We start from the raw sequence: 60948 nt of genomic DNA on the forward strand, positions 1-60948 counted from the left end.
GTACGTACCTTCTGAGCCCTTATTTCAAACTTTTCTTCTGCTGTTCAGGAAAAATATTATTATAGTGTCTGTTGCAGACATTGTAATAATACTTTTGTTTTAACTTCCAAAGCTGCACTAGAAATCAATGATTTCTTGTGCATTGGCTGTGCATTTCAAAAACAATGTAGACAAGTTTGGTGGCCAGGTGTCACCCAATATTTATTTAACTTTGAAAAAGCAGACAACTTCATGGGTGGCCCATGAGTTTACATGTGAAATCTATTTTTAGAGTTTATGCTGTAGGCTAAATGTGTTTCATACCCAGCTCCTAAGAAAATCTCACTAAGTAGTTCCAGTGGAAGGCACATGATGCCTATACCTACTCAAATATATAGCAATAGCAATAGCACTTTGACTTACCGGTATATACCACTTTATAGTGCTTTATATCCCTCTCTAAGCCGTTTTATAGAGTCAGCATATTGCCCCCAACAATTTGGGTCCTCATTTTACCCACCTCAAAAGAATGGAAGGCTGAATCAACCTTGAGCTTGGTGTGATTTGATCTACCAAATTGCAGGCAGCTGGCTGCAGCAGAAGTAGCTTGCAGTACTGCACTCTAACTACTGTGCCATATGCCAGTTAAAGTAATAATAATTGATTGGACAGTAGCACCTGGCATTTACCAACAGCATTTTATTTTATTATGTTTGTGAGGGCCACAGTCATCTCTCTTGAGGTTTATATAATAAGAAAAGAGAAAAAAGTTTTATTAATATGTTTTAGCCAGGATAGTTTTTTTAAATATCAGATGAACAGATTTTGCATTTCAATCTACAGATTTGTTCTTGTCATGCCCCTGTCAGAATCTGATTCCGAGAGGGAGGCCAAGCAGCTGACAGGGAGTGGGAGTGTGGCTCCGTTAGCTGTGGAAGAAACTGGGGAAGGGCAAAGTCCAGCTGGGCAGAGCAGGAAAAAGGTAGAGCAAGGTAGAAGGGAATTCAGAGGAAGACTCGGGGCCATCCCCTCTTCATCCTAGGGTATGTAGGGAGGAACGGAGAAGGGAGTAACATGAATTGTCTGGCTTACGGGGGAGGAAAGGGCCCTGATTCCCTTCATTAGCTGCAGCTGGGAACACAGTGTTTAAAAAGGGAAGCTACACACAGCAAAGTTGTTGGAAGCAAATTGTGAGTTACCTGTTATTGTCGAGGCTTGTTATCTGTTATTGGCATCTTCCCAACTGTGTGTGTTTTGTTGGCTTTTCAAGTCTGCAATTCCTTATCCTGCCCTGTCAAGTTAATTGCTGCAGCGTGGTTTGTGTGGATTTTTATTTACAGTTTGTATGCACTTTGTTTTCGAACTGAATTTCCTCCACTTAAAGACTGTTCTTGGGAGAGTTTTTTCTCCAACTGAAAGTAACCTGGACATTGGGAGAAAAGTTGGAAATATTAAAGGGACTCTTCTTGCTTATTTGTGTTGCCTTTGTGCTACGCCCCAGGTCATCACAGTTCTTTTTACTCCTGTGTGCGGATAGTTTTATCTGGGTTCAGACAATTTAAATGGTAAAGCCCAAAGCCTTTTCATAATGTTATCATTTGAATGAGGGGTATATAACTAATCCAGGGGCTTTCTATAATTATTGTCTTATTCCATGATTTTAGGTTATCCTATAACAAAATATTTCTGAGCATCTTTTAGGTTAAATAGGAAGGCTTAAAACAAAATTTAGGATATATCATATTTTTTGCTCCATAAGACACACTTTTTTGTCTCCCAAAAGTTGGTGGAAATGTCTGTGTGTCTTATGGAGTAACTATTGTCTCATAGACTGGGCCGCAGTGGCAGGGGGAAGGGGTTGGTGCAGTGGCAGTGGAGACAGCTGTGGTGAATGGCCTGTCGCTGCCACCTATTGGTGGTTGGATTGGTCTCCCAGAATATCAGCTGTTCCAGTCAACAGGGATTGCCGCCACTGTTTGTGCAGCAAATGGCAGTGGCGAATGGTGGCGGTGGCAATAGGCAATGGTTGCTATAATCCCCGCTGCCTGGAACAGCTGATCCAGACAGTATTCCGAGTTTGCCACCACAGCCTACCAGCGGTTGGAATGACCTCCTGGAATATTGCCAATCAGCTGTTTCAGGTGGCGCGTATTATCACTGCCGCCATTTGCTGTGTGAATGGTGGTGGCAGTGAACGGCAGTGGTGGCAAGCAGCACCAGTAGCAGAAGAATAGACCCGGGTCCCAGGACAAAAAAAAAAAACATTGCGGGAAAGCCCCACCTACAGGAAATTTCCTCTGTAGCTTCAAGAGCTTTTGGCTGAAACGAGTGGAGGAGTGGAGTCCTGACAAGCCACGTGCTAAGGCTGGGAAGCAGAGGCAGATTTTTTGTTTTCCTCCCCAAAAGGTCGGTGAGTCTTGTGGTTCAGACCATCTTATGAAGCAAAAAATACAGGTAAATGAATATTAGTACAAGACATGCAATACCAGGTATCTCCATTATGAATTTTTTTTATTTTGTTAGACATCAGCTCCAACAAGGTGTCTGTTGGATTAAATAAATATTCTAAATTTTAAATATTCTGAGTTTTATATCATACAAACATCCTTCCTTTTCAATATTTTGTCTATTTGTCTTTCTCTCTAAAATTAATTTCCTTTTATTTTTCCAGCATGCTGTTCATAATAACTTTTGTTGAATTCAAGAAAACAAAATTATGTATACCGTATTTGCCGGCGTATAAGATGACTTTTTTGCACTGAAAAACATGCCTCCAAGTGGGGGGGTCGTCTTATACGCCGGGTCGTCTTATACGCCGGCAAATAGTAATTGGGAAGCACTGCGGCTGCCCGCGGCCGAGGCACTTTTGCGCACCGTGGAAACGAATCCCGTGAAGCCGAAAGGAGCAGCCAGCCTTCAGGCCGATGTAGGCGGGCCTCCTTCTCCCAGCTCCCAAGGAAACGAGGCGCTCAGTGGCCTCCGCTCGTACCGCCCGGGCTCTGCTCGCACCGCCCGGCCTCCGCCCGGACCGCCCGGCCTCCGCTCAGGTATCCGGCTGGTGCTGTCAGGAGTTGTTACCGCTGGCGCGGCTCCGCGTGGCTCCAGTCCCGCATTGCCTCGGGAAGGGAAAGGCAAAACCAGGAGCCGCTGCTGCCATTGCAAGCGCCGCCGCGGCTCTTCCTTTTTGCCTTTCCTTCCCGAGGCAACGCGGGACTGGAGCTGCGCGGAGCCGCGCCAGCGGTAACAACTCCTGACAGCCCCAGCCGGATACCTGAGCGGAGCCCGGGCGGTGCGAGCGGAGCCTGGGCAGTGCGAGCGGAGGCCGCTGAGCGCGTTTCCTTGGGAGCTGGGAGAAGGAGGCCCACCTACATCGGCCTGAAGGCTGGCTGCTCCTTTCGGCTTCACGGGATTCGTTTTCACGGTGCACAAAAGTGCCTCAAAAAAAAAAAGTGCAAAAGTGGAAGGTGTGCGGAAGAGGGGGTAGTCTTATACGGCGAGTATATAACAAACTCTATATTTTGAGTGGAAATGTTGGGGGGTCGTCTTATACGCCCAGTCGTCTTATACACCGGCAAATACGGTAACTTATATTTTTCAACTAACAACTGTAAATTCTCTAAGCATGCTAGTTGACATTTTTACTATTTAACAGTGACCCGGATTTTTTTTTTCATAATGAGCTCTCCTAAATCTTTATTTTCAACAAAAAAAAGGTGACATCTTATCTCAAACTGTTAGCATTTCAACCTCCAATATTGTTTCCAGCTATCATCCTTTCAAATACTGCCATTCTTATATATTTAAATTTAAAAGATAGGGGAACAATATACATCCTTGTCTCTTTTTTATTCTGAGCACTCTTTTTCTCCCTTTCAATTCTCATAGTAGTTCCTTGCCCATTATAAAGGCTCTTCAGAGGAATAATCAGGTATTGTAGCACACCCATTAACTTTAATATATTCCACATACCAACATGATTGACATATTCAAAGGCCTTGCTGTAGTTAATAACTTATTAGCCATTATCCATCTTATTTTTGCTATCAGACCATATGTTCCTCTTCTTCTTTTTCAAACTTTCCAGGCCATTTGAGATTTCTCTTTGTATTCATGGTACAATTCTTCTTTGTAAGATCTTAACATTATAATTGCAACCTTGGCTTGAGTTCTAACTCTAGGCCAAGACGTTTGGAATGTTTCTCATCCAAATACAATGGGTTTCCAGAGTAAGACAACATGGTTTCCAGAAGAATACAAGGAAGTTTGAGGACTGTGGAAGAGCCGTGTGGCCCTGTCAAAATTGCAGTCCCATAATTTTCAAGATGTAAAAGTAACATTATTTGGCACTTTGAGTACTTTCCAATCTTATTTAATTCCAAAAACAATATTAAGAAAGATAATAAGAACTGAAGGCCTGTCAGAGTTTTTGGTTGTTGTGACATGGATATCTTCTTTTGGATCCAATACAAAACATATATAGCAAAAAAAATAAAACTTCCCCAGTTAAGTTTGTCTGTTTTTTTACATTATCTTCTATACACATTTCATTTATACATTTAATTTTTTTTCTATACATAAATTACCTTGTAGTTCATGGGACATTTTGTTAATTTCTGTATTTTATTTTTAAATGTTTTTATTATTAAAGCTATTATAGTTTTGAGGGTAGCTATGATTAGTAGGATATCCATTTATTTAGTATTTAGTATTTTAAAAATGACTTTGCATAGGTAACTTTCATGTGTTTTGGAGTTCTTATAAATAAAAGATTTGTGACTACAGGTAATTATTTTTGTTTTTAACATACTTCCAGGACATGCATATTTTTGTGCATCTTGATATACATAATTTTACTAAAACGTTTAAACAAGGCTATTAAAAACTAACACAAACTAATAAAAAGTTAGGAAAAAATAAAAAAGCAAAAGGTGTAAGAAGGAAAAAATAAAGATAGAAAAGAAGGAAAAAATACAAAATACTTTTATTTAATTGATTATTTTGAGCTTGTTGATGCATGGAGATATAAAAGGAGTGATTCAAAAGAATATACCCTGTTTCTCTGAAAATATGACCTACCCTGAAATAAGCCCTAGTTATGATCCCGCCCACTCCAGAGTGCACAGGTAAAAATTAAGCTAGGGTGGGGAAAGGGGGGTGGAGCTGACCTACTACTTACCTTTGGACAGTTGTAGCCATGCCTCGCACACCCTGCCTTGCTGGCCCATTTCTTCTGCAGCCAGCAAGGCTTTCCTGAAGACCTCTGTATCTGATAACAAAGCTTTGGATCGATCCAGAGCTCTGTTATCAGCTGCTGAGGCCTTCAGAAAAGTTTTGCCAGCCGCAGAAGAAATTCCTGAAGGCCTCTGACAGTGAAAAGGAGGCCGGGGGTGATGCACGCAAGTGAGGTTAGTCACTGGATGACATCCCCCGAAAATAAGACCTGGTGCCTTTTTGGTGGCAAAAAAAATATATAAGACAGGGTCTTATTTTCGGGGAAACATGGGTACTTATTTTTCTGAAAGACAGATATTTTTCAAGAATAGACATGATTTGGGTTTCTAAGACTTTGGCCAATAATATTAATAAAGCAGAGCTATTAACAAAGACCTTTTCAGTTTTTTTATATTGATCTCCAAGCAAAATCTTTTGTCTACAAGTCAATTTTTCTATAACTCCCATCCATTTTTTTCTATTTTGACATATCAGTACTACCTTTTGTTTTATTTGGTCAATTTTTGAATAAGGTATTTGTTCATCTCACAAACAGAATTAGAACTTATATTGTCTCATAATCTATTGGTTAAAATTATAATCACATATTTGCTGTTTTCTTGAACTTATGATTTCAGACTTTTTTGCTTATCAGTTTTTGCCTTTCACCAATTCATCTCTCTCTCCCTTTCTCTCTTCCCCTCCTCCCTCTCCCTCTCTACTTCGTCTGCAAGTCAATTACAATTCAATAGTTGCTGTTAGGAATATGAATCACTTAACAGCTATTTGGGTTAGAAATATATAAACCAGGATAAACATTTTAAAACTGTATCTTTAAGAAAATGCAAAACTGTAATTAGGTGTGGTTTCTCAAACGGCCATAAGATGGAGCCAGAAACCTGGGTTGTTTAGTCTGAGTCTCAGAAGAGAGTGTGAGTGTATCTCTGTTTCCTTCTGTTGGAAAGTATTGCCGTTGCTCCATTTCTTCTAATTGACTGATATTACTGGATTTAATGTAAGTCTGATAATGAACTGGAATTTGATATTTGGATTATCCTTGGATGAAAACTGACTGATTTTACCTGTGAATGACTTTGGACTGCCTATTTTGGACTTTGCTTAACGTTTCTGGAAGTAAAAATCTACATTTACTGAACAGTGTATATGTGTGCTATATGTGTATTATTCAAACACTCCTCTCAAATATGTCTCCCTGTATGCGCTTATTCTCCTAACGGGGAATTACCTCAACAGTTGCTACAGTCAGGATAGAGCTACTTAGTTCCAGCTTTCAAACCTTTTTCTTATGTGGCTGCACATTTTTGGAACTGAAATGTAAAATATTTGCTTGAGGAAGGCTCTTCTTGATATACTTAATAATGATACGAATGTTTCACACAAGATACAAGTAGTCCAAAATAATAATTCAATCAAATATCATTAAAATCATTATACCCCATGTATTTAAATTGGTGGCAACGTTTGGAGGCGGCACCAGGGTTTTTAGGAGCAGTAGTATCCTTGGGCATCAGGTTATACATTCCTAAGGGTAAGTAATATGAGTTTTGCCTTTCCCAGCATTTCTCAAATTTTCTACAGCATCCACTAATTAATTTGTCAGAAAATGCAGGGATGCCCTAATTGACTAACCACTTCTTTCTATGCTCCTGTGTTTAAATATGTGAAAATTCATTTTTTAATAAATAAGGTGATTATAAATGTATTTATGTGTGCCTTTGCTTTGCCTTCATTTTTAAAGATCTCTTAAAATTAAAAAGTGTGTTTTAAAATTTAATCCAAATGTTTTTGTTTGCCATTTTTCTATGCATCTTTCCACCATATAATGTATGTTGTAGTCTAAAGCTTAATGCTAATATTCATGTTGATGCTTATGTTATCAGCTGTATGCTTCAATGCATTTTCAACTCTCTGATCCATTTGCACAATCCAGCAACATTAACTTCTAACTCCGGGGTTGCCAACCTTTTCAACCTCGGGGACCACCAAACTCATAATTTTAAATCCTGAGGACCACTAATACAATTTTTTTTAAAAAAGATAATATATTTAATATAAAAATATTTTTATATTAAATATAAATTTAATATTAAAAAATAATTTTATACACACACACACACACACATGCTTATTTAATTATAACAAAATCATAAATGCTTAATCATAACTGTGGGGCAGAGTGAAGGGAAAGTGTGGTAATATATTTTATTGATCATTTTATCATTTTCTGTAAGGCCTTTGTATAACTAGCAGTAAGTCTAGGGAAGATGTGGGCATTCTTGGTGGGGTAGGAGTATCTTTGCTCAGAGTGCCTCATTCTGTTTTGATTCTGCCAGTTTAGAAGGAATAGGAAAATGGGTGAAAGTTCAAGGTACAAGATACACAGTTGTGCTTTCTCATGGGACTTTCCAAACTTTCCCATGAGACTTTCCGTGGCTGCATGATCTCATCCTAGCAAGGTCTGCTCGCAACATCTGGGACTTTCAAGATTGTGTGTTCTCATGCTGGTGAAGTAATCTCCTGTTGAGGTCATTGTTTTCTGAATATGCATACTGTATATTTTGCTTGTGTTTTTCTCAATAAATACTGCTACCTGAGTTCTCTCAGGGTTGGCATTTTCTCAGAGACAGTTCCCTGTGTCTCATTTCACAGGAGTTATTACATGCGTAGCAGCTCCGGCGTGGCTCAGTCCGCATTGCCTCGGGAAGGAAAGGCAAAACCAGGAGCCGCTGCTGCTATTGCAAAGCGCCGCGCGGCTCTTCCTTTGCCTTTTTTTTTCCTTCCCGAGGCAACGCGGGACTGGAGCTGCCGGAGCGCGCCAGCGGTAACAGCTCCTGACAGCCCCAGCCGGATACCTGAGCGGAGCCGGGCGGTGCGAGCGGAGCCTGGGCAGTGCGGCGGAGGCCGCTGAGCCTGATTTCCTTGGGAGCTGGGAGAAGGAGGCCACCTACCATCGGCCTGAAGGCTGGCTGCTCTTTCTTTCGCTCACGATTCCGTTTTCCTGGTGCACAAAAGTGCCTCAAAAAAAAAAAAAAGTGCAAAAGTGGAAGGTGTGCGGAAGAGGGGGTAGTCTTATACGGCGAGTATATAACAAACTCTATATTTTGAGTGGAAATGTTGGGGGTCGTCTTATCACGCCCAGTCGTCTTATACACCGGCAAATACGGTAACTTATATTTTTCAACTAACAACTGTAAATTCTCTAAGCATGCTAGTTGACATTTTTACTATTTAACAGTGACCCGGATTTTTTTTTTTTTTTCATAATGAGCTCTCCTAAATCTTTATTTTCAACAAAAAAAAAGGTGACATCTTATCTCAAACTGTTAGCATTTCAACCTCCAATATTGTTTCCAGCTATCATCCTTTCAAATACTGCCATTCTTATATATTTAAATTTAAAAGATAGGGGAACAATATACATCCTTGTCTCTTTTTATTCTGAGCACTCTTTTTCTCCCTTTCAATTCTCATAGTAGTTCCTTGCCCATTATAAAGGCTCTTCAGAGGAATAATCAGGTATTGTAGCACACCCATTAACTTTAATATATTCCACATACCAACATGATTGACATATTCAAAGGCCTTGCTGTAGTTAATAACTTATTAGCCATTATCCATCTTATTTTTGCTATCAGACCATATGTTCCTCTTCTTCTTTTCAAACTTTCCAGGCCATTTGAGATTTCTCTTTGTATTCATGGTACAATTCTTCTTTGTAAGATCTTAACATTATAATTGCAACCTTGGCTTGAGTTCTAACTCTAGGCCAAGACGTTTGGAAATGTTTCTCATCCAAATACAATGGGTTTCCAGAGTAAGACAACATGGTTTCCAGAAGAATACAAGGAAGTTTGAGGACTGTGGAAGAGCCGTGTGGCCCTGTCAAAATTGTAGTCCCATAATTTTCAAGATGTAAAGTAACATTATTTGGCACTTTGAGTACTTTCCAATCTTATTTAATTCCAAAACAATATTAAGAAAGATAATAAGAACTGAAGGCCTGTCAGAGTTTTTGTTGTTGTGACATGGATATCTTCTTTTGGATCCAATACAAAACATATATATAGCAAAAAAATAAAACTTCCCAGTTAAGTTTGTCTGTTTTTTTACATTATCTTCTATACACATTTCATTTATACATTTAATTTTTCTATACATAAATTACCTTGTAGTTCATGGACATTTTGTTAATTTCTGTATTTTATTTTTAAATGTTTTTATTATTAAAGCTATTATAGTTTTGAGGGTAGCTATGATTAGTAGGATATCCATTTATTTAGTATTTAGTATTTTAAAAATGACTTTGCATAGGTAACTTTCATGTGTTTTGGAGTTCTTATAAATAAAAGATTTGTGACTACAGGTAATTATTTTTGTTTTTAACATACTTCCAGGACATGCATATTTTTGTGCATCTTGATATACATAATTTTACTAAAACGTTTAAACAAGGCTATTAAAAACTAACACAAACTAATAAAAAGTTAGGAAAAAATAAAAAAGCAAAAGGTGTAAGAAGGAAAAATAAAGATAGAAAAGAAGGAAAAATACAAAATACTTTTATTTAATTGATTATTTTGAGCTTGTTGATGCATGGAGATATAAAAGGAGTGATTCAAAAGAATATACCCTGTTTCTCTGAAAATATGACCTACCCTGAAATAAGCCCTAGTTATGATCCCGCCCACTCCAGAGTGCACAGGTAAAAATTAAGCTAGGGTGGGGAAAGGGGGTGGAGCTGACCTACTACTTACCTTTGGACAGTTGTAGCCATGCCTCGCACACCCTGCCTTGCTGGCCCATTTCTTCTGCAGCCAGCAAGGCTTTCCTGAAGACCTCTGTATCTGATAACAAAGCTTTGGATCGATCCAGAGCTCTGTTATCAGCTGCTGAGGCCTTCAGAAAAGTTTTGCCAGCCGCAGAAGAAATTCCTGAAGGCCTCTGACAGTGAAAAGGAGGCCGGGGTGATGCACATAAGTGAGGTTAGTCACTGGATGACATCCCCCGAAAATAAGACCTGGTGCCTTTTGGTGGCAAAAAAATATATAAGACAGGGTCTTATTTTCGGGAAACATGGGTACTTATTTTTCTGAAAGACAGATATTTTTCAAGAATAGACATGATTTGGGTTTCTAAGACTTTGGCCAATAATATTAATAAAGCAGAGCTATTAACAAAGACCTTTTCAGTTTTTTTATATTGATCTCCAAGCAAAATCTTTTGTCTACAAGTCAATTTTTCTATAACTCCCATCCATTTTTTTCTATTTTGACATATCAGTACTACCTTTTGTTTTATTTGGTCAATTTTTGAATAAGGTATTTGTTCATCTCACAAACAGAATTAGAACTTATATTGTCTCATAATCTATTGGTTAAAATTATAATCACATATTTGCTGTTTTCTTGAACTTATGATTTCAGACTTTTTGCTTATCAGTTTTTGCCTTTCACCAATTCATCTCTCTCTCCCTTTCTCTCTTCCCCTCCTCCCTCTCCCTCTCTACTTCGTCTGCAAGTCAATTACAATTCAATAGTTGCTGTTAGGAATATGAATCACTTAACAGCTATTTGGGTTAGAAATATATAAACCAGGATAAACATTTTAAAACTGTATCTTTAAGAAAATGCAAAACTGTAGATTAGGTGTGGTTTCTCAAACGGCCATAAGATGGAGCCAGAAACCTGGGTTGTTTAGTCTGAGTCTCAGAAGAGAGTGTGAGTGTATCTCTGTTTCCTTCTGTTGGAAAGTATTGCCGTTGCTCCATTTCTTCTAATTGACTGATATTACTGGATTTAATGTAAGTCTGATAATGAACTGGAATTTGATATTTGGATTATCCTTGGATGAAAACTGACTGATTTTACCTGTGAATGACTTTGGACTGCCTATTTTGGACTTTGCTTAACGTTTCTGGAAGTAAAAACCTACATTTACTGAACAGTGTATATGTGTGCTATATGTGTATTATTCAAACACTCCTCTCAAATATGTCTCCTGTATGCGCTTATTCTCCTAACGGGAATTACCTCAACAGTTGCTACAGTCAGGATAGAGCTACTTAGTTCCAGCTTTCAAACCTTTTTCTTATGTGGCTGCACATTTTGGAACTGAAATGTAAAATATTTGCTTGAGGAAGGCTCTTCTTGATATACTTAATAATGATACGAATGTTTCACACAAGATACAAGTAGTCCAAAATAATAATTCAATCAAATATCATTAAAATCATTATACCCCATGTATTTAAATTGGTGGCAACGTTTGGAGGCGGCACCAGGGTTTTAGGAGCAGTAGTATCCTTGGGCATCAGGTTATACATTCCTAAGGGTAAGTAATATGAGTTTGCCTTTCCCAGCATTTCTCAAATTTTCTACAGCATCCACTAATTAATTTGTCAGAAAATGCAGGGATGCCCTAATTGACTAATCACTTCTTTCTATGCTCCTGTGTTTAAATATGTGAAAATTCATTTTTTAATAAATAAGGTGATTATAAATGTATTTATGTGTGCCTTTCCTTTGCCTTCATTTTTAAAGATCTCGTAAAATTAAAAAGTGTGTTTTAAAATTTAATCCAAATGTTTTTGTTTGCCATTTTTCTATGCATCTTTCCACCATATAATGTATGTTGTAGTCTAAAGCTTAATGCTAATATTCATGTTGATGCTTATGTTATCAGCTGTATGCTTCAATGCATTTTCAACTCTCTGATCCATTTGCACAATCCAGCAACATTAACTTCTAACTCCGGGGTTGCCAACCTTTTCAACCTCAGGGACCACCAAACTCATAATTTTAAATCCCGAGGACCACTAATACATTTTTTTTAAAAAAGATAATATATTTAATATAAAAATTATTTTTATATTAAATATAAATTTAATATTAAAAATGTTACACACACACACACACACACACACACATACAAATGCTTATTTAATTATAACAAAATCATAAATGCTTAATCATAACTGTAGGGCAGAGTGAAGGGAAAGGAGGGGCATCTCTCATTCTTTGTGGGTGGGAAAGAGGGAGGATTTAAGAAGCCACATGGTGCCTGGAGGCTGGGAAGATCTGGACGGGGAGGAACTAGCTCCCCCTCAAATAGAAGAAAAGCAGAGCTATCTCATATCTCTCCCAAGTCAGAGGAAACCTCTCCCTTCTTTGCCAGGCGTGCCTTCCTGGAGTTGGGGGAGGGAAGGAGAGCCAGAGTGGAATCACCGACGGGCTCCTAATTACCAAGCAACACCTCCCCTTCAGCCTCCACATAAGAAGAGGACTCCCCGAGGCTAAGCTCCAGGTTTCTCCTGTCGCTTCCAAGCAGAGAAGGATCCCTCCCTGTGAAGGCTGAAGGGGTGCGTGTGTCGAGTCCAGATAAGCTGGAGCTCTCGCCTGCACAAACAGGCTGGTTATTAGGAGCCTGTCTTCCTCAGCGCTCTTTTGGTCTGGGCATTTGGTCTCCCCACCCCCACCCCATGCCAAAGGAAAGCCAGCCGGGCTTCTCCTTCCCTCCTACCCTTCCCCCCACTCAATCTCACTTTGGGACAGAGGAGAGCGCACTGGAAAGGTGTGCTGGCTTTTCCAACATGCCTTACTCCGGCGCTTGCACACAATTCTTCACATTCCTCCAGTCCTGGCTTGCTGAGGGGGAAGAGCAGCCCTGACATCTCTGCTGCCACCCCCCTCCAAGGAAAAGAAAGCAAGCAGAAACAGCTCTCACTGGGGCAAAAGAGCAGAGATCAGAAGGCACAGGCAACAGAAAGCAGCACTTTTCAAAGGCAGCAGCTTCTGTCTTCTCTTGCCTGTGCCTTCCTCGATCTCAGCTCTTTTGCCCCAGCAAGAGCTATGTTTCTGCTTGCTTTTCCTGTGCTTTCCCTGGGCAGTGATGGCCGTGGGGGATGGGCAGCAGAGCAGAGCACCAAGAGGGATGAGGAAACTGATGCTGACACCCCATTCCAGACCTCAGAACTGGATGGTGAGCGCAGACTTGCCCACTCTGCCCCCTCCCACCACCACCAGCCAGTACTTTTCTTGCCCTGGGCCGTCCCTACAGCCCATGGCCATCAAGGAAGAGCCCAGGCCAGGAAAGGCAAACTGGAAGCTGCGGGAGTGCCGCGCAAATGCAAGTAGTGCGGCGTTCCTGCACCTTCCGGCCATCTCCATTGCTGCTTCAGCCCACCTGTTGCTGCAATAGCACCATTACCTCGTCCTGCCCGGCGAGAGCTGTGCTGCTTTTTGCAGGTTTGTGCTCGGCCGAAGTGTGGGAGCCAGTGGGTGGGCGGGATTTGGGGGGTGCTTTGGGGGGGACATTTCTCTGCGGCCCACCAAAATTTTCTCATGGCCCACCAGTGGGCTGTAGCCTACCAGTTCTTGACCACTGTTCTAACTCTAGTCTGACCAATTGACTGGGATCAGAGAACTGATAGCATGAGATGTGGTGTTGCGTGTTTTTGATGCATCTAGCAGTGCTAAGAGTGGATGGGGCAGCTTTATTAGGAATGTTGGTGAGTAAAGAGGTTAAAAAAAACTACTTCCTTTTCTCCCACACCTGCCCAAAGATATATTGATCTGGGAAACACTAATCAGAAATTGAGGGGTATACACATGCCTCCAGCAGCCTTAGGAAGCCATTAAAAGTAGGGCAGGTTCTCATTCCTAATTTTACCCCCAAGGTATTACTGTACAAATTTTCCAAGTAGCTAGGTTTCTATTGGCTAAAGGCAGGAAGCATGACCTTAAGACTGGAACAGGAAAACCTGAGGTTGCCTTCATGGTGGGTTAACGAGTTAACAAGTTCATCCATTTATATCTTCCTGAAACACAAGCTGTTTCTCTCCCCAATTAGATGGTCATGTAAAAGTGTCTGAAATGGGATTAGATCAGATTAGTAGCTGAATGAACTCTTGGGAGTACCAGGATTATAAGGTTGACTGGCAAATCATTTATATCTTATTGCCAAGAAAACTCTGATTGTAAACACGAATGACCAGAAGTGAACCTGGATCAAAGAAGACTTCAATTTTATTATAAATTTGATAAATAGCATTTATCTGCAGAGAAATGGAAGTGAGATGTTTCTAACCTTCTTTTTATGCCTTCTTTTAATTCTACATACTTTATCTGAACTAAACAAAACAAAAACTATTTGCTATTCCCTTACTTATGTAGATGGTATAAAAACAAAGTAAATGTAGCAGCAGGAAAATATTACGGTATTGTTGCAATATCATCAAATGTTTTATAGGTTTATTTATAGCTTAGTTATAGAGTATAGACTAAAATTGTTTTGCATGTAGGTCTGCAGTGTAATCTTTGGATCTCTAATAAAACAAACATCAGATTGCAAGTACTAGTGTTATACAGTGTTGACCAGAGAGCTTTCTCGGTGTCTAAATAATTTGGCCTACTACAAGGCAATTTATGTATTTCCTAGTAGCATCAAGGTGATACTTGTTTTTCCATGATGTGGAGAATTGATCAGTTTTCTAATTGCCATTATTTTATACTAGAAGAAAAATGCCTTTCAACCTATGTATTTTATATTTTCAAAAAGCCACAGAGTCTATTTCAGATGTCCTAGTTACAGGCAGAAAATTATCTGTATAAAGCGATTCTTCCTGACTATGCATTCTTACTGTAAGCTAAATTAGGTGTTAAGGGAAAGAAAATTTCTTTTAAGTCTCTTCACCACTGACATGTAAAGCTGCCTGATTTTGAAATTAAGACTTATTTGATCACTGACATATTTAAAGAAAAATGACCATGCACAAGCTGAAGGAATATTCATGTGTACTGAACACTTTAAAAACTTGGATGAAATTACCTTGCTGTTAGAAAAAAAAAATCATGAGTTGTATTTTTAATTGGATGGAGGCTTGGACTTGTTTTATTTTTGCCACATTTGGGACTTAAATCGATACGACTGTTTAGGCCGATAGTTGCATAACATTGTATGTATTCCTCATTATACACCAGGATGTAGAAATTTTTATTTATTTATTTATTTATTTGATTTGTCAATCGCTTACAAGATAATAGGTATAAGTATAAACATGAGTAAGAATACAGGAAATAGGTACAAATAAATGGGGACAAAAGGACAGGGATGGCAGGCATGATTGTGCACTTATGTATGCCCCTTACAGACAGACCTCTTAGGAATGGGGTGAGGTCAATGGTGGATAGTTTGAGGTTAAAGGAGTGGGGATTAGAGGATGTATTATCAAGACATTGAACATTTGGGGCATGAGGGGTGGAGGCTGGCCAAAATATTCAAGAATAATCTACGCCTAATTTGTAGCAGTGGCTTCCGGTGATGTTATTACATTTTATATAAAGTTTTGTTTCTGCTGATTTGACACGAGGGCATCGGAAAAACTCCTGCCTGAATTCCCAGAGAATTCGCTGCTGAACAATAAAAACTTTATTGGTCAAGATGGCCTGAGGGGAAAGAAGACAGCGCTCCCCAAATAACTTAAGAAGAATCACACAGATCGAGTATATTTTCTTTATCTCCCAGAGAGCTGGACACGTAATGGTGGTTTTTTTATTATCAATATTTATAAGAAGGCGGACTCTGATTAGATACCAAGACGAACTTCCTAAGACTGAACTTGACAGTGCAGCCAGTTACTTAGGCGGCTGGGTTTTTCACTGCAGGACAGAGGGCTTTCTTTTAAGCTGTATTCCTACATTTCGCAGGGACTAGCCAAAATGGCCCCTTTCGGTCCTGCGATTCTGGCTGAGATGACAGCAAGCCGCCCATCCTCTCTAGGCGTCCCGGGGAGGGGGGGAAGGGAGGCGAGAGGAGAATTGCGCGCTCTGCGAGGCTGTGCATCGCTCCAAATAAGTGGAGTCGCGGATGCGGAAGGAAAGCGGCGAGGGCCCAAGAAAGGCGGTGGGGACAGACATCCGCAACCCTCACACCCCACACCCCCAGCCCAGCCCATAGAGAGCCGGGCTGCTCCATCCAATCTTTATCTTATGTTCTTCCTCGATTGGCCCCTGTCGGCGAGGTGAGAGCCGGGATTGGTCGGCATTGCCCAGGCCGCGGGCGGGATTGGCTCGGCTAGCTTTCAATCCCTAGACCCTCTGTGTGTATGTGTGCGTGTGTTGCGACTGCCGCTGGTGGTGCCCTCTCGGCCTTTGGCTTGGGAAGCAGGTAAGTGGCTGCGTCCAGAGTTTGGGGGCCTCCGATGGCTGGACGAGAGACGGGACGGAGATGCATTTGCCCATGTGGTGGGTGGGAAGAAGGCGGGGGCGCGGGTTGGTCCTCCGCCACCTACCTGTCTCGGCGTTGCGGCCTGTGTTGGAGGAGGGAAAGCAGGCCGCGCCTTCCAGGCCGGCTTTCTCCCTGCCTCGAGCTGCTCTTAGTCGCCGCAGCCCGAGAGAGGGTGAGCGGTTGGACTGATGCCCTGGGTTATTCTGAGGCTGATCCTCAGGATCACTTGAGCTGAGGGGAGGAAGCGGTCGGGAGGGCGCGGTGACAGGGTTGCACGACACGGCATCCTATCCTGGCAGGCAGGGGAGAAGGGGGAGGGCGGCTTGCGGAGCTGAAGAGCTGAACCCTGACCTGGCTTCTGAAAAGAGCCTTTATTCGGGTCAATGGGAAGACGGGGAGAATGCGGTGGGGTGAGGTTCACTTGACAGCTTTGCCAGGCTTGGACTCTTTCCAGGCTGCTGCTGGGTTGGGGAGATCGGAGATGTGTTCTCAATTGGTCAGTTTAGGTCAGAACCAACCGAATGGCTCTCTTCCGCATTGAAGTGTTTGCTTACTGTACACCAGAAACCAGGTAGGCAGAGGGAAATTGGTTTAAGCGGCCTGGAAGGGCATAAGTCTGTTTTTTTCTCCTTTATCCGTCTCTTTCATTATCATTAGGACAGACATGTATACAGTGTCTCTACAATTCTTTTCACATCAAAATATTTTCTCTAATTTGATACCAGATCAATCTTATCAAGAGATGGCTAAAACTTTTGGGTACATAGAAAAAAAGACTGACCCCCATCACATCAGTTTTGTGCATATTAAATCCTGCTAGTCAAACAGTTCTGAATCATCCCCCCACCCCCTTTTACATCTTGTGCCTGTATATAGGATAGATATTTCTTATCCACTTTGGCTTATATCATCTATCCATTCATAAAGCTTTATGCATTTGAGCAAAATGTACATAGATTGATTCTATTTTCCTAATCCATATTTGTTCCGTGTATATCATTTTAGCTCTTTACCAATCAAAACTAGCCATTAACTAATATTTCAAAGAATATCAGAACATTTATTCTAAGTCTTGCTAAACATTTTGTTTTCACTCTACCATCAAGCTCTGTGATCCAATATTTTGTCAGAAAAGGTTATGTTCTTTTATAAAATGATTCTATGTGATAAGCAACTGATGACTTATGTCATCCATGAATCAGAATTGAGGATATTTAAAGTTAGGCATTATCTCAGAAAAATGCGTTTAACGTTCTTTTTCCCCCCTTAGCTGAAAATAAGAAATATATGGGTAAAGGTTTGGTGTACTGGTTAAAATAAAAATGAGAAAGCTTGTTTGTATTTATACATTCATTTGATTTTGATTAATTGCATTATCTTCTAAAAATTGCACATTTTTAATAAATGGAAAGTGGGTGCTGTGCTTAATCAGGTATTGTTCTTCTTAATTTTTAAAATGTCTAAATTGAAGATGCATTTTCAAATGTTCATTTATAATGTGGCAGAGTGTATCCTGCATTTAATACACTTGGGGAGGGAGGGCTCAACGGTTACAGACACTGAGCTTGTCAGCTGGAAACCTGACAGTCCAGGTTTGAGACCTGAGCACTGCATAATGGGGTCACCCCAGCTCCAGCTCACTTAGTAGTTTGAAAGCATGCAAATGCGAATAGATAAAGAGGTACCACCACTTAGGTGGGAAGGTAACAGCATTCATTGCAACTCCACGTATAGTCATGCTGGACACATGATCACAGAAATGTCTTTGGACAATGCTGGGTCCCTCAGCTAAAAAATGGAGATGAACACGGCCCCTTATAGCAAGCACTTCCCCCCTAGAATTGGACACAACTAGATAGAGGAAACCTTTACATTTACCTTTATAGTGCACTTGCATTAAATGTTTTAGTAGTAAAAACTGCTATATGATGGTCAGTTGATATGGAGCAGGTTTTATTAAGTTCAATTAACACTCTAAGATCTATGCTTAGAGTGTTAAACCTATTCTTTTGCCACAGTTAAAATGAAGGTAAGGTTCTCCCAATTCTAATATGTTCACATGGTGGTAAAAGTACATAATGCTGTTTTGTGCTTACACAGCTTTAGTAAATAACATATCCATTTTTTCTTGGTAATTATTGGAAAGCAGTTTTTGGAGATTTAGGTATATCTGAAATACATACTGATCCAAGCCATGACTGGCTTGATATTTATAATATACAGAAAATATGCAAAAGAAATAAATAACTACATAATTGTTGTATCAGGAATAACTTCATATATTGCATGAAATCCATATTGAAACACAGATATGTAAATGATTCTGCTGAGGCTCTAAAACTGAGTGGTTAGAGAAAGAAGACCCCACAAGAAATTTTAATGTGAGAGGATGCAGGAGGCAATAGGTCTGTATTGGACCTAATAGCATATAACCTGAATCAATGAAATATTACAAAATGAATTAATGCATAATAAATAATGAAAGTATCAGGATAAGATGTTAGGCACTTATGTACCTTTTGTGGTGATTTAAACTTAACATGCATTTGTGTGTTGTGTACAATATTTTTTACAAAAATTAAAATGAAATTGCCTGGAAGGAGAGCAGTGTAATAAAAATAGTTATCTCAAAATGGCTGATGCTGGAGTTATAAGAGCATTTCACTTTTTAGCTGGCAACAGTGAAATATTATATGCTGTAATTCAGTGTAAATGTTCCAGTAATTTTAAGCTGTGTAAAATAAGATACAAGATTTTTTTATACTGATATAAGAACTGATATAAGAAAATATTATCTTAAAAGAGAGTATGAACAGATTTACAAGACATTTTCTTGTAAATGTTCTACAAGACATTTTATTAAGACATTTTCTTTAAAGAAATGTCTCAGAAGGAAAACTTACTTTCAAAGTAAAGTTCTAAAAGATTTATAGGGAAAACGTAGAAAAAAAGAGTTAGCCATTTATATGTGCTTGAAAGTATAATTTTTCAACTCTTTCAGGCTGTACAACTTGTTAATTACAGTTTTGGAATACCCAATTCAAAGGCAAACTGCTAAAGACAGGAAATTGGCTATAAAGTGAAAAATAAATGGTGGTTATAAATTTTATTTGTTTATTGAAAGGATTTATTAAAAATGTACCTTTTTAAGCAAATCCCATGCTGTCATTAAGAGAGGATGTCACAAAGTCACCGTTTGTGATTTCCTGCCAACTTCACAATTGACTTTGTAGGAAACCAGTAAAAGTCGTAGCCATGTAATTGCAGGGATGCTGCAACAGCCAGAACTTTTGAGGAGCAGACAGAGCTACCACTTATTCAATACTGTTACAGTGTCAAACAATTGCTGAACAAGTGGTCATTAAGTAAGGACTGCCTGCACTTTAAAGCAGGGTGAAAGACCACCTTTATCATAATTGGACAAAATGAATGAACCTGGTAAGATAGAGTTGAAGTCGCTTAGTTTCCATACAATGGGCGAGGAAGGATCTTCCCTCAAAAACTGCATATTCTGATCAGTGGAGATAATTCAAAATACTTTTGAGATGATATAAATATGAGAATGGGTTGATTCTAATCCATGTTGTCTATAACAGAAACTATATGTATGCCAAATCTAATCACTTGGATCAACCAGATTCACCAGATGCCTATTAATTCCCAGATGATCTATTATTTCCAGACTTTCAGTGTGATTAGGTCAGTATTTAAGATCCTGAGGATTAGAAAAGTATGTAAGTACTAAGAATTTAAGTACTGGGTATTATCCAAATAGAATATTATAAGTTAATAGTATGCTATACTATTGATCAATGTCCTATTAAGGTGAACAGTCTATGCCAGGGATATAAAACTCAAGGCCAGCCTAGAATATCAAAGGACCAGCCCACGGGCCGGATTCGACTCACAGTATCTCTGCTAGCCAAAATGGGCCGGGGGGTGCTCCATGTGGCTCGTTTTCAGCTGGCAGAGTGCTGCTAGAGGCCGGGGACATTGAAAACAGGCCTTGTGGGGCCTCCATGTGGCTCATTTTTGTCCGGGAGAGTGCTGCAGGAGACCATGGAGGCAAAAAATGAGGCACAAGTAGGCTGCCCATGCCCCCCTTCCAGTGTCCAGTTTTGGTTGGCAAAGTGCTGCAGAAGGCCGTCCAGGCTGAAAACCGGGCATGGAAGGCCACGTGGCCCCCTCCGTGCCCCATTTTGGCTGGCAGGGTGCTGTAGGAGGCATCCATCCCATTTCTCCACCTGCTCCCCCCCCCCGTCCCGTAGAGAACTACAATGCTGATCTGGCCCTCAAAGAAATAGTTTGGTACCTCTGGTCTATGCAGATACAAGATGTCTAGGATATAATAATTAGATTAAACAGTAATCTGGAAATACCCTGCAGGTATATTGTAACTCGAGTTATCAGACAGTTGATACGCTGGGAATTCTATGGTTGTATTCACAGTATATCTGTAAATCAGCAGGTTAGAAAATGCTGAATCAAAACAAAATCCTCTATTCTGATGCATTCATTGTGAGAACTACATGTAGTTTGAGAGTGAAGTTTCAAGCTTTCCCAGCTACCTTTTTAAAAATGAAAATCCAACATTTTTCAACTAATGCAAAATGCATATTTACAATTAATTTGCTTCTGCATTGTGCCCAGAGAGATCAGAGCCAGAGTATTCTCAATTTAAAAATAAATAAATATTCATCCTGTTAATCCAAAACTATACATTTCACATAATTCCAGTAAATAAAAGCATTTTGTTTTTGTTTTTGTTAAATAACTGGACATTTTTGGGTGATGGAAAACTTACCAGCTACCATTGTATCACTAGGTTATAAAAGTCACATGAAAGTGGATTGCAGAGGAAAATTAGTGTAAACTGGAATAACTTTTTCATCCTCCAGTAATGCACTAACTAATCAGCTGGGAACAAATAGAGACTGCTGACTGTTGTTCATTTACTAGAAAAAAAATTCTAAGGTGTGCTTTTAATAGCTCAAATGCTATAAACTAGTAAACCCTAGGAAAATAAACTCTAAGAAACTATGCAAAAGATCTATCATATTTTTGGCAAAAAAGAGCAATTCCTTATTTTTCAAGTATAGATCGCATCACTGAATTATAGTACTAGAATTATAGTACTATTCCTTCCCTTCCCCTAATTTTGAGTCAGCAGAAGGCTATACTGGTATGAATTTTGCTATTCTCATTCCCTACTATTCCCCGTCTCTAGCTTGCCTTTCTTGGTTCTGTTTCAATCACTGCAACTCTAAGGTGAGGAGTAACAAAACATGATAGATTTTACACATCTCGATGTCTCCGGATGTTACCAACTTAAGAGGGAAAACAAAATATATTTAGGGAAGGTTTTACCTATAAGCCTGTTTTACTCATGGACAGGAGATTAGATGAAGGCACGGATATGGGGACATACAGAAAAAGAATTCTTGCCATTTGCTTTGCAGGAGAGGGAGACCCCACAGAAAATCTGGACTTACCAGTACATTTTTCATATAGTATCTATACATTTCCTAAACCAAAGCTCTCTTTAATTATATGTGTTATGGCACCAAGATAGGCCTTTGCTTTAAAAGATATAAATGCCCTCTGTATTTATGCTGATCCAAGACACCATGTAAACTGTAGCATGTAGTTTACTGATGTATTTATTGCCCAACTGTTTTAAATAATCCTGAGCCTAATCTCCAAAACCAGCATATTTGAGTGCCTCTGTATGAAACTCCATGTCTGTGTGACTAGGAATATACGATTGTTCCACTGTATGGTCTGGAAAGGGTAGATTTCAGATATTAAATTATATAGTGTTTTGGTCATCTTACAATTCTCAGTATAAGAAGTAACAAGAAATAACAGTCAACATTTTTTGCTTGATTAAAATGTGATTAATCTTATTTTATTAATTTTAAAAATACAAATTATACTTAACATGAATAACTAGATAGTTTGAAGTAATATCTAATGGCAAATTTTATGTAATCTGAAACAGATGACTTAAGGTGTTTAATTAAAGTGTAATTAATCTTATTGTACTAATTTTAAAAATACAAATTATACTTAATATGAATACTTAGATAGCTTGAAGGTTAATATTAATAATTAATATTAATATTTAATATTCTTGTACAGTATTCATTTGATCATTTATATTGATCCATTTTATATTATTATATATACAATTATTATATATACAATTATATTGATCCATTGTATATTATTATTCCACTGTCATCACAATAAATGATTTACTATTATTTATTAAGTAATTTTATATGATTGTCCATATAAATAATATAATTCAATTTATCATTTACCTTGTCAAACAGTCTACTTTATTAAATATTCAGTTTAGAACCCAAGTCATTGCATTCTTTAGGAATGGATGTTATTAATGTATGGATAATGTCCATACATTTTTAAAACCAAACAATTGAATTTCATATGGATTATCATCATTGGAAATGTTCTGGTAAAATACTTACCATTCTGGCTCCCCATACGGTCAATATATTTAGATTTCTGTAGAAAACAGAATAATGCTTATAAAAAGCAAAGGACAATTTAATTGCAATGTACCATTTCTTTTAGGTACTTTTTTTAAATAAAAGGTACTTTTAAAATTTTTTAAAAGGTGCTAATTAAAACCATGTGATTGGCATCATACAGGTTTCATGGACAAATAAAATGATAGATCAGATGGACAAACAGATGGCAGAAAGAGAGATACTGGGAAAATATGGCTCAGACTGAAGTACTTTCTTACAGGACCCAGCTGAATTGTAGGTATTCTGAAATAATCAGACTTTGATGAAAATATACATGAACTCAGGAACAACTTTCTACATATAAAAGCCAGTTCAGATGTTGCAACGAAAGCTATTGAAAACACATCATAAGCTTATATAGATTTTCTCTTGAGAGGAATCTTTTATCTGGAGTGGTCTCTTCCTTCCTCTATTCCTTGGCTATCTTTGGTTAATGTTAAATCAAAGTTCAGAAAACCACTTTAGCTGCAGTGTATGGACAATTATTCAGAGATGAAATGGACTGGGAGTAATCATAGAACCCCAGATTTGGCATTGTGATGTGAATCAAGATGTAGAAAAGATAATGACTGCAAATTAAGTATGAGCATGAAATATGTGCCTTGATAAGCATTGGGCATTTGAACTGTTCAATTTATCTAAACCTATACAATCAGTTTATACATCATAAATTGTTAACTTATTGGACAAGTGGGATCTAGATGTTCTTACTAGTTGTCTTATAAATGCATTTTTGTTTCAGTTGTAATACCATATTCCACTACTCGAATTGTAATGTAAAGTGGGTTGTGTGGACAGAAATCAAAGCACGTTAAGTAAATGTTGGCAAGGGTTTATGTTATGTTTATGTTATGTTGGCAAGGGTTCATAGCACTTAATTTGAAATCAGTAAGATTTATTTTTGATAGAAATATATATAATGGCATTATAGATCTATGCTAAGTAAACAGACATATATACAAATTTTTATTTGATGGAATATAAATCCAATATATAATATATTGAATGAAGAAATGAAGAAGAAATCATATTACTAGCATTAACTAGTGATGCAGATTAAATATAATAGATTAAAATTGTATAATCAATATCAAAGAGAATATGCTTATTAATTTTTTTCATTAAACTAGCAAGATTATATTTAGACTTCATCTTAATATGTAGCTGGATATATTTGCTAGTTGCGTCTCTGTTATTTTCCTTTGAAATGAATGTGGTTTCAATTCCTGCAGAGAAGATTCAAATTCTCTTCAACGTCCTGCCCAAAGTGCATATCACATAATTCATTTTAAATTCAACAATAAAGGTGAAAGGATTAGAAAAATTGTGAATTATTTTTTCATTCAGATGTGATAGACCATCCAATCCAGTCCAATTTGGAGTAGGTATAACTTCACATAAATAATGTGAATTTGGAAGAATGATAATTTGCAGAAGGAACTAAATCGTGAAATAAATATATTTATTTATGTTGTTCCTCCTGTGTTTCACATATAGCTTTTTCCCCAAAATTCTTAATTTTAGAATTATTTATCTGAAGAGTTAACTTCTTCCAGTTCTGGTATCAGATAGATCAGTTAAAAGAATAGATCAATTAAGAAAGTCTGAAGCTTTATTTTGATTAAAGGCAACTAGCCTCATCCTCTGTATCTCAGAGTTTTGATGCATCTGCTAAAGACTGGAATACAGTTTTGAGTTTTAAATTATATAATGCTACTCTAATATTTTGAAGTGAAATCTACCTATAAATTTAATTTTTCAAGAAAACATACTCATATTTCATCTTTTCAACCTATTTTTTTAGTGGGCTTGATGGATTTTGTGGATGGTTTTATACATGCTATTACAAATATTTGCCATCAGAATGCCTACAGTATGCATAGTATGCATAGTTATAAAGTTTCAATGATGTCTTGAAAAACATCTCCCAACCTAACATATCTTACAAGATTATTTCTAAAAAACAGTGGAAATACTATAAAGTGGTCTATAAATTTACAAATAAAGTTCAAATATAAAGAAAGACAGTTGCTGACCTTCACAATACAAAACAGTTTCAAAGTTTATTTATTTTTTCAGGTACTTTTCCATTATTCCAAATATAGATACGGAACATTTTGAGAAATTAAGAGGTGTTTCCACCCAAAAGATAACTGAACATTTTGAGGAATATGAACAAAATATTTCATTACATATTTTGTCTAAGATTATTTGTACAATAAGATTTTATCTAATGTACAGTATGAAAATGTATAAGTCACTGTATAGTATCACAAAATGGTAAATCTTCAAAATGGGCATTACCCAAACTAATTTTTATAACAATATTGAAAATCTTCCTATGATAATGCAAACCAATTTTAAACCATTTGCTAATTGAGACAGATATAAACTACATAAATAAACTAAATTTATGCTTAGTATCTGCCTGGTATGGGTTTGTTTCCAGTTTCGCTTATATAAAATATTTCACTTATCTAGTTCCGTTTGGAACTCTTGTACAGTATATCTGCTCACTTGCTATGTCCCCAACTTTCAAGTCTCTTCATTTTATTTCCCATAGCCCCCAGATTTATAAAGAGACGCATACACATGCACATACTTTCTTTACTTCTCCATTTCTCCCTTTTCTTTTATAAAGTCTAACATGGTTAAAGCTAGAAAACATTGCAATAGCCTCTAGTAGAGTCATTCTTTCTCTAATGGAAGATTGCTTAGTACTAACATTAGAATTTGAAAGGTGATCAGTGGTTTGTTTGGCAGTTTCTATTCTGCTTTCTGGCTCCCCTAAATTAAAAAAGCATACTTTATAGTATATGTTAAAATATTAAAAATTAGAAATCCTTTATGTTGTGCCAAGAGCATTCACCAATATTACAATATACATGAATCTTATAATACTGTCCCTAGAATAATTGAAAAAATCTTGTGGTAATTGATTATTTGCTTTAATTGATACTCTTTTGTTAGGATTTATATTTATACCACAAACATGTTTAGTATTAAAACTAAAATTAAATTAATTAAAACTATGTTCCATTATATTTAGAATTATATTTTCTACCTTTCCCCTCTCCCCCTCTCTTGCAGTGATGGGTCAGGAAGCTGGAAAACCCACATGGCCAAAACCAGCAGGAGGCTATCAAACTATTACAGGGAGAAGATATGGAAGAAGACATGCCTATGTCAGTTTTAGACCATCTCTGATGAATCAAGAAAGATATTCAAACCAACACACAGAAGAATGTGAAGGATTAGAACTAGACAGTGTTGTAAAAGAAAATTTATTGTGTGTGTGTCACATAATTACAAATTACTATTATTTGATTCAGAGAAAACTCGACTTTGGGCAACCATTGCACAAAAAGCTAGGATGTTGTGAACTTAACATAATTTAGATATATTGTATTGATCTTTTTTATCTATAAATACATTTGAACCTTATTTAAATAATATGTAGTTATTATGTTGTAATCCAAGTCTGCTCCCCGGTTTGCATTATTTATTTTTAAGTCAGCCTGACATATATAAAATAGATGATAAAAGTAGGTCATCAGTGCTCATTTCTTTTGTTATACATTCAAATATCGTATCTTTGAATATCAATATTTTGGGGTATCCATTATTTTCTACCATACCTGTAATTTCTAATTCATTATTATTTTCAGGGTTGCTTTAATTGGTATATTTCATGGCAGTTTGCCTTTCAAAATTTTAACATTATATGATTGGTTCTTTCTATGTTGAATACTATCAAATCTCTGTGATTGGTTTTGCTAAATCTGCTTGCATTTTAAATATTCTAAGAGCTATTAGAAGTTTTCTTCAATCAAATTGTACAAAGTAATATCCCTCAATTGTATTACTGCAGTCATAGAAGCAATATTATGTTCAGTGCCTTTGTAGTTATTTAACGCATTTACATAATATTACTTTTACCAAAGCTGACTCACAACATATAGAATGTAAATTACAATAAAAGTATTATGTGTATTATTAGAATAGTAATCAGAAGCAAACATCAGTAACTAAATACCTCAAACTCCATCATAATGTTTTTTTCCTAAATGAGAAACATTAAAGAGGAAGTTTGATGAAGGGAAAGAGGAAGCAAATCTAGAATCAAATAAAATCTTATCAATGAAACATCTGTTCACAATGTAGTGGCACTACTTGTGCCATGTTAAATGAAATACTATATATTTGGAGTGATTCTGTTTAATATTAATGATAAAATACCCTATTTCTAATCTATAAGAAAATAATTTATTTTTACTAGTGGGCAATTGCATAAGATTTTCAGAACAAGTTTATTCTTAATGAAGATAGCAAATTAATACTATATAATGATTTTGAAGTATTATATAGCATGCTACAATTAATTATATAATTTCATTGTTTAAATACATAGTCAGCTGTAGAGACAAGTCAAAATGCTGATTTATTATGAATAGTCAAGTATGGTAGTGAACACTGTTTTATTGCTAGTAACTGCTCTTTATACCTCTTTTTGTTTTAAAAAAGAACCTTTATCCTTATTTATTGATTAGTTTGCTGCCCATCTCACCTTGAAGTGACTCTAATTAATTTTTTTAGTGCTGCATCTGATCCTTCATTATCTGTTTTACAATTCTAATATAGTTTGTTGAGCTAATTAACAAGCTGAACATTCTTGTTTTTATGTATCCCTGAACAAAATGAGAGAAGATCCCTGATTTACTTAGTAATTTTTGCTGGCAAGATGTGTCTAATTGGAACAATGGAGCTGTATCCACCAATGTGTTTGATTATTCATAACAAACTTAAAACTTTTAAAATTATTTTTCCATTGGAATCATGTCAATAAACGGTATATTAGTAACTATTGGTGTAGTATAGAAAAATGAGGTAGAATTGCAAATTGTTGTAAATATAGTTTCTTCCGAAAATGAGAAATATCTTAGTTATTGTGATACCTAGCCACTTTTCTTAATGATTTATTGTATATATTCATTATGTTCTGATGATTTATACTCGAGTCTATAGCACTTTGCTGGTTTGTTAAAAAAAAGCTGTAGATTGATACAACATCTTTAATTACTGATTTTAACGTGTCTGTTTTACTATATAATCCAATAACTGGCCTTATCCTTCCATTGTATCTTTCTTTATAATTCTGCATAAAGGTTCCAGTCCACATGTCCAAGTATGTTCTCCATTGGTAGCTACATCATTATTACCAAATGTTGGATCAGAAGAACCTGTTTGTGAAGCTGATTCTAGCCAAGCTATCAACACAGATACTTCCATGTTTCCTCCAACATGCTACAATTTGTGTGATCACCAAAATGTTGCCAACAATGAGAATTCTAATGACAATGAGGAGTCTACTTCTGAAGAGTGCAATAATCTTCATGACCAGAATGGAATTGCCTTTGTAAACATTGACTCTTATGAACCAGACAGCAGTGATGGAGAGGAAGATGGTTTCCAAAGTGCTATCGCATTAGCTAAAGAAGAAACAGAACTATTTCAAGAAAAACTGGACAATATGCTTTCCAGGTTAGAAAAAGATATGGACTCCTTCAGTGATCTGCAGTCACATCTACCTAGTTTCAGTCATAATACCATAAGTAAAAGTTTTGAAGATCTTAGATTAGTGCCTTTTAGAAGACTTTCTAGCATAGAATCAGATACTGTTTATCAAAATAAATCACTTTTGAAAATATCTAATGAAGAAACTTTAGCAAAAAGTAACCGTGTTTCTACTTGTGATTTAGAACAGAAAATCAGTAATACAGCTGAGTCTACAATTAGGACACATGTAGGAATTTGTAATGCACTGAGTACTACAAGCATGAAGATGGACCAAGAGAATTCAGCTGAATTGGTAGTAAGACCTAAAGTTAGAAAACAGAATCCTGTTAGCGAGATTGATAAAAAACAGTCTGTAGTGAATGAAGAGGAAGAAAAGAGAAGTAGTAAAATGTGGAAAGATAATGTGAATGACCAGCAATGCAATGCTGAAATTATCTCAAAGCATAATAAAGAAAAAAAATCTAATATGGTTTTTGACCCCAAAGAGTATGAATTGGCTGAAAAGAAAGTAAAAAATGAACCAAGGAAACAAAAGTCAAGTCTTCAAGAAAAAATTAAAATAGATGATAGTGCTTTCTGGGACGAATTTGAAGATTGTGGTAGAAATCTATCTAGTTCCAACAAAGATGAAGATGACAGGTAAGTTTTTTTAAAAAAAGTTTAATTTTACATTTTCCAAATACTTGAATATTTTTGGTTAATATGTGTAAATTTTAAATTGACCAAAAAGTTCCCTAATCCTCAACTTTGCAGTGTTCTAATTTCTTTTCAGATATTATAAGGATACTGAGTATTTCCTCCAATTTTGTGTTGTGCTTACAAGTGGCTGGATCAGGCACTATACCTTTAAATATTACAATCCATTTAGTTTTAGCTAAATGTATTCATCTAATTTTTTCTATCAATAAACAAACAAATAAATGTTTTGAGAAATTAAACAAAAATGTGGTTTGCAGTACTTTTGTTTTTGGAAATAAATTTCTTCTACCAAGAAGAATACTTTGGTGACTTCTATAACAACACGGCTTGGATCCCAAATAATCTCACTGGAATAGAAAAGCACTCAAATGTGTTCAGAGGAATACCACCACTCGTTACAATCTTAAGTTTTTAAGATTATAGCTAATCCATTAATCTTTTGAAGTAATTTTTGAGGGGAAAAGTAAGAAGACGACTGTTACATAAGAATTCTGCTCAATGATCTCTGAATTGAACATTAACAACGAAATAGCATAAATGTTAATTTTTTCTTCAGTGGTATTATTTAAACATCCTAAGAGCATTTAACAATTTTATATTATTGGCATCTGATAGCAACTTGCCTATGTGCAGGACTGTCTCTGTAGTTAGGTAAAAAATGCAGAACAATGAAGAACTGAAAAGTGTAAGACATGATTAAATGCATAGGTAATATTCGACTTCATACGATCAAAGAGAGTTTTCTTTCTTTTTTAAAAAAAAAACAAGTTTTATTTTCAAGACAAACAATACATAAATACACATAAACACAAAACATAAAAGCATAAAAAATCTCTTTTCTGAAAGTTGCTTAGTCCCGGGTTAAGAGAGTTTTCCTCTTAATTCTCAGACCTTCAAAAGTTGGTCCAAAGGGTTGGGAAACCCTCCAGAGCAAGTACAAGGTAAACAATTACCACCCCTTCATTTAATTAGTTTTATTCTTCAAGACTTTCCATTGTGTTCTATTTGTTTTGAACTGTGGAAATGCAGTGTTAATGCACTTCTTAGGTTTGATTAAGCTGAAGATTATACAAAACTGTACAACCTGTTGACATATGATTAAGTAGTATTAATATGTTCAAATTAAAATGTTACATCTGCCAAAACTACTTCTGAAACTTAAGTTGCAGGGAAGGTTCATCTTACATAATCACTAAAAAAAGGATTATGATACTTCGTAATGAACTAGGAAGATTTTTTGGGGTGAATGGAATACATAACAGATAATCAGAGTTGGAAGGGACCTTGTAGGTCATCTAGTCCAACCCTCTGCCCAAGCAGGAGACCCTACACCATTTCTGACAGATGGGAGTCCAATTTCTTCTTGAAAGTCTCAAGTGATGGAGCTCCCACAACTTCCGAGGGCAAGCTGTTTCATTGGTTTTGATTATTCTCACTGTCAGAAAGTTTCTCCTTATTTCCAGCTTAAATCTCTCCTTGTTCGGTTTCCATCCATTATTCCTTGTCTGGCCTTTGGATGCTTTAGAAAATAGCTTGACCCCTTCCTCTGTGTGGCAGCCCTTCAAATATTGGAAAACTGCTATCCTGTCTCCCCTGGTCCTTCTCTTCACTAGACTAGCCATGCCTAGTTCCTGTAACCGTTCTTCATATGTTTTAGTCTCAAGTCATCCTGGTTGCTCTTCTCTGTACTTTTTCTAAAGTCTCAACATCTTTTTTATAATGTGGTGACCAAAACTGGATGCAGTACTCTAGGTGTGATCTTACTAAGGCTTTATAAAGTGGTATTAGTACCTCACTTGATCTTGATTGTATCCCTCTGTTAATGCAATTTAGGATTGCATTAGCTTTTTTGGCTGCTGCTGCACACTGCTGGCTCATATTTAGCTGGTTGTCGACGAAGACTCCAAGATCCCTCTCACAGCTACTGCTATTAAGCCTGGTTTCACCTAGTCCATATGTGTATGTTAGGTTTTTCTTGCCTAAGTGTAGGACTTTACTTTTTTCTACATTTAATTTCATTTTGTTAGATACGGCCCAGTGTTCTAGTCTGTCAAGATCCATCTGGATCTTGAGCCTATCTTCTTTGATATTAGCTATTCCTGCCAGCTTAGTATCATCTGCAAATTTGGTAAGTTCCCCTTCTATTTCCTCATCTAAGTCGTTAATGAAGATATTGAAGAGTCTAAGATGGAACCTTGTGGCACCCCACTGCTTACTTCCCTCCATGTAGATTTAGACCCATTAAGGACTAGTTGTTGAGTACCGTTTGTCAGCCAGTTGCTAATCCATCTGGTGGTGGTGCTATCTTTCCCACTTTTTTATAGCTTACCAAAAAGTAGGTTGTGGTCTACTTTGTCGAATGCCTTGCTGAAATCTAAGTATATTATGTCCACAATATTTCGCTGGTCTACTTATTTAGTCACTGTGTTGAAGAATGAAATAAGATTGATTTGGCATGATCTGTTTTTAACAAAGCCGTGCTGACTGGTAGTTATTACTTCACTTATTTCTAGTGTTGGCAGATCTGTTTTTTAATTATCTTTTCCAGTATCTTCCCAGGTATTGATGTTAGATCAGTGCTTACAATATTTTTCCTGAATATTTGAATGCATTTTCTTACTTTTCACTATATTTCTGTCAAATAGGAATCTGCCAGAAATGTTCCTCCTTCTTTAAAACTGTGTTGAAGAATTGATAAATGCTCAGTTTGCTTTGTACCTTGAACCTGGCTTCCAAAGAAAGAAACATTAACCTAAGATTAATACATTACTCCAACCTTTCTCCCAGGTTATTGCCTCGCTTTCCTTGTGGGTGAGGAATATCCCATTGTGTACAGTTGGGGTCTCTTGAAGATGAAACATACCTTCAAATAATACAAAGAAAATTTTGGAAGCCTAAGATGGAGGTTGAGAATTTCTAGAAGTCTCAAACTGATTGAGATATTTTTTTTTGTATATACCTAAAATAAGGGGATAGTGGATTTGGAACACAAGCATAAATATTCTGAAATTGTGTCTATGGTTTTAATATTTAATGAGAAGGCTTTAGTTTCATAATTTTAGGATGATAAAAGTATTTTATAGTAAAAATATTGCCTAGATTTGAATGAAAATGAAATTTTCAAGATTTGTTTAAACAAAAACCAATGCTATTTTTCTATCCATATTATTATTACATTAGATTTATATCCCTTTTGTTTTGTATGTTGAATCTCCTTTGTGATGTAAGTTATTTAATAATCAAGAAAAATAGAAAATAATGGAAGTAGTCATTATATGTCTTAAAACTGGCAGCACTCCAAGTTTCCTATTAATCATTCCCTTAGTGCTTAAAGTCATTGCTGTCCAATATCATTAGGAAAAGGCTTTAGATTTTAAATGTAATTGGAAAGTACTGGAATTTTACAGTGGTGTCCTGTTAGCAAATAGTTCAGAACTGGGATTATGTAATGTTGAGGACAAGGGATAAATGACAAATAGTACAAAGATCATAATTTATATATAAAAATAAAAGCTTAAAATATTCAGGAATTTGTATTCTGTATCTAGCTCCTTATGATATGGTTGATAATTAGGATGTTCAAAGGAACAAATTACGTTTAGCATATTTGATGCTAGCAAGATACCATCTGCCTGCTCATTTATTATTTATTTGCCGTTTCTGTTTAAAATTTAGATATGTATAAGAAGAAAAAAAGATCAATATATGAATGTCCATAAAATTGATTGTTTCATCATGTTCTCAACATGTTTATTAGAAGCCTAAAAGATGTTTATTGCCAGTCCTATATTAAATATACATTTTCATATCAGAAATGAGCTTAAAGAAAGTATTTTTCTTTGCATTATGCCAGTCTAGTCTGCTGCTGAGGAATCTAAAGTGTAATACCCGAGTGGGGATTTTTAATAAAATAGATCCTAACTTTCTTGGTGCTCCTTTCTCAGAACATTCCCATCAGATTACAAATATTTTATGTTATTTCTTTAATAGGAGGCAAGATTAGGATTTCTGGATGAATGAAGCAGTAGCTTTTTCTGTTTGGTCTCTCCTAGGAGAATTTGTATTTCTTTTTTGTAATATGATTTTAGGAGGAAATTATAGCCTTACTTGTATGGACAGAATCATCCAAAATTGAGCATGTCCATACCCAAAGGGAAAGCTAGACATGCATTTGGATCGTTTCCATTTTATGCTCAGCTCGATTGAATCATGGCAAATATTAACTCTTATCAATCTTTAAGTGCAACTGGACTCTCTCAAATTGCAGCTCAGAATGCAGTGATGGTGAATGGTCTGCATCCCTGCCTTCTTATTTTTCTGTGACTGTGAAAGATCAGTCCTCCAGTGATGAAAGCTGGGAGACACTTCCAGGCAAAGAGGAACAGGAACCTGAAGAGCAGAGTGATAGTAGTGGTCTGGAAGAGGAACATAATGAATTTGGTTTCCAATCACGGTATGTCATTCTAATAATAAAATGATTTTTCAAAAACAAAAATCTGTGCTATACTATACGTACTGTATAGTCTATACACAATGTAGAAAATTTATATATATATATATGTTCATATGTTGTGTACTCCAGCATTATATTGCACTGTATGTATACAGTTTTGCTGAGAGCAAAGGAGAAACAGAGAAATTGGGTGGAAATTGGTCATAAGAAGGGGAGGCAAATGGATTAAGAAATTAAATGTGCGGTTTTTAGGGGGAAGATATACCTGTGTTTGGTGCAGTTTTAAAATGCTTTTCTGACTTGAGATAACTGCTGAGCTTTCTGCCCTTAGCAATCACGATAGAATCAGAGAACCCTTAAGAGAGAAGAGGGGCTAAAGTTCAAATTTTAAATTTTAAAAACTCTAATATAACAAAAACTTAAAATCATATTTTCAACATATATTAAAACAGGCTAAACATATATTACATTTAAATAAATATATAACTTCTAGAATAGTTATGATGGTAGACAGACCGCATGAGTGTAGAACACTTGCATAGGTAGCCCTCAACTTACAAACAAGTACCACCATTCAAGTTATGACAGCCTCAGAGATTGTGCTTTTTGCAATCTCTTTCCTAAACCCAAGTTTCTGTTTTCAGGAAAACAATCAAAAGAATTGAGACATATTGGTGATAACAGAAGTGCTAGATCTTATTGACAAATTGAACATTAACAAATGACCAGGCCTGAATGGCATCTACCCAAGGTTTATTAAGAATTTTAAAGTTGAAATTGTAGACCTGTTAATTAAAATATGCAACCTGTCTTTATACTTGGGCTCTGAGGTGGACTGGAAAGTTAGCTAATGGGTCTTTACTTTTAATAAAGCCTTACAGGGAGTTGAAGCCTGTCAGCTTAACATATGTTCTAAGGAAGTTAGTGGAAACCACTGGTAAAGATAAAATTACCAAACTTTTGGAGACACAGGCTATGTTTAGGAATACCCAACATGGGTTTGCTAAGGGAAAGTCTTACCTAATTAATTGAACAGAGGTTTTGGAGGGTGTTAATAAGTATGTGGAAAGATGAACCAATAGGAACTGTCTAGAGTTTTCAAAAAGCCCTAGATAATGTCCCTTTTCAAAGACTTCTCATTAAGCTTAAACAGCTATGGAATAAAAGGGCAAATCCTTTTGTGCACTAATCAAATCAAATCTTTTTATTACAGGCAAAGACCAGTATAAGAGGGTGGGATACAGTTAAAAAGTATAAAAACATCAGAATAAGTTATTACATATGAAAAGTTAAAAATATAAAACAAAAATCTAAAAGGAATTTTTAAAACATCTAAGAGGAGTAGGAGCAGTACACGGGCATAAGGAAGCACAGCAAACTAAATCTATTTCACTACAACTGACTCTGGAATAACCAGCTATGTGCTCATTAAAACTGGTTTATGGTATCACTATTTTTTATATTTTTAAGTCTTTATATGTAATTAATGCTATCTAATAAGGAATGCTTCTAGTAATATGTAAGGATTGTGAAGATGCATCGTTTGGCTCATCGTGTAACTAATCACTAGGCCCATCACCACATGAAATGAGACTGGTTTACAAAATGGCAAATGTAACTGAAGGAATAATTCATAAGAGAATCACCCCCACAGAAAAATTTAGACTTCCATAAAATACATTTTTACAATATATTATACTCTTGTTTTATTCCTCAGTAATTAACAAGGAGTTCTGTAATATATATACTACTGTCTTGCTTTTCCTCTTTGGTAATGTACAATTTTATGTTTTTTTGCCATTTGGATTACTGTCATAAATGCCAAAAGAGCACAGCATTTTTAAAAGTATTAAACACTTCAGAGAAATAAACAAAAAAGGAGAAACCTGCATTCTTAATTGGGGGTAAAACAAAGGGAATTGCTTCACATGCATTCTGAAATATCGCAATATTCCAGGCAGTTCTTGCTTAGCAACTTCCTCAGTCAGCAAATATTTGGAGTTATAAAGATGAAAATGTAACTTTGCAATCAATGCCCACATTTATTACCTTTGCAACATTTCTCTCTTTCCATCACATTTGCCATTACAGTCAATTGCCATTGTTGTTCTGTGCCTGACCCATTTTCTTTATCTTCCCCTCACAGTGAAGAGATTGCCTAAACAAAATCTCTTCCTGAGCTGCTTTTCTCAGCAGTGTAGCACTTCCTTAAAAAGTGCTAACTGCAAGTTAACAAGTCACCTTTGTGATCTTAATTAGCCTGCGTACAGTTGCCTGTAACTGACAGGACTTTAATCATATAGTAACATGGTGTCACTAAAGTCAATGATTTCTCTTAATGATTTATTTATTTTGCTCTTAAAAAATATAAAACTTAATGAAAATGGAAATAGAGCAAATATGAAGATTCATTTATGGGAAGACAGTTCATAGGATATGAACCATTTTAGGGGAAATTGCATTGGAATCAGTAAGATTTGGCTTTTTATTCAGGCATTAGGTCACAGATGTTACAGTCCAACAATTACATTAGTTTGTAATGTGCATTTGTAGTAGGAAAGCTTGGTTTCTTTTTGTTTTGGACTAATATAACTACATAAAAAGAAAGACGTTTTAGAATAGAATAACAGTTGGAAGGGACCTTAGAGGTATTCTAGTCCAACCCCCTGCTTAGGCAGGAAACTCTATAACATTTCAGACAAGTGGTTGTTCAATCTCTAGGACACCCAAGATCCCTCTCACAGTTACCACTATTGAGTGAGGTATCACCTATACTGTACCTATGCATTTTGTTTTTCTTGTCTAAATGTAGAACCTTACTTTTTATTTATTTATTACATTCCTTTTCTTCATTGATTTTCCTCTGTTTGTTGTGTCTGATTCTGTGAGACTGCCTGGTCAAGTCCCTGCTTGTTGGCAAGATTTTTCAGAAGAGATTTACCATTTGCTTATTCCTCTGGCGGACAGAAAGTGATTGGCCCGATCTGGCTTTGTACATAAGGCAGGACTAAAACTCACGGTGTCCTGTTTTCTAGCCTGATGCCTTAACTCATATACCAAACTGGCTCCCATTACAATCACATATCAGCTTAGAAACAAAATGAAAACATTAAATGTAAGGCAGCAAGAAATAATCACAAAAGTACCCAATAATTATACAATTGGTGTGATATTTATTTAGTACACAAAGGTTAACCATGTTAAGAGAAATAAATACAATTTGATTTGATAATAGCAACTATAAATACATTGGATCTAGGCTGCCTGGAAATCTAGGGCAGTGTTAGCTTCCACTGGAAACCTTTGTGATGGCAGCAGTATAAAAGTTACGGTTTCAGGAACTCTCCATAGAATTTTCTCCACAGGGGCAGAGTCTTTGTTTACACTGGTCTCTTTTCAGATCATATAAATATTTTGGCTGTTTTTAACTATAACATTGTTTTATTACAGGGATTTTTGGCTTGTTTTGTTGTTGTTGTTGTGAACTGTTAAGTTGTCCAGAATTATGTATCTAAGAAGGGCAGCCATAGAAGTAAAATGTATTTCTTTCTTCAGTCCCCAGCAGAATAAAATTATTACCTTGCATTCTCTTTATAGCATAGCAAAAACCAATATCTGTTTATTTAAAAAAAACATAATAAACATTTTGGGTTATTGCTGTGCTGTATGCTGTGGTGTATCTTAAGATAAAATATATATACATGTCACATATAAGTATAGTTCATAAAGCATCACATTTTAGCTGCACTGTTGAACTGTGCTGTCTATTATTTTTAAAGTGATGTCTTTTGAAAATAGATTGCAGGTATTTGACTGTTAGCACTCAGCATAAATAAAGGATTCTGTACTTTCTATACTGTTTGTTTACATGTAAATTTAATATTTGCTATATTTTGTATCACTTTTTTCATTTTTATATAAAGGGAACAGACATTGCTAGAGGATGGAGAGATTCCTTGGTTGCAGTATCATGAAGAAATCGAAAGTAGCAGTGATGAAGAAAATGATCAAGATAGCCATTTTGTACATCCTGGCTTTTTTATGTTGGATGGGAACAACAATCTAGAAGATGATTCCAGTATGAGTGAAGATCTAGATGTTGAATGGAGGTTGGTAGACTCTGCTGCTACCTTTGGTATTTTAACCCAGCTAAATGGTGATTGGGAACATACCTGGCTCATATTTTATTTAAAATAGAATTGCATAATGAAACCCTTATTCCATGATAGATGTAAGAACTTCTTGTTAATGTCATGTCAGAAATATATGACAATGATGGGCATCAGAGCCAAACTGGGCTTAAAGTAGTTGCCCCTTGCTCTTTGATTGTCATCCTTTACACAGATTAAATGCTTAATGGTTTGAGAGAGATCTGAGTAAGTTGAAAAAGTTAGAAAATTAGAACGCTGAAAGAGGTGGGAGACACAAAATAAGAAAATATTATTTTGCTATGTCTATGTCATTCCAGTCTCAAGAATTGAACTCATATGTTGGATCTCATCTCACATGGGGATAAATGAGTTTTCCTGCAAGGCTGTGTTCAGCTTGTCACTCAATTCACTAATGTCCTGATAATTCTAGAAGTAGCCTCATTAAACAGCTAATATCTTACTGTTTGCATTCTATTTATTTTTATATCTGAATGTAAAATAGCAGAAATTTATTTTTTTCACCATGTATAAATAATGTAAGGTCATATTTATTTAGAAACATTTTTCAGCATCACTGCACATGTTTTCAACTCTACTTAGATATAAAAAAAATAACGCTATATTTTCCCTGTAGGCTGCTTGATGAATTTGGGGATGGTCTTGGGGTTGCTCAAGCAATTTCGTATGTGGATCCCCAGTTCCTTACTTATATGGCCTTGGAAGAACGATTGGCACAGGCAATGGAGGTAAGTTTTAAGATTAGATAAGGTGAGAAAAAACATAGGTTAAGTCTATTTATCATTAACTTCCATTGTGGATTTAGATTGTTTTAATGTATGTAATGTAATATATAATAATTAATAATAATGAAATATATATTTTTATCTAATTGTACCACAATTACCATAGAAAAAGTAACTGCAATATTGATAGTATTTACATTTCATCCTTAAAATATAATGATAATGATGTACCTGGCTATTCTATGAGTCAAGCATTCTAAAAGTTGAAGGAAAATTATGCCCTTGTCATCTGATGTGGATTGAAGATCTTAACTTTGTGATTTTGTAAATGTGCTCCAAATGTTTGCAATATGTGTGTACCTGTACTGGATGGTTTGCATCCTCCAAAAAATGTCTCTCTTGCTAAATGCTACTGTTGCAACCAGAAGCTTTTTATTAAAAAAACAACAACACAGTTCCATTTAGTTGGAAGAAGAAATCTATAATAAAACGAAAAGGCAAGTAATCCAAATACTCCTTTTGGGGAAAATTAAATACATATTTTTCCAACTGAGCCAAAAAGTTGTGTTCATAGATTTGCTCCAAGACAGTTCTAATGTGAGTCTCATTTAAGGATGGTCTTCTGAAAAGGAATCAGGATGTTATTCAGGTGCACTACCACTTATTTATGCAAAATATTGGAAAGTGTGTTCTTCATGAACCTGAAGAAGACAGCTGAACAATGAACCAATTCATATTATGTATTCAAATTTGCTGCACTTAGTATCAGACACTATTATATTCACAATTCACATTCATTTTGATCTAATTGTAAGTGCTTCTTCATAAGTCCAATTAGGTGAGTAAAGACTGTCTGTCCATCAGATCTGAAATAAGAGGCAGTGGGTTCTGTTTTGTAATGGTTACAGGGTTAGGAAGCCTGTAATATTTACTTGTTTGTTAACTTGGTTTTAAAATTGCGCAACTCCAAGTGACTATTGGCAGCTGACAGAATAATGAAAAATATAAAAAACAAAATACAACAAAATAGACAAGAACAAATTGCAGAATTATTACACAACAGCACTCCAGGCAACACATCAAAAATAAAACCTCAGAAACAATTGCGTATTGCTGCCAGAATTTATTTTTCTTTGGTGCAGAAAAATGGGGGTGCAGAGGCTGGAGATGTAGAAAGAAGGATAAATAAAAACTTCCTTCAAATTGTAGTCTGGAAACTCATTTAAAATAGCCTGTGAGCTGGGCTGGGGGCTTTTAGTTGATGGTGCAAGTTAAATGAAGAGGCAAATTAACTGCTTCTTTTTTCCTCAGAGCATTGGTAAAGTCAGTATACTTTTTGTGCAAGGAAAGAGATGCAGGAGCAGTGCAGGAGGAAGAGGGGAAGAGTGGGATGCTTACAAATGGTGGGACTGATATTTTTGACAAGGAAAATAGATCTTTCTTCCCTTGCTTCCAGTAGATGTATGGATTAGGAATTATGTGCCTAGAATTATTGGAATGTGTAAGAAAGATATGAACGTAGTCACAAGAATGTTGTATAATCATTTATTTTTAATTGCAGAGGAGTTGTACTTTATACTGTCTTACCTGGGCTAAAGAAAAACAGAAGTGGTCTGTTGCTCAGTGGTCCACAGTCCTCTTTTCTGATGAGAGCAACTTTTGCATCTCATTTGGAAACCAAGGACCCAGAGTCTGGAGGAAGAATGGCTCTAGAGGCACACACTGCAAGCTTGTATTGGTTGTGCTATAGTGGGTTGAGTGGTAAGGCGGTTTCTGAAAAAGTTGTGTGGATATCCATTTTGTTGGAAAATGTTGTGTAGGTGGTCTGTTTCCTTTTTCTAGTATTCTGGGTTACTGCAGTGTGTTAGTTTTCAAACAGAAAGCAGATAGTGAAACAGATATTTCGATCTTAATGAAGTTGGCTGTGTTATGTAGTACCAATGCCATGGATTTTTTTGCTAGTTCTGGATCTATGGATGTAAAAATAATGTGACATCAAATTAAAGCATATTTCATCTTTTTCTACATATTTGGTTTTCGTGGAGGCATTGTAATGGGGATTTAATAGAATATTTACTCCCGTCTGTGAGATGTCCAGACTTTTTTGTAATTTCTTTGAGATACCTTTGTTGGCAAAGTTTTGCCTTGTGATACAGTGTTTTGTTCAATTAAACATGAGTTATAGTAGTATATAGATAATATGGTTTCTGAAGATTATTTTTAAAATATTGATCATGAGTAAATTAAATTGTAGATCAAAGTTTGTTACTGAATACTTAGCAAATAAAAAGTTATTTTATAACATTTCCATAGGTTTTTGTTTTGTTTTAGTGAAAAAATAGAAGCGAGCAATTCTGAAAACTTTCAGTGTCCACATATTTAGGCTAAAAAAGGTCTACTGATTTTAACAAATGCAAACTATTTTTTTCATTGTAAAACACAAAACTGCATATAGTGTTCTATCACTGGATCTTGAATGGCATAGGAATATTTAACTGATAACTTTTTTCCATGCTTGCCTGTATTTTTCAAAATATTTTTATTTTAAGTCAACTTAGGCTGTCATTTGAATGCTTTCCCAATTGCAATTTTAGAATCTACATATATGTATAAATAGAAAGATGTCACATTTGTATCTTCTGAAAATGATTGTATGTGTACTTAAATATATAAATTCTAAATATGGACATTTTTATAAACCATCAGAAAAATGATCAGAATATAAAAGCATGAATTATTGAGAGCATTTGCATCATATTTGCTTTCTATTACTTAATGACAAAACTCTACCACACATGCCTCCAGTGTTCATATTAAGAGCTTCCAAAGTATTTAAAATTTCAAAGAAGCAGATGCCATTTCTGATCAGTTTTATTGTCAAGATGCTTCTTCATTACCTTTGCAAACATTAATAGCAAAGATGTTAATTGCAGCAGCAATGTGCTGGCAATGTTGATAAGATCTGTTACTTGTCATGTTCTGGAACTGGACTTGCAGTTGTTTCAAAATCCTGCTAATTCTTCTCTGGGCTTTTTAAAATACAGTGATTTAAAAACTGGCATCTTTTTCACTCCTAAGTAAAAATATACTTGAAACATACAGGAAATACAATATTATAAATCCATAAGTAAATACACATACATGATTTTGCTATTTTAAAAGATTTTATAGTTTAATAATTGCAATCCCTTTTTTCCAAGTATAGTTGAATAAAATTAAATATTTTATTCCAGTGTATAATGCTTAATATTCCCAGCTAGGCAGTAAAAAACATTTAAAAACCATCTTAGCATTATCCCAACACAGTACTTCACTTGTTTTAAAGTAGGTCATCTTGTTACTAAATGGATTATCTATTTCAGTTGAATTTAAAACAAGCCATTCTGTTTAATCTGTTACCAAAGATTCTTTCTATTTCTTACATTAATATGGATTCCTATTTCTTACCACACTACAGATCTTTTATATACAGAAACCATTGTTAATTGCTAATAGTAATAATTCCTTTTAGGAGATTTTGAGCTTCCTGAGCTTTGTGAAAAGCAAGACTATGCAACTTTTGAACCAAGCAATGCATGAGTCTGTACATTAAAGAAGTGTACATTCTTTGAAAATATTGTGTATGCTTGATATATGTGGCTTAATTTCCGTAAAAAAACACAACACCAATGTAACCTGGAAGTTGAGTCACGGCAACTGAACTTGTTTTCTTTTGTGGTTTGAAACATTTTTCACTGCTTATTCAAGTAGCTTCTTAGTTTCCATGACTCAACTTCAAGACAACTACTACGAATCTTCATCGACATATTGCCAAACACCAGTGTAATGTAAAACTGCTGGTGAAATATCATTTTCTCATTTAAAGTATATTATAATCATTTCTCAAAATACTGCTTTAAGCAACTTGAATCCATACTAAGAGATTTTCAGTGAAGTATAGTTATAGCTAAAAAATAAAAATAAATTATAGCCAAATAAACTTTTATGCACCATTATAAAACATTATGCTGCTATACATCTATTCTATGAAAAATAGATAAAATAATTATGGCAGCAATTCATGACATGAGGAAAATTTCCATAGCTAATGCATTTGGTCTTATATTGCCCTTGTAAATTTAAATAACTTTTTGGCATCATATCCAACTTAGTAAAGTGCACTTGGCATCTTGAATTGGATGGATTTTTGAAGTTTCAAATAATTATGTAAATTTTGACAAATGGTAGGAAATCTTAGGAAGAGGAAATACAAGAAGTAGGTGAAAAAGAGACTCAACTGCATCTTCTGTATTTTGAGATTTTCTCTTTATTAAGTCACATTAGACTTGCTTTGAATATTCTGCCCAGGTTTCATTGATCGGAAAATATTTGAAGAATCTTGTACATGATTAATTATTAGTTTTGATAGTTTTAATATATCTGTTCTGGTAGTGACAATAAAAACACCTCTAGTTAAACCTAATACTTGGAGGTTATAATTTGAAGCAAACAACCTAAAATAGTTTACCAGCAGATTCAAAACCATTGTCCATTTAAATGTAAGCTTTCATTTAGTTGGGGGGGAGATCCTTTCAGTTGTGCTAATCCCAAAGCAAGAGTATTTTCTAGTTTTCATAAGTAAAATTCTGTAGTTAGGTGTGGGGTACAATTTTTAAAAAAGTTGTGCTCCTCCCTTCACTAACCTGAATCTTTTCAAATTCAGGTAACAAGCATGTTCATGGAAATGACTTATCAGCGTCTACAGGTACTTGCAATTTCTGATTGCCTACATTCCACATGTAGATAATATATTTAAATTGAGAGGTAGGCAGCATTTTATTTGTATGTATTTTTGTGGTTGAGTAAGTCACTTATGTGTGAGTGTGTAGCAGTGATCTCTCAAATTGTATTGCACTGCAGAAAATTTTTGCATGGAGGTTTTGGAATTCCAAACATTCTATTTTTTTAAAATGACATAGTTTGAAATGTTAATAGCATGAAATAATTACTACATGTTATTGGTATTGATTCTTGCAGTTATTGAAGCTATCACAGTTCTATCTTAGCTATGATTCTGCACACACACGCACACACACACACACACACACACACACACACACATTAAATTAGATGTATCTTCATCAACAAATATCCAGACAGATATTGTTTTGGTTTTACTTAAGACCATCCATCAGAAGCAACCGATTTCTATATGTTTAAGGAAAAGTTTAGAACCTCAACTGAAAATACATCCTTTCTATAAGAACTGTATTTTAATAAAATTGCTTTAGAAACAGTAACTCTGTATTCATACTGAAGGCTTTAAAACTCTGCACATTGTAATAATAATAGCATCTAGGATAAGAATACCCAAGAGTGGGCTGCTACCGGTTCACACCGGTTTGGGAGGGCCAGGTGTTAATTTTACATCTGGTTCGCCAAACCAGTAGTTGCAACAACTGGCTGGCCCCGCCCACTTCACTCTGCCGCTCCTAGAAGTCTCCACATAGCCTGTTTTCGATCCCAGGTAAGTGCTCTGGGAGGATGAAAAATGGGCCTCCAGAAAGCCAGAAATGGAACCATTTCAGGCCTCCAGAGAGCCTCTGGAGCTCGGGGAGGGCGAAAATGGCCTCCCTTCTGTGATGAAGGAGGCCGACTAGGCCACATCCACCGTGGCCTAGTCCACCCAGCAACTGGGCAGAGAACCTGTTGCTAAATTTTTTGAAGCCCACCCCTGAGTATATCTGAATTTTACAAATAGAGAAGGGCACTGATTGACAGTTTGATTTCATTCAAATAGAGTTAATATAGAAATTAGAAAAAAATACAGCAAGCACATCATTTTGGTTTTTGCCGTTAATGATAAGTTAGCTACATCAATATTGATTAATTAGGAGAGAAGTCCTGATGCTTTGGCTACCGCCTATAATAACTGTTACCTGCAGTGATTTTCCACTTATCTTAATACAATTTAGCATTAAAATATGAAATTGATGTACATTTTAAGGCCATGGAAATCTGCGAAGAGGCTCTCAGTGACTTGGAACAAGAAGAAAATTTAGGGAGATTATTTCATATCATTTCATAAATGGATTTTTTGTATGCTTTTCTACTTTCTGTATTACTGCTACATATATCTGTATTATTTAGGGAGGTGCCACTATTAGAATAAGAATGCCATTAAGTAAATTTTTAGCCTTATGTTATAATGCTATGATGATAACTTTTAGGTTACTTTAAGTAAAATGTTAATTAAGATATTAAGGTGTGCTTTTTAATGGAAACATTTTCTTTATCTAAATCAGTGGTTCCCATACTTTTTCAGTCCACCGCCCCCTTGGTGCTACAAACTCATCCTCGGTGCCCCCCACCCAGAGGTGGGATTCAAATTTCTGTGGGTGTGACCTAATTTGAGGTCATGGCTTGCTGGTCACATGACTGAGTGGGCGTGATTTGCTGGTCACGTGACTGGCTGGCTTGCTGGTTGGGCATGATTTGCTGGTCACGTGACTGAGTGGGCATGGCTTGCTGGTCACGTGACTGGCTGGCATGGCTTGCTGGTCACATGACTGGGTAGGTGTGGTTTGGTGGTCATGTGACTGGGCGGGCGTGGCTAGGTAACTGGCAAACCAAATACAAGTGGTCCTCACTTAATGGCTGGTTGTTTAGCAAGTGTTCTAATTTATGACTTGCCTCCCCAGAACTACTTGACCTGTTTTTGGAGTTTTGACAGACATGCGCACGCACACACACACACACACACTCCCTTCTAACCCTACTGGAGCAGATCATTGCACTAGAATTGCCAAAGCATCTCTGATTAGATTCTAGTAGTGAATAGAATCTACTCAGAGATGCTTTGCCGATTCTTGTTGATTTGTTTTATTTGTATTTCTTTATTTTATGTCGCTGAATTGCACTGACATGTGTGTCCCTTCTTGTGCACAGCCCAGAAGCTTTTGTGATTCTTTGCAGCAAAAATTACCAACCTCTGGCTTTGCTCTACTTTTCAAATGTGCCGCCACTGCCATGTTCTAGGTGCTGGCCCCGCAGGTCCATCCCATTGAGCCTGCTGCACTGGAGGGACCTGCCCAAGCAAGTCCGAGAGAAGCGGTACACCAAGTCAATGGGGTGAGCTTGAGAGAGGGAAAGAGAGAGAGAAAAAAAAGAGAGAGAGAAAAAGAGAGAAGGAAGAAAAGAAAAAAGGGAAACAACAATAAAGGGACAGACAAAGAGGGGGGATGGAAGGAAGGGACAGAAATAAAAAGAAATAAAGAAGGAGGGAGGAGAAAGATAATGAGATATCTATTCTAGTCCAATCACCTGCTCCAGCAGGGTTAGAAGGGAGTGTGTGTGTGTGTGTGTGTGTGTGTGTGTGTTCTTGTAATTTACCAGTACATTTTGGTTTTGCCTTCAGAATTGGCACTGTAATACATTGGGGAAAATGTTTTTTAGGGTGAAGATCTGATCCAATAGATCCTGTTTAAAGCCTCAACAAAATGTGAGAGCTTCCTGATAGTCTTGACCATGTTTTGTCCACAAAACCTTTAATAGAAGCCAAAGATGTTTCAATGTGGAAAAGGACCTCAGTCTAAACTAGGCATCATTTCAATCTGATGCATCAGGTTTCTCTCTCTCTCCCTCCCTCCCTCCCAGACTGGCTTTGCTCTACTTTCCTGATGTGCCGACGCTTCGAACGTGGATGGATGGATAGATAGAGAGAGAGACAGGGAGAGAGAGACAGGTAGGTAGATATATTGGTAGGTAGGCAGGCAGGCAGACCTTATGGATGGATGGATGGATGGATAGGTAGGTAGGTAGGTAGATATATTGGTAGGTAGGTAGGCAGGCAGGCAGGCAGGCAGGAGGACAGACAGACAGAGACCTTTTGGATGGATGGATGCATAGGTAGGTAGGTAGACAGAAAGGCAGGCAGGCAGACATACAGACTGATAGACCTTTTGGATGTATGGACAGACAGATGGAATGCGACAGCGGCGGCACTTTAGAAAAGTAGAGCAAAGCCAGAGTGACTTTTCCAATGTGCTGCTGCCGCTGCATTCAACGCCATTGAGCCCCTTCCCCCATTCGGGTGCAAAAGCAAATGGGATGAGCCTGCGGTGCCGGCACCTCGAACGCCCCCTGCCGCCTCTTAGCACCCCCCCCTTCAGCAGCCGCTTACGAGCAGAGCCCATCCTACCTCCCGTAATCCCCAACATTGCTTCGCAACGACTTCTAGGCCTTGCCCACCAAGCAAAACCTCCCGACACTCAACTCCACCAAGAACGCTCAACATGCCGAAAGGCCCGCCCTATGTAATTCCTGCAACACAACTACGAGGCGACGCATGCGCTTTTACCTTGCTTCCTTGGGGAGACTTTCCTTGCAGCCAGTTTAACCCAGCCCATGTGGGGACCTGTCGCAGCTCAATGTAGGCAGCGCTTCCGGGATGGGAAGGGTGAATCCCACCTGCAGCGCTACGCAGATCCCGTGCCTGCAAAAAACCTCCAGCCGCCGCATGTTTTTTTTGGTGCGGCTGAACTCCAGTGCCCCCCTGCCGCCTCTTAGCGCCCCCTGCCAGCCCCCCAAGGCATCCCTCCACCCCCCAGGGGGCGGTACCGCGCACTTTGGGAACCATTGATCTAAATTATGACCAGCAATAAAATTTAGGCTTATAAACGGCCTCATAGTGCTTTATAAACTCTCTGGGAAGTTTAAATCTAAACATTATTTGAATATTGCCCCAAACAATCTGGATCTTCATTTTACCCAAGGACAGAAGGCTGAGTCAGTCTTGAGCCTTGTCAGGATTGAACTCCAGGCTGTTAGCAGAGTTTGCCTGCAATACTGCATTTTAATCATTGAGCCACTTAGTTTATTTTTAGTTTTACCATTACACATATATTTTAACATTTGTTTTTTTAATGGCATATAAGTGATCAAAAAAAGGCCCCTTCTTTGGATACAATTAGAAAGTTATCTGACCTCCATGACATCACAGCATGGAGGTATCTTCACTTTCAGCAGTAACACTACTATATTTCTTGTTTAAAGGCTATGGATATCAGTATATATTAAGTAGAAGCCCTCACTTAGCAGTGGTGATTGGAATTGGCAACTCTGTTGCTAAGTGATGCATAAAACACATCACATGACCATGTCAACTTACAACAGCAGTAATGACAGTCGCAGTTGCTGCTGTGACTATGCAGGACTATGAATGTGATTGGCATTTGCAACCGCCTGCTTCCCCACAAACTTCGCTTGTCAGATGCAGGCAGTGAAGGTTAAAAATGGTGATCACATTCATAATTGTGAGCTTGTTGCCAAGTACCCAGTGTGTGATCACTCGACAAGGATGCTGTGACCACCCAAATATAGCCCCCCCCAAATCACCTTTGTTCAGGCTCTTGTACTTTTGAACAGTCACTGAACGAATGGTCATTTATCAAGGACTCCAGTATCTTTTAAATCTCTTTTTAATGATAAGACTAAGATAAGACTCAACAAAAGATTTTGTCTTATGTTGACTGAGTATAAATTGGTTCTTAATATTTTTGTCTTGGAGGAAAATACTCCTTTAAACAAGATTTGCATAAAATACATCAGACATAATGATGATAGAGATTATTTTCACCATATTTTTCTTATAATTTGATTAAAGAACAAAAAGCTTTTAAAACACCTATGTAGTTGACTTGCTGTATCCATAAGAGTTATTAATTATTGCTTCCTTGCTTTTTTAAACATTAGGCCTTGTAAATTTAAATTTAACTTACTTAAAAGCCAAAATATGTCAATAAATAAATCACTATTGTTAACCAATCAAGCTCATGAGACCTCTCTCTAATTTTAAATTAACATTGTTGATAGAAGATGTCACTCAAGGAAGAACAAAAATTCATCTTTAATTTCAAAAACATGTCTTTCTTTTGATAGCCTTCAAGCCATGAAATATATCCATAATATGAAGTATCATATTCATTTCTATTTTTTGCCTGAAATGATGATGATATAATTTGAAGTATAAATTATAGAATGTATATATTTCAGGTAGAATTCAGAAGGGACAGCACAGTTTCTACATGTGGTGCTCCTCTAAATATTACAATACAGTCTACAAAGTAAGGCCAGTATAACTGCCATTGCTCATTTCCCACAACTACTTGCTCCAACACATCTTTCCAATCAATATTGCTTTGAACAATAAAATCACTGATCACCCTAAATGTCCTCAGGTATTTTTTGAATAAAGCCTTTGAAACCATATCTTGTAAATTAACTTTTTACTAATAGGAAATAGATAACTTGTCTTGACTATTGGTTGGAATGTTCATATATAACTAAAACATTTGTTATTAAAAGAATACATTAGTAAGGTTTTTAAAAGTAGAAAATAATTATACGATAGCTCTTAGTGAATCATACTTAAAGGTACTTGATCTTTTTAAAGTAGTATCCTAATTAGTTCACCTCAGAAGATGTTCAGGTAGTTCTCATTATCCATAGTTTCTTTTATCTGTTGTTTCAGAGGGGGGCAATTAGTTTCATGTACAAATTGAAAGCCAGGTTTTTGTGTATCCATAAAGTTAATTCTTTTAAGGCTTAAGTGGCCTGATTACCAATACTGTAGTTGGAAATTTTAAAGCAGTGATTACTTTATTCCCTTCTGCACAGAATATTGCCAAGTTTGCAATTCTTCAGAGTAGAAAGAGAATGAGTATCTGTGTATTTCCTAAGTAGATTTTTTTTTTTTTTTTGCACAAGAACTGGTAATGGGTCATAGATCACATTTTAGGAAATATAGATCAGTTTTCTGTGCCTTCTGACATAACCACAGTTTTTATAGCTTGCATTGTTAGAAATGACTTTATAACAACTGGAAGAAAGATATATTAATTTAGAATTAATTCTGAGCTTCAGATAACATATACCCCCCACACACACAGTGTGTGTGTGTGTGTGTGTGTGTATGTGTATGTATGTATGTATGTATGTATGGTATTCAGCTTTGTTCGGGTATTTTCTCACGTCATTATAGTTGTGCTTTTAAAGTTGTAGCAACATTTCGGCAGAATCTCATCTGCCATCATTAGGCTTCTGTACTTTAAAAGCACAACTATAATGACGTGGGAAAATACCCGAACAAAGCTGAATACCATACATATAAATTATACATATATAATTCAGCTACAACTAATTTCTCAATTCTTTTCATGTATTCACTTTCCCATGATTGTGTCTACATCAATATTGTGTGTACAAGGGCATTTAAATATTCATCTTTTTTTTCATTTTGTGCAGAAGGCAGAAGAATCAGGCAAATGAAAAACAAGGCATGTCTAATTGGAAAGAGAAACATTGGCCCAATTATGTAAAAGCCATGGCACTATTTAAATTCTTACTGAATTTACTATCAAAGATTTGTTTGATTAATAATTTTAGCAATGAATTAACAGTGTCACCATCTAACACTGTTGGATTGGGTTGTGGTTTTTTCTCAGACATTGCCATATACTAACTACAGAACCAATATTGAATGTAAATCTTACAGTATAGCTTAGTTTAATTTATTATACTTGTCATAAAGATTAAGAAAATGTAATTTAAAAATGCTTAGAAGATTACATTTTCAAAGTGTGTACTTTCTTACTCTGAACAATATTCAAACTTACTTTATTAGATTAGTTGTATGATTTTACACTGTTTTACACTGCACGGCTAGACCCTTGTGAATGCTAGCTCTTGCTTTTTATTTGATTACCGTATTTGCCGGCGTATAAGACGACTTTTTTGCCCTGAGAAACATGCCTCCAAGTGGGGGGGTCGTCTTATACGCCGGCAAATACGGGTATATTCTTCGCCTTGTTGGTGAGGTGGCTCGCTTCTCCCTCTCCTTGAGGTCATAGCAGGCGCTGGCGAATTGCAAAGGGTTCCTCGTAAATTAGCTGCAGATCTCAGAGCGGGGACTTTGCATTCAGTTGTAGCCTTGAGCGTCGGGTTACCCGTAGCTCTGCCAGGGAGGGATTACGCCCGCAATCCGGCCGGCTCCCTCTCGCTGAGGTGGGGCGGAGGTGGGATGTGGGTCCCTACTACCGCTAAGGCTCAGCTAGAGGTAGCGCAGCTCTTGACCCGGCTTGCTCGGTTTCTTCCTTCCGTTTGTTTTGCTTCGCTGGCGATTTCACCTTTTGTGGAGCTGGGCGAAGGGACTGATCGGACCCCGCCTCTGGGGCTTAGACGTTACCCAGAATCAACCTGGTTTTCAGGCGCGTCCTTGGATGGACTCGGGAAAGGCAGGTGGAGAGGCTAGAAAGAAAAAGGATCTGGAACTCCTTCTTTCCTGCCAGATCCCTGGCAAGCAGCGTTGGGTAAGACCAGGCAGGGCCTGGCGTTTTCCGAAAGGACTTGCCTGTTGAGTGACATCAGCTTCTGAACTAAAGCCCACTATGTCAGATACAATAAAGCAGAATGGGTGTCTTTTTCTCTTTAAAGACGAAACAGAGGTTGGGGGTGGGAAGAGAAGAAGGGGAGCGATCATGTTAAAATGACAACTTTCTAGATCCAGTCCCGAAGAGGAAAGGAAAAAAAACACAAACGCCTAATTTCCTTAATTTCACTGCGATTTCTCCTCTTTCTCACATCCCACATTGTCTTCTCTTGCTGCGGGGAGCAATGTCACCTTTTTACTCTGGTATCGATGGAAAAGCAGGTTTGGCAGCGGTATCAAGTAAAAGACAAGTGAAAGGCTGAGGAGGATTGACATCAAGATCAACTTATCTTCATTATGGGCAGCTTTGCAGGGTAGTTCATATTTCAGTTCATATTTCAAGTTCATATTTTAGCAAGCATAATTTAATGATAGTGGCTGGCAAGTCAAATCTTAGATGCATTGCTAAAATGGGATCTGCAAATGTGGGGTTTTCAGAAAGCTAAAGGAAGGGGAGTGTGGGTGTGAAAATTTGGATATAATTAATCATGGCTAGTTTAAAATGCAACATTGCCACAATTAATATCAGAGTGAAAATTATGCTTCTGCAGGCCCTATTTGTGTCTTTCCGGCTTAGCTGAAATAAAATTCTTTTAATAAAGTTGCCTGTCCATGACAAGTCATGGTAAATGGGTAATTTGAAATTTAGGCACACACACACATTTTATAAAACTATGAACTATAACCTGCTCTGAATCGGAAAATTACTTATGTTCTATTATTTGGCATACTTTCACAGCCTTGTGAGTTTTCCTGCATGTCATAAGCATTTGAATATAAATTAACATGTTGAAATCAAATCTGATGTTCCTTTTATGATACCTTTTATTTGGTATGTGGAAGGTGTGCGGAAGAGGGGGTAGTCTTATACGGCGAGTATATAACAAACTCTATATTTTGAGTGGAAATGTTGGGGGGTCGTCTTATACGCCCAGTCGTCTTATACGCCGGCAAATACGGTATTTGTTCATTTGTTGCACAGGCAAAGAGGCAAATGAGGTATATATATATATTAAGACATCATGGTAAATGTTATTTTTATTTCATTGCTTTTTTAAACAGAAGCTGCTATCCTAGTCACCTTATGTACTATGCTGTGATGGTTTTGAATGTGTTGCTTTCATTGTAAACAATCACATTTTTAAGCTGCCAACAGTGGAGCTTATCAGTTGAGATTTTTCTGTGCAGTAGTAACCAACTAATATGAATTGAGGAGCATAAAGTGTTTCATTCTGGATTCCTTCAAGCTAAATGAATTCAACTAGTAACTTTCTTACTTGATTACTAAGTTATCTGAACTTTGAAAATGTCCCTCCAAAACAGCAGTTTATCTCTGTCAAACTGGTGGCCTGTGGGCCAGATGCACCATGTGCAGGGCACGCCCACTCTGGCTGCACAAACGCAAAAACAGTCACAATACGTCACATGACACGATCGAGTTTGATACCCATGCTATAAAGGGACATTCATTAGATAAAGAATGTTTTATTAAATGCATAGATAATTACATAATTATGCATTTTATTGTTATTGACCCAGCAAAGTGAGATTCTGTCAGATGTATGAATAAGCAAAACCTTGAATTAACAGACTGGGGGAAAGGATGTCTGTTAAATCAAAAAATCCATTAAATTCAAAGTTATCTCAATGACATGAAGGTTATTATGCAATGAACATATTTATTCCATTGATATAAGTGCTTTAAAAATGTCAATTTTGTGAAAGTACATAAATGAATAAATGGCACTTATAGAAGCACAGATAATTAATTATATTGCCAGAATTGGTTACAATCCTTCTAAGAACAAAAATCTTTATATTAGGCTTGATACAGCCAGCTGAGGAATTCTGGGAGTTGTTGAATATGAAATTTGGCATTTGTTCACCAAACGTAGCAATCTTTTCATACTGTATAAACTTGTGGTCTGATAAATGAAAACTTGATTGAAATTATAACAGGTAGAAACAAGATGAAAAACAAGCCTTCTCCAACTTGCTGCCTTCCAAATATGTTGAACTGGAATTTCACAATTCTAACTAATATGGAAATTATATTTGCAATCTGAGAAAATGGGTATTCTATCCCAAATATATGGAACTGCTCTTTATCTCATAGGCAATTATTCTACATAGGTTTGTCTTGGCTGTCAGCTTAGTGGTGACCATTCTCTCCGTAAACATTCTAATAAGACTTTCTGGAAAGTTATGAAGTAGATAGTAGTGGCTGCTTAAGTACTTCATATAAGCATGCATGGTGGACTGTCCTTTTCTCCTAAGCAATACTTACACTGATCAATGACTGAAATAAAGATTCAACTTAATGAGCAATAAAGCATGCATTAGGAGAGATAGTTGTTGCTTAGAAATGTGGGAAACTGAAAAAGAAATGTCTCTGTATGTGGCATTTAAAAAGATGACATTATTTATATATACCTCCTTAGTGTTAGATTATTAAAGCCACTATTTTTATGGTCCAATTTCAAGTTACAAGTACAAGTAATTGAAAAAAAAAAGCCATAATTCATGACAATGTCACACTATTACTAAAGCAATTGAAATTGGAATAGACAGTTACCCACCTTAATAAAATACACTCAAGTTAATTAACAAAGTTTATATTATAATTTTTCATGATATAATTAATGTTTACTATAGAACTTTGTTAATGTCATGTATATTAATTAATATGGCCTTCATTTCTGTAAAATAGAAGAAATTTATATCTAGTTTATAGTTACAAATCCTACACAGTGATTGTACAGATACACATGCTTACACGTATATATAATTATGTGCTTGTTTCTTTTCATGTATTTTTCTAGACCGCTCTAGCTCATCTAGAGTCTCTTGCGATTGATGTTGAGCAGGCTCATCCACCAGCTAGTAAAGAGAGCATAGATTGTCTGCCACAAATTATTATTACAGAAGATCACAATGGTAAGGATAAATTACATACTCACTGTTTTGGTCAAGTAACTTTATATGATCTAATAATATGATACATTATTATCTTTTGTAACTTAATTTGGTCCAATGTGACTATTTTCAAAACTATTTTAATTTATTAATAACTATTTCACCATAATTTTAATTACCTAGTTTTACATTTGTATACTAATATATACATTGTTTTCCTAAGCTGTAGGGCAAGAACAGTGTTGTGCTATTTGCTGTAGTGAGTACATCAAAGAAGAAATTGTAACAGAGCTTCCATGTCGCCACTTCTTTCACGTGACATGCATAACGCTTTGGTTACAAAAGGTGTGTAATTATGCTGTACTTTAATGCTGCTTTAAAACTAGGAGGTTTTTTTAATGTCTATATCTCTATTACCTGTTTCTCTCCTCCCCCCCTTCTATCTATCTATCTATCTATCTATCTATCTATCTATCTATCTATCTATCTATCTATCTCTATTTCTATCTCTGTCTATCTATCTTCTGTGGCCACCTATCACAAGAAACTCTGGGTGGCCAACAATGATAAAAAATGCAGTACAGAACAAAAATATTTTAGACAAACAACAAAAAAGTCCAATGTTGAGACTCTGATAAAACTTGCATACATCAATCAAATATAGTATGCTGATCCCATCCACACCATGGTCCCAGTACCTTGGCAAAAGCCAGGCCTTCACTGTTTTCTGGAAGGCCAACAGACAAGACATGCTTCCAAGGTTCCACAGGTGACAGTTTCATAAGGGAATTTGATGCAGGCCTACCCCATCTATTAGGGATAGGCAATTGCAAAAGTAACCTGACCTTGAGCCATATAGCACTTTAAAGATGATAACCAGCACTTTGAATTACATTCAGAAGGTTACCAGAAGTCAGTGCAGTTCATCAAGAGATGGTGTTACCTGGGCATACTGCAATATGATCACTACTGTCCAAGCTACTGCATTTTGGAGCATCCGTATCTTCTAAATGCTTTCAAGGACATCCCCACATCCAACATTTGCAATAGTCCAGTTGACTATGGCATGAGTGACCTTGAGCAATCTCTCCTGATCTAGGAAAGGGCACAACTGGTACATGAGGTGTATTTGGGCAAAAATTCTTCTAGCCACAATTAAGTCCAGGAGAATCTTCAGTTGTGCCCCATCTCTGACTACTGGTGGTGAGGTGTAATTATAATTCCAGGCAAAGTTAAAGATGGCAAATCACTGGATGGGGGGAGAGGGGGCAAAACCCACAGCCATGGATGTGTCTTGTCAGGGTAGAGCTGAACCCAGATTATCTCTCTTAGATCTGTATGCAAGGCAGTAAGAAATACCCACTGATTTTGCTGTTTAAGATCAGTGACTTAGTTTAGTTCAGTCTTGGTTGGAAACACATCAACAGTAGCACCGTATATTGATGTGCGTAATTGATTATCTGTATTGGTATGGTACTTCACAAGGTTGCTGTTGTGGGTAAAGAAGGGAGCAGAAAGGTGGGTTAGATAAGTTGCTGCCTTGAGTTACTTGTAAAAATAATAAAGTAGGATACAAATAAAGAAATAAAAATTAAAAATAAATTTAATATCTTCTAGGCTTGGGTAAAGCATTTGGAAAGGTGCTTTGCAAAATGAGTTATATAACACTATCCTTGAAAAGTTAAATTATTTCTCAAAGGTTTGAAATTCCATTCTATGGATCTCTATGAAAAAGACTGGAAATATAATTTCCACTATGTACCAAGCAATTAAATAGATTTTCATATGCCCTAATAAGTGGGGTGAATACTCTTAAGAACACTCAGACTACCTAGTAACAGTTTCAAATTGATAGTTACCTAATGAAGAGAACTTACAATCCCTTCCAGATCTCACAACACTTCTGAAGAGTTTTTATTTTAATAAATCATAATTTGGACAATTGTTTTAGCAGTGTGTTAAGTCTTTTACATGAGACAAGGTGGCTGGATTATCACATGAACTTGAAAATTACAGAAATCCCTGCTGTATTTATCAGTTGTAAACTAATCTCATTCTATATATATATAAAGAGTATGGGAGAATGAATTAAGTGTCACATAGACATTGCTATTTGATCAGAAAATATCTCAATTTAACTGAAATATACTTGCCTGCTTCCTAGGATAATATATGCCATATTTTAAACACATGAATCTTATGTAGTGTCTAATACTAAGCACCTTATTAAAATACCTAACAATATTGGAGTTCTGTATATCATGTAACATTGAAAGCAAAAGGAGAAGGGGATGGCAGAAGATGGTTAGTGTCATTGACGCAATGAACATGAATTTGTGCAAACTCCAGAAGACTAGAGGACAGGGGAGTCTGGCATGCTCCCCTGTCCATGGGGTCGCAAAGAGTCGGCGATGGCTTAGCGATTGAACAACAATCTCACATGAACATATTCTCTTATATGTAATTAAAATTAATACCTTTATCAAAAGTAGTATTTATACCATAGAAACCACTATGAAGTTGACATGAGCCTTTTAGAGGAGACAACATAAAGATATGAATCTATGTCTTTTTAGCTTTTTTGCTTTCTTTAATATGCAGTTTTTCCTTAAATGTATTTGAGACTATACATCTGGCTACTCTTGAATTCCTGAGCTGAATTGTACCCTGTCTCCATTTAATGTATGCTATGTCTCCATTTAATTATAAGAAACTAATTTCAGTGGTGTTTTCTTTTGCCTAGTCTGGAACCTGTCCTGTGTGTCGCCATGTGCTTCCTCCTGGGCTCTCAGAGTCAGCCACTCCCATGTTTACCTTCTTGCCCGATCAGGATTCTACTTCTTCAGTCCAGAGTGCCTCGGGAACACAATAAAGGAATACCTGAACAAGAATTTAGTCCATCACATTGTACTGTAAAGTTCTTTTATTTAATGATAATATGAAATTGGTTTTGTGTGTGCGCATGTGTATGTGGCATACTATACACACATACATAAAAACATGTAGAAATTCCAACACACACATTTTGCAAGAATGCGAGCTTACAAAATGGTTTAGAATTATAATAAGAATAACAGACTGAAAAATAAAAAGGTTGCACTAGTTTTCTGCGATAAACTTATTGCTCTTAACTAATGTCAAAAGGTAATTATTCAGTTTGTCTTGAGAAATGATCATTAATGTGGCACTTATATTCAAAGTAATGCAGCTGCAGTGCAGTTGGAGCTTACACAAGTTATGCATATGATATGTTTTACTTAATATAATTTTAGAGGCTGGGGCTACTTCTCTTAAAATAGTGCCACTTAATTACTTTGTATATAACTCTTTCATATTTGCATCAAATGTGAAGAAGTTCTGTGATAACATCAGTAGCATTCTTTGGTTTCACTGAAAATAAACAGCATATAATCAAAGAATTACCCTGTGATTTCATCATGACCTCTGTGTGCATGAGAGCTTTTGTGACTAGTACAAAATAGGTTTAATTTGGATTATTTTACACAGTTCAAAATCTACACTTTCACATTCCTGTTACAAGAATTGAGGAAACAGCAGCAGAATTATAGAAGGCTTATAGAACTAAATGGCTTGATATTAAAAGTATCCGCAACAGCCTTTCATTGGAGCAACAGGTGCTCAAAACAAGCACATTTTCGTAAGTACAAGTATTCATATAATACTGATACACAATGGAAATCGGGTGACCTGTTATTAGAAAACCAAAATAGCCTTCCTGTGCAGTTTCTTAATGTATTTAGTTTCTGCCTCCTTATAGTATTGTTTTGTGTGAAACTACAGTTCATTTCAGTAAAATAATGAATTAACTTATTAACTGTATTCACTACTGTAGAGATTAATCAAAATGAAAGTTTTTGTTTTAGAAATTAGTTTCTTATAATTAAATGGAAACATAGCATGCATTAAATGGAGACAGGGTATAGGTTATTTTATTGTACAGTGCCATAAGATATGCTTTCAGAGGTTCCAGCCAGATCTTTTTCAATTAATTTGATATTAGCTGGATTGAGCCTTTATAGAGAAAGAATCTAATGACTACATTTTTTTTCTTCTTAACTATAGTTAGAATCTGTTTTCTCCCCCCCCCCCCCCCCAGGAAAAATACATTTGCAATAAAACAAGCCCATAAAGGATTGTGGGGGTGGAAATCAGTGAGGGAATAATCCAAAGGCCATCAGCTAACAATTTCTAGAGTAGAAGAGAAAAACAGTTGGGTTCAGTTTCACAATGGAATAGACTAATTATTATTAAGACTTCCAGAGCATTATTGCACTCCCACTATTCTGCATTGCTGAAGATACAACCTTACCATTTTTTCAGGACTAAAGGAAAGGGAAATTATGTTCTCAGTTGCCTAGTTACAAGATGTTTTCTTTCATTTTTTCTAAAAAGACGAGGTAAAAATTCGTAGACCGTTTGATGCGGAAAATCAAACTTTAGCATTAAGATAAATTCCTTTTTTAACCACAGAAGACTAGGTTCCCCTGGCTTCTTGGTGACATAAATATATGATAACAAAAATTGGGCATTTTCTTTTCTCAGCAATATAAAAGATGCTTCTTGAAAACTAAATTTCATAGATTACCTGAATAAACAGGCATTCTGCAATTAAACTATTGCAATTAAGTGACTTTTTGTACAAGTATATAATCTAGGGACATGATCAAAATCTATGATCATACAGCTCACGTATCTTCTGTATTGCAGAAATAAAGCTGCAAAGAACTACATTCTGCTCTCCCCTCATTAGGATATCCTCATAAGTCTAAGTTGGGTATGAAACTCAGATTGCAGCGTCATGTGACGTATTGGGACTTTTTCCCCCTTCGCTAAACCAGGCGTGGCCAGCGCGTGACGCATCTGGCCCGTGTGCCAGGAGTTTTGACAGCCCTGGTCTAAGTGCTATTGCTATTATCAAGCAGCCTTACTTGCTTTATTGCTTCAACATAGATTCCAATGTTGAAAGAACTACCTTTAAACAGTATTATGGCAATGCTTAAGTTAATTTGTAACTACTTGTAACCTGAGAAGTAAGCATACAGCAGATTCAATGTTGTAATATTTCTTTCAATTTGAGGAGGTAAAGTATGTAAGTTGAACTCAAAAGAGAAGCAAAAAATAGTATTTTTTTAAACATCATAGGAAATAAATACAAGATTGATCCTCGCACCTGTGACGAGCTATTAGTCCATAAATCTTGTGGATGAGTTACTGTGTCATTTATGTTAATTTTCCACCCTGCATTTTTGCATCTGAACAGCCATTCAACCAGCACTGTATCTATAGAAACAGAAATAGAATCTAAGGTAATGACTGCCATGAGCATATGGCAACAAATTTTATGCTTTTGTTTGTCCATACAAATGGAAAAAATACATATATGCAATGTAAGTGAAGTAAATAAAGTCAATAATGTTAGAAAGCGAAAAAGCAGGGTTAGTAGCCATAAATTTTGGGGTTTCCTCTTGTCTGTCCGGAGATTTCATCTCAACAAAATGTCTGCAACTGTCAGCCAATCCTAACTATGTACAACTGGAAGCTACATGGAGAAGTAAAGTTCATAATTCTCTCCATTGATAGAAGAAAGGTTCTATACAAGCAAGATTTCAGCAATTTGAATTGACTGAAAGCTCTGTTGGGAAAATAATGCATCTACTAGATGTTGAGTGCTCAGGGAAATAGCTTTTAGCAGTCAAATAAGTCCACTAATCCAAGAGCTGATTCAGACCAATAGGAACTATTCACTATTTCTAAATCTAAATCATTTGGGCTTGTATTAGATTAGCTTTTTCTTGTATTGCCCTAATGCCACCATCAGCTTTATTTCCTAGAAAACCTTTCTGGATGATGTCTGTATAAACTTAACATGTTGCCTTTTATAAATATTGAAGTAAGTCCCAAATACTGCAAACAGCATTTTTCTGTACAAAAATCCTTTGGCAATGCTGCTTCAGCAGTAGGTAAACTGTCTTTCCTCTGTTGTCTCTAAAGCTTTGACCCCCGTTGGCTCCCCTTTCATTAGAAATCAATTTTCTCTTGGCCTGTAAAACTTGTTCACAGCTTTAATATTTCACTAGAGTGTCATTTCATCCAAATTTCATCCAAATTTGAATTTGAGAGTTTTCTTTTAGCCTTTTCTGTCTTTAGGATTAGAAATGTTAAGTAGGCTACCTACAGAGGGTAGCGTTGAATATTTTGGATGTATTTCTATTGTTACCAGAGATAAAACTCACCTTTCCTTTACAAGCTAAAAATGACATGTATAGGCACTCTGCAACCTTGCAAAATAGGCTAAGGGAGAATGGTGAATCCAAAGGTCACCTATTAGGCCTTCATAGCTAAGGTTGGATTTGATTAGACCAACTTAACCAAGATACCACAAGGGTTTTATTATTTGAACAGGTGCCTCAGATTTTGTATAGACTAAAGACCTAATGGAGACTTTTTAAATCATAGCTTTCCTCAAATTAAGAACTGAGCACAACAGATACCATACGCTTCTGCAACATGCTACCAGTTTCACCCTGTAAATCCTAGTATACACCTCCATTCTAGTTACATCAATCATTAGCTACAATCTCTTTAAGCTCTTAGAAGGACACAAGCCTCTTGGAATTGCTTCCCTAGCTTTAAAAAGTTGCACAATCTTGTGCTATGATGTGAGCATGTAAACTAAACTAATTTTCTGTGTAAATTTGAAACTACTTTCTCCATACTTTTTGGATGTGTGTAAAAATAAATAGTTTCTCTGTTTGAATATTAATATTTGTCTGAGTTAATTCTTCCCATTGCTTGTTAATGTAGAAAATGAACCTGAATTAATTTCCTTTAATATTTCTAGTTCTCAAAGTGCAAAATTAACAGAGTACAAATTAGCTGCGGTTCGCACTGCACTGCATTTCAAAGATCCAACTTTTTGGCTTATGAATAT

General features: G+C 36.4%; 1 protein-coding gene across 11 annotated transcripts; it reads left to right on the top strand.

Annotated features, from left to right (window-relative positions):
• The first annotated feature begins 16073 nt into the window (after positions 1 to 16073).
• On the top strand, positions 16074 to 57413 carry PJA2 (praja ring finger ubiquitin ligase 2). 11 transcript variants are annotated; one of them, XM_087958080.1, is made up of 11 exons: positions 16161 to 16228; positions 23113 to 23225; positions 26082 to 26282; positions 28157 to 29207; positions 33535 to 33720; positions 37644 to 37829; positions 38506 to 38617; positions 43317 to 43358; positions 53903 to 54017; positions 54220 to 54341; positions 56740 to 57413. In XM_087958080.1, the coding sequence occupies exons 2-11, from the start codon at positions 23183 to 23185 to the stop codon at positions 56866 to 56868; spliced, it is 2187 nt and encodes a 728-aa protein (XP_087814206.1). In that variant the 5' UTR covers positions 16161 to 16228; positions 23113 to 23182; the 3' UTR covers positions 56869 to 57413. The 11 variants fall into 11 exon arrangements, with proteins under 11 accessions (XP_087814207.1, XP_087814206.1, XP_026528835.1 ...); XM_026673050.2 differs by lacking the exon at positions 16161 to 16228 and adding an exon at positions 16298 to 16374; XM_087958085.1 differs by lacking the exon at positions 16161 to 16228 and adding an exon at positions 16298 to 16374 and having other exon boundaries at positions 26082 to 26176.
• The last annotated feature ends 3535 nt before the right edge of the window (positions 57414 to 60948 follow it).

The sequence above is a fragment of the Notechis scutatus genome, chromosome 2 (assembly GCF_049901735.1).
Source record: "Notechis scutatus isolate UNSWTSFEM ecotype Mainland chromosome 2, rNotScu1.2, whole genome shotgun sequence".
NCBI lineage: Eukaryota > Metazoa > Chordata > Lepidosauria > Squamata > Elapidae > Notechis > Notechis scutatus.

What these genes read in the sequence shown, in the direction of transcription:
- PJA2 (XM_087958080.1), top strand. Translation starts at nt 23,183, where the DNA reads ATGGCTCAGACTGAAGTACTTTCTTACAGGACCCAGCTGAATT. An exon ending in TTACAGGACCCAGCTGAATT is followed by an intron (nt 23,226 to 26,081) that starts GTAGGTATTCTG and finishes CCTCTCTTGCAG; the next exon opens with TGATGGGTCAGGAAGCTGGA. An exon ending in TGACTTATCAGCGTCTACAG is followed by an intron (nt 43,359 to 53,902) that starts GTACTTGCAATT and finishes GTATTTTTCTAG; the next exon opens with ACCGCTCTAGCTCATCTAGA.